Source organism: Pipra filicauda, unplaced genomic scaffold (genome assembly GCF_003945595.2).
Source record: "Pipra filicauda isolate LSUMZ 115617 unplaced genomic scaffold, ASM394559v2 scaffold493_size893225_pilon, whole genome shotgun sequence".
Lineage (NCBI taxonomy): Eukaryota > Metazoa > Chordata > Aves > Passeriformes > Pipridae > Pipra > Pipra filicauda.
Window position 1 is genome coordinate 348,286 of NW_024104635.1, and position 71,776 is coordinate 420,061.

At 47.4% G+C, this 71,776-nt stretch overlaps 1 protein-coding gene and 1 long non-coding RNA gene across 5 annotated transcripts in view; one reads left to right on the plus strand and one right to left on the minus strand.

The window, feature by feature from the left end:
- Window positions 1-25,862: 25,862 nt before the first annotated feature.
- On the minus strand, window positions 25,863-49,155 carry LOC120324324. Of its 4 annotated transcripts, none has more exons than XR_005565548.1 (6): window positions 48,586-49,155; window positions 45,051-45,151; window positions 44,708-44,777; window positions 39,849-39,991; window positions 28,600-28,710; window positions 25,863-27,926 (listed from the first exon to the last, which is right to left on the minus strand). It is a non-coding gene; the product is annotated as an uncharacterized LOC120324324 (long non-coding RNA). The 4 variants fall into 4 exon arrangements; XR_005565550.1 differs by having other exon boundaries at window positions 25,863-26,657; window positions 27,666-28,710; XR_005565549.1 differs by having other exon boundaries at window positions 25,863-28,710; window positions 44,708-44,774.
- Window positions 49,156-68,817: 19,662 nt separating this feature from the next.
- Window positions 68,818-71,776, plus strand: part of WNT7B (Wnt family member 7B) — a 78,600-nt gene continuing 75,641 nt past the window's right edge. Inside the window, exon 1 of the mRNA XM_039386588.1 lies at window positions 68,818-69,308. Within this exon, the coding sequence (XP_039242522.1) occupies window positions 68,818-69,308 (491 nt within the window). The remainder of the gene's footprint in view (window positions 69,309-71,776) is intronic.

The window sequence follows — 71,776 nt, forward strand, 5'->3', positions numbered from 1 at the left end:
CTGATGAAGTGCCTGGCCATCCAGTCACCATGCCTGAGCTCACCTGGAGGCAAACTGCACTTCTGCAGTTTCTCAGCTAAGAGCTTGATCTCTCCAATTCATACTGCACAATTCTTTGCACTGGTTTTGCTTGTTTAGAAATCAAAAAGGAAATCAGGAACAACTACAGTGCATATCAGCTTTGTTAAGTGTTGAAGGAACCTTAGCACAGTTAAGTCTTTCTAATGAGGAAAGAAATCTTAACTATGCTAAGACACTAGAGATGCTTAAGTCTCCTTAGGAATTTAGAGTAGCCCAGCCATGCCAGGACACCAAGCTTAAAGAAATTTTAATTGGTTAATAAGCTGTAAATTCTTAACCTATCTTAAAAGAGTTAAGTGCTATAATCCCAAATGCTTGATTCTTTTATCCAGTCAAAACAATGAGATCAAAACTCTGAGCCTCTGAAGTTCAGTATAGTTTTCCTTTGTATTGCTGGGCTGAAGTCTGCAACCTAAGTCTGAATCCATGCTCAACCAATCTTCATGGTCAGGGGGCTCAGCCTGCTTGGAATTAACATCTCTCTGCCATTTGGATGAATTTGAACTAAGAGTTCAGTTCTAAACAGTGGTTGCCTGAAATGTTATCCAAACTTTTCTTTTTCCTGCTGATATTTGATACTACTAGAGGTAATTTAGTGACCCTTCCTGGTTAAATACCATCAGGCCAAAAACTCAGCTGAACACTGCTGAACAGGGCAGTCACTGTAAACAGAAATCTCTGGTTGTGGGGTCAGTAAGCCAAAGGGGACGTGAAGATTAAGGCAATATCCCAGGAAAATTTATAGAATTAAATGAGCCGAACTAATTTAAAATGTTATGTCACAATGAGATATACATACACACATCTCAGATACGTATAGCTGAGAAAATACACATTTATTAGAAAGCAGTGACTTACTTGCAATTTTAATAATTATTTTGGGAGGAAAGGAGCTTTTGAAACCAGCTAAGAAATGTGGGCACAGTGATCCCATGCACTGCTGCCTTACAGGTAGCAGGAGAGTCCCCCTCACATACATCAGTATCTCATTAACAGCAGTGCTATGTTTATGTTTTCTAACTTCTTGTAGAAAATTAGTTTATGACCAGTAAGAGATCCTCATGAGTAAGTAGTAAATTTTGGCCTCTACTCATGGGTTGGAATCCTTGACATAGAAGGGCTCCACACACCAAAGTCCTACATCTGTAGCACAATCTCTCAGAAGAACTTTGCTGTCAGTAGAAGTTTAAACTGCATTTTTGCAGCTTTGGAGTGAATCTGAGGGTTACTGAAGAGCATTTATGCCTCTTATGAACCACTGAACCAGGTTCAAAGGGTTTTCTCTCCTGTGGAACCCCCATAAGCAGCAGCAGTTCGTAGCCAGATGTGGTAAAGCCCAGCTCACGTGTTTGGTGGGATATAATGCAGGGGAGCAAGCAAACAGGGAATTAAAAAAAAAAAAACAACAAAAACCAACAACCAGCAGGTACCACAGTTTCTATGGCACTGAAAGAAGGCAGAACAGACAGTTTAAGGTCTTAAAGGAAAAAAAAATATGAAAGAAAACTATGTAGCATCAGCCCTGTTCAACACAACTCTCAGCTAGGGAGTTGTGAGGTACATGGACAAGGGAACAAAGGAATGTCCAGAGAGAGTAATCTGGGGCCACACAGAAGGTTCCCAACGAGGGAGGAGGACAAGAAGGCCAGTCACCAAACATTTAATGTCCTGGATATGAGACATTATTGTAGGGTGCACGTTTCAGACCTGCTGAAGTGGCCCCTTGCAGCCTCAGAGCTGTCTGGGTTACCAACTGCAAGTGCTCACAAGTGCCAGTCAGTCTTCAAAACAGGGTGATAATTGTATTTATTAAAAAAAAAAAATCTTACAATGCTTTTTTGATTACTATCTGTGTGTTCAGAAACAAGCCCAAAACCTAGTTCAGGTTTTTTTTCCTCTACAACCATGTAAACCAGAGATCCTAACTAAAAAAACACACTGCTTAAAGAGGTGACATTTCTGCCTTCAATCACTTCAGTTTAAGGGCTGGGACAAACATGCATCTTCCATGTCTGTGAGCTGATCTGCTGAGCTCCAGGCTGTTCCAGGCAGTTTTGCTGGAACAAACTGTAATTATGCCCTTCATTTAATGTTAGCTGTTGCCTGAGTGTAACTCAGCTTAATAGTGCAATTGCCACATATCTAATGAACCACTGCTGCTCCAACAAGGCCCATCCCAGGCCTACCTGAGGCAAGGGAAGAATCATTACTGCTCCTTATTATACTTATAATTCATAACTAGAATATTGCTTCTTTTCATCTTGCAACTTATAATGCCTAAAAAGCTTTGAAGCCTTAGAAGGCATTGCAAGTATACAATACCTACCCCATTACAAGTTTCCTTGGATTTTGAACAAAAACATTTAGGTATTTAAAAATTACAAAGCAAATCTCTGTTAAGCAGGTTAAATATGTTTGAAAAAAAGTTATTTTCTCAAAGGTTAACACTCTCTAAATAGCTTGTAAAGGTACTTATTTTATCTATCTGTAGATACTTCTGAAGGACCACTTATGCTTTTTAGGTATGAGAATAGACTAATTTTTCCATCCTTTATTTTTGCTGTAATCAGATTAAATTGTTTCCAAAACTCAAGTTACTGAAGCGATATCTATTATACACATAAATATCACATACACACAGACATGTATCTCTATACATTTCAAGATTCTCTTGGCTGGCATGAGGAAAAAATGGAAGATGGGCTGGCAAAAAGATTGTCTGCAGTGAGAGATGACCTGAGTCATCAGCTGCTCAGCCAGACCTCCCAGCAAACCTGGGACGGTTCGTGATCAGCCTCACTCAGCCTGTTTGGTGTGAGCAGGGCCCAGACCCCTGGCAGCTAATCCCTTCCAGCCAATATTCCCAATATTATGGTTTAGCTGCATGCTTGCTTTTCCAGCCTAAACAGATTCTGGTTGCTCCAGGAATTGTTTTAATTTTTCCAGTTCCTCGTAGCATCAGTTCTAACTCACGTTCCTGGTGATCTTTCTCTCTACGTAATTATTTTCACTACAGAGCCTTCTGACAGCTGGAAATTGCAGCTATTACAGCCCTTCTCCTACACCTTCAGCAAAGATGGGACATGAACAGATCCTGCTATACTGGGATCTCATCCTTCCCTTCCACCTCACTGTCCTGAGGGAACAGCATCTCCCAGATACACCTGATACCACCTTTGTGTACCAAACATGGGTGGGGTTGCACATTTGTACTTAACAAAAAAGAGTTGTGCCCTGATATTCACTCAGTGTTGATGCCAAATCAGCTGTCTGACAGGAGGAGCTACTCAACAGGTGCCAGGGTTGACACGAGTAAGAGTCTGTGAATGCTATTTTGTTAAAATAGATCGGTAACTCTCTGCATTTAACAATTCCCAATTAAACATCAGAGTGTGGCCGTTGCTAGAAACCCACCATGCATTTATTTTCTGTTTGCACTCAGCAGGTCTCATTTAGGTCATTACTGTTGCCTGTGTTCAGCAACAACAGACAAATAAAGAGCTTTTTTCTTTTCAGAAAGGTCACTTGTTACATCTCTGCTTCTGATACAAAAATTTGTACTGTGAATTCTTGATCCATTTCCTTATTTTGACAGCTTTCAAACCTCCTGACAGCTATTTATAAAATAAAGGTGAGGTTTCTTTTCATGGCACAGTGACTTTTCCCAGCTATTTACTAGTTATCTGATGCCACAAGGAAAATAATGAATAGTCTAGAAATCTAATGAATTTGAACACACACTTACATTCTAATGAAGTCCATAGGTCTTAACACACAGTCGAGTACTTGACTGTGTGTAAAAGGAAATACACAATTAAAAAAATGCAAGTTTAAAACTTAAATGTATTTAAATACACATTGTCAGAAGTAATCTCTGGAAAGGTGTATATATTTTACCTAGGATATTGCCTTTACTTAACAGCTGTATTTAATTCTTAACCCACTTATGACATATTTGAGAATGACTGATGCCTTCTTCTCTGCCCCATTCTGCATGCTCTGGAGAGCACGAGCGAGGCAATTCCTGGAACAGTGCTCAGAGACTCTGCTTCCTCAGCTCAGGCAGCAGCAATAGCATTCCTGGAGCTAGAGCTTTTCAGGACTGATGGTGGTCAGTTCTGTTTGGTACCCAGCAAAACGACTTTCTAAAAGCACAGCAACGGGCAGCGAGACTCTCATTCATTATGCAACAGAGTGACTCATCTTTGCTCCCCAAGTAACACTCGTTCCTTTAACACCAATATTGAAGGAGTTGGGGTAAAGGAAAACTGTCTGGAAAGGAAGAAATTGCACCTATGAGGACTTCAGGTCTATCACATCACATCGATTTTGACCTAAGCAAGAATTTTTTTATCAGGTCCAAAACCCAATAACAAAACCCTAGTGGCATCTCTTTTTAGCTAAATTAACATTTTCTCTTGTACAAGCCCAGGATCGTTCAGCTGCCTCTATGTAGATGTATGTGTATGGCCTTATGTTCTTCTTCATCAGTCTCCAATATGAATATGGAGCCGGAGACAAATGGGAGAGTCACCTTCAGCCAGGGCTGCAATAAACTAAAAAAATAAACCCCACCGCACCAAAACACCTTTTCAAAAGTGAAGTTGTCGTGAATGTGGCAAGTCAGACCTTTAAAGTCTTTTCAGCTGCGCCGGAGGTGTGGAAAACAATCCGTTTAAGACAATATCTCAGACAAAGACGTTGTGGTGACGCGGGGGTTAATTACAAACAACAGAGGTTCATTAGCCATGCCAGAACGTTGTGTTCTCACACAAAAGGCGCTCTCACTTGTTAAATGTCTAGCCTAGACTATCAGAAATTGCATTACACTTGCTGCCCCTCCCCTTATTCCCGGACTTTCTTACCCCGGCCTTCTCCCCCCCTTCCTCCCATCTCTATTGAAAGACAGTAATTAAACACTAAAGCCTCTCAGTTTCTGCAGCACTGCGGGGGAACTCCTCCCTGTAATAAGCACCAATTACTGGCTGCGACTGCAGCTGATGAAGGATTATCCTCTCACTGAGCTACGGCAAGCTCTAGAGTATAATCTTCAATTAGTTCAATTCATGTAGCACACTGGCAGGCAGGCCACTACGTTTCCCACGACTTACACAAACAGCCTTTCTTTGACACCCCCCAACTCTGCACAGATGGTCCCAGCACTGTCTGTTGCAAAGTTCAGTGCATCTGGCCCCTAAACCCACCTAATGCAGGCAGCAAAACAAAGCCTGCGACTCAAGTGCCCTACAGTACCTATTTGTTTCAGTAACAGCAGGCTGGCTTTTTTTTTTTTAATAAAAGAAAGAGAAATTATTCAAGGAGTCAGAAAACAGGTGGATAAACAAAAAACAACCAACAATCTTCTGGACTGATACTATAAATCACTTCTAGTCATTTTAACTATGCTTGAATTTTTAAAAGGCCAATCATATACTAATATAAATCATAGGGCTGTGACAGCCAAGAGATAAGAAAAGCAAAATTAAAGCTGCAAGTCTATGTTTAGCTCTTTCCCTTAGGTATTGTAGATATCCTCAAGAAATGGTTGATTTTTGCCCTTTTTGTTTTCAACAGCTTTTCTGTTCACTACTTGGAACAAAGGCTTTTGTGAACCCAGATTTACTCTGGGCTCTGACTTCTTGCATCTGCATACTGATATTTTATATGGTCTACATATCAACTGTAATTGCTGAACCTAAAGTGGTACTTGTTTAAAGAAAATACTCCAAAGCGGGTAAAATTCAATTGGTTGTTGGTCTGCCTTTATCTGTGTTTTTGATACTTTGCTGTCCGACTGCTAAACACAATAATTAAATAGACTGAACTAGATTAGTTCCACTGACATCATCGTCTCGTGCACTGCCTGATTCTGTTGGCACTGCCTCTGCTTCCCAGGAGCTGCCAGCACCAGAAGGCTGCACCTAAAGGCTCCGTGCCCGAGGCACCTGCTTTTGTGGCCTGCAGTTCACATCTGACTGACACAATTTCCACTGCTGCCTCCACGTGGCTGCCTGAGCCGAAGACAAAGGGATTTCTTCCAAAATCAGAGCATGTCCTCACGTGTAGAGAGGTTGTGTAACCTTGCAGGATGACTTACAGCCGACAGTGAGCCATCTTTTCCAACCTAACAGATTCTGTGCTTTTATGTACTTGAGGTATATGGGCTTGGAGGTCCTCAGATCTGGAAAAGCACCTCTGTATATGAAAGTGTATCGGGTTGTTTTTTCTCTGATTATATTAATTGGGATTCAATAAAAGAGATTATTTTAATTCCTAAAGGTTGCCTCAGTCACATTCTCATACTGTCATTTACATCATCCTGCTGAGTATATCACTTCAATCCTAAGGGAACCAGATCAGGCAGACAAAACCTCCCTGTTTGTTTTAGCTGGACTGTTCATTCCAGACAGTCAAGCAAAAGAGCCAAAAGTCAAGTGTAGGTCCAGTTTGTGAAATGCCAAATACCTCGTGCAACATTCAAGTAAACTCTCTCTAGCTGTTCTTGCCTCTGCCACTGCTCTAACTCTTCAAATTATATAGTGCTGTAGGTGTTTTCAGAGGGAATTAAAAAAAGAAAAATCAAAAAACCCCAACAAAATCAGCCACTACCCTAAGGAACACAGAATTTGTATTTGCAGCAATTCAGACTTTAGACTTCAAGTACCTTAGGCTGATACACAACTTCCAGATAGGAAGGGCATTCTCTCTAAGATCCTAATAAAGAGGATCATAGAGAGAATGCCCTTCCTATTTCCTACAGACCCAGGAGCGGAAGGAATCCAAGCTCTACATTTATAATATTTGGGGAGTGATTGAGGCATCCTGCCAATATGAAATCAAGGAAATGTAATAGATAAATATTCCATAAAGTTCACTTCCCTTTCTGCTGGGAACTCAGAGAAAAAAACCCCAAACCACAGTGCACGATGGGCTGCTCTCTTGTCACGTGGAAGGTTTCTAAGGGTGAGGCCTCACACACACATTTGTGTGCCACATCTGGATGCTGAAATGGGCCCTTAGTTTCACTACAACCCCAGGCCTGTCTCCAGCACTGCTGTAAACACCCAGCTGTAGGACTGGATCATGTTCAGGTGCCATTTGTGAAGCTGTACTTCCCGTGGGCCCCCGGGGGAAAGCATGGAAGGTGGCTCTATTCTCCAACTCAGCTGAACCGAGCCTGGGCTCACGCTGACCTCCCAGACCTGGCTGGCCTCTGACCTCTGCAGCCCTGCCCTGACTGCTCCAGCAGGGCAGTGCACTGCCAGGGTAAAACTGCCTGGCAGTGCAGAGGTGCAGCGAGGAGAAGAGCAATTTGTGTCTGAACTCATCCGGCCTGGCTTGTCCTCTTCTGTCCTCTCTGTGATTCCCTCACACTGATCAGCGTGTGGCTCACGCTGCAGCCAAGCCACAGCACAGAACGGGCTCGTGCTCTCCTTTGTCCCCTGGGCACTTGAATCACACAGAACCATGCAGACAGAGTTACAAATAAAAAGTTCCCCCCCCAAAATGCTGTGACCTCTGAACTTTGAGGAAATTGAGAACAAACTCAGAAAATGAGTGGGAAGGGTCCGGTGAGCACCCAGTGGCTGATCCTTGTCAGCTGTAGCAGGGGGAGGCAGCAGATCTTGACCATCTCAGGGTGCAAATATTGCCTCTGCTGCAGCGAGAGGGTCGCTGGTATCACACCTCCGTTCTCCACTTGGAAGAAAAATAAGCAAGGTGAAAATTATCAGGCCCACAACAAGTTTTTAAAAATTGTAAAGCACTGAACAGGAAAGCAGACAGTGTACAGTACACACAGAACATAGAGGGATGTGTCAGAACCTCAGACTGGAGGAGATCCATAAGGATCATCGAGTCCAGCACCCTGAGAACATAACCTCAGGCTAGAAAAAGGGTTACGGAATTGAATATATGGCACACATCAGACAGAAATTAGAGAATATTCCTATGAAAAGAACACGATACCAAGACTTGCTGGGGACTCTTTGGTTAACTGACAATTTTTGCCCAACTAGAATACAAGCAGCAGTGCAAGTGTAAGCAATTGTGGCAGTGCCTTCACTGAGGGATTGCATCTTGAATTTATTTTACTCACTGATCTAGTTTACTCTAATTTAAATTTCTAGTTTGGGCTCTTGACTGTATCAAGTGCCACATTCAGATAGCAAGTAGACAACTTCGCCTCATAAATCAACCCATAGATTTTTTATATGTATAACTGCATGTATTTACCTGAATTTCTGTATCTGCTGGTCATCTATGGCTGCTGCCTGTGCACTGAAACTTGTGGCACTGGGAATGAACGGCAGGAATTGGAGGTCTGAGTGCCACTGCAGGGTTGCAGCCCCACTGGGATCACAGATGTGGTGGGACAGCTCAGGCAGGAGCGTGGCAATGGCTGGGGCCAGGCTCTGTGGGAAGATGAGCAGGGGGAGTTGCTCAGTCCATGAGAGCAGCAGGAATGCGAGGAGCTGTGCCCGGGACAGACAGGAGCCAGGGAGAGCTCCGGGGTCAGGGGCAGAGGGCAGACGAGCATGGGAGATGGGGTGGTGGCTGTGTGCTGGGCTCTGCCTGCTCAAGGAAAAGCTATTTTCAGCCTGTGGGGAGAAGGAGCCTCAGATGCACATCCCCTGGTCCTTGTGAGAGGCTCAAACCTCCCCTGGATCTGCTCAAAGGCAGCTCAGCAGGACACGAGAGCAGCACTGCTGGAACTGATCCTTACAAACAAGGAGGATGTGTCAGGAAAGGGAAGGTTTGGGGCAGCAAAGTGTTTGTTTGTTTAAAGCACAAACCAGCAAAGAACAGCAAGTTTCAGGGATCCCATCACCTACTTAAGGTTAGGTGCATGCTTAAAAGCTTTCCTGGATCGGGGCCATTATTGGCCATTAATATATACACTGGGGAAAAATCACGCCAAATAGGTTGTAATGCATCTAGAGAGCAAACTGGGTCCTGAACGCTGCCCATGCATTATCGTGCTCTGACCTGATGAAGCACACATAATTACAGTGTTTGCTTTAAACAATGTGCCATGTTTCATGTAAATATTGTAAACAGGAGGCGAGCTGGATAAAGCATCGTGTCATACCTTTTAATTCAGAGCAGGAGGATTTAAGTTTGAAAATCTCTTTGGATGACACCAGTCATGCCCCTTTATAAACGGCTGAGTCCTTAAAGACAGCTTTCTCCTAGGAAATATAAATAAAGCCTGACGTGTTATTACTGAAAATATTTGTAAGACATTAACAGAGTTTGCAACCAGCATTACTAACTGCACAATAACAGGGGCTTTATTCATCAGGATGCGCTTGTAATTTATTCCGTGTAAAATTCGTTATCACAAATATCAAACATGCTGTGGATAATAAATGACGGGGCAGAAATAAAACAAAGAGAGCTTTGTTGGGGGACACAAAAGCAAATTGACCCTTTTGATTTATTTGTTTTTCTAAAGAAAGGAAATGCTCATTTAGCAGATTAAAAATGAAATAGGGAAGTTGAACGACAACAATCTTGATGAAGACGGTACTTGTTAGAACTGTATGGAAAGATAACAAGTGATTATAACAGAAAATGTGAACAGTCCGATAGAACACAAGTATGATCAAAGCTGTGAAAAAAGCAATTAAGCTGTTTTGACACTTGACTGATATGTTGAATGTGTGTGTTGATTTGAGGCATTTAAACTACGTTCTTGAGCAATTCTGTTTACGGGGCACCTACCAGCATAAAATTTCTTTCATCTTGCCTCATAAAGCGAAAAGGAAAATATTTCAGGAGACACACTGTCACTGGATTATTCAGATTTACTTTGTTACACTTCCTTAGACTATGAGCACTTTATATACCTATGGGAATGACACCTAAGTTACTGAATAATTGGAAGATTTATTGTAAACAGAGGGTGGAAAAGTAGCTCCAGAGCTCACAGAATTTCCTTTTGGAGAAAAGTCATGTAAATAGCTGAGTTACTCAATATGCAAGCCTATTAAGATAACTGGAAGCTTTATTCTTTCCAGGCTACAGGGAAAAAAATATAAATAGTTTTTTTTAGTATCGAAATCCAAGACACAAACTGGGTCCTGAAGGCTTTGTGAAGTCCAATACAATAACACAGTTTAATTGTGGGAAGCATCAGCCTCAATTGCATTAGACAGCAGTTTGAGAGGTGATGTTAAGAACAGCTGTAAGGTGGTAAAGAGGATACCGTTGTTCCTAATTGTTACCCCATTTTTGATGCAAGAGCCTAACTGCAGGAGGTTTTGCATTGATTCCAGTGAGATCAGGGTTTCATGCCTATCATTTGTACTCTCAAATGCTCAAGGCTTTTTTTTTAAGTTACTCCATAAGGTGCTTGACAGGAAACATAAACAGATGGCAGCAAATAAGAGCAAGACACGACTTCTTCAGTGTTTTTGCAAATGTAAGGCAGGGCTTCGGCTGTAGACACTTCCCGGGAAACTCAGACAAAACAAAGGCAGCTCTGTGGCTGAGCGCTGTCACCCCGAGCACAGGGCAGGAGCTCCTCCAGCCCCCTGACTGACAGGCAAGCAGAGGTGGGCTCGGAATACAGGGTTCCTAAAGATGATATCCTGGAGAGCTGGGGCTTTGAAACACAGGGAGATGATAAAAGTTCCAGAGAAAAACCCCACTAAACCATCAGCCAATAAAATCCAGTGGCCCCTATTCGTGTTTGCTTATTGCTTCTGAAGGAGTGAAATAGCGATGGAAAAATAAGACTTCCTTTGTGAAAAGCCAATGGGAAAAGGCTGGGAAAAGGCTGGTATCCTGCCTGTTCATCTGTAGCAGTTCTGATTGCTTTCTGCTCTCATTGCTCCTTTGCACTGAGGAGTGGTGGAAAGGGAAAAAAAAAAAAGAGGCAAATATGTCTCAGCTGTTTTGCCCTGATGCCATGCCAGAGCAGTGTGGAAGTGGGCAACCTTGTTCCAAGACACTGCAGGACAGAAGTATGACAGGAAGTATGACATGGCAAGATGAACACATTTGGTACATCCAGTTCAGTTAAAGACATGCTGACAAACCTAAATCAAAACCTTCATGGTTCCTGTTAGAGGCTATGTCACCACAGCTGAAGTCTCAGATCTTGAGGGACAACCAGAGCACACTGGAGACAAAAGAAGAGAGAAAGGTAGGAAAAAACTGGCCACAAGGAACAACTGATGTCGGAGAACTGGTATTCCATGCAGCCATACAACGCCAGTACCCCCTTGTAAGCCTGGGAAACGGAGATACAAGTGCAGGCTTGACAGTTTGGAACCAAACCAGAGGCTGAATTAGCCTTGGAGAAAACTGTCAGGGCTCTCCCTTCCCTCGTGGAGCCTAAACCACTGCAGGGCCTGTTCTGCTGCCATTTGTGCCACGGGCAGCCTGGCTGTGCACAAGTCACCAGGCACCCCCAGCTCCTGCAGAGAGGGACACATCTCCCACTGCTCCTTAGTGAGACAAGGACGCTGCATCCCAGAAGGCAGGAATGAAAATGAGAAGGTTACAGCCATTCTAGCCTAGAAAAGCTTAAATTTGCCCACCCTGGGCAAAACAGGCAGCACACTGAGCTCAGTGTGGGCTCAGAGGGCACTGCACAGAGGGGCTGTACAGGACCAACTGCGAGAGGATTATTGCTGTGACACTCCCCTCCCACAGCTCCTGCCGGGATTTGGGTGACCAGAACTCCCCTGCACTTCAGCCCTGCAGGGCAGAGTGGGGCAGTGCTGGGTTTGCCACTCCACCCCTGGCTCCTCTCAAGGAGCAGCTGCCCAGTTCACCTCCTTCATGCTCCTCTCCCCTCCATCATTCCTCCCCAGCACAGCTCCCCTTCTCATTTGCTTTTGTGCCTCATCATGTTCTCTGGGCTGCTTCTTCCTCTTCACATTCTCCAGCACATATCCATCCCTCCCCTCCAGCAGCAGTTCTAAATTTCTTATAGCATCCTGGCTTAGCTTCCACATACTGCTTCAGCTTCCTGCTCCTGCCAGTGTCCTGATAATTCCCTGTCCACACCACCCTGCCTGGGCCCCTGTCAGGAGCAGCCCACTACCTCATTTCTCAGCAGCAAGCAGCTCACCTGCAGCCTTTCAGAAAACAACACTCTCTTGGCCATCCTAGACATTACGCAATCCTCAGAGTAACTTGAAATAATGAGGCTTTCCAGAAAACAAACAAAAAAAGTCATTTTAGAACCATTTTATATTTTTTCTGGGTTTTTTTTGAGCCTCATATTGAATTTTTCAACTCTCTTCAGAACACGTAAGCATGAGAATGCTTTCACTTGTTAATTAAAAATGTAACTAATTTTTTCTAGACAGTGTCATAATTGCCAAAATAGGGGGAAAAAATATCATAACTCCCTAACTCTTCAGGCATAGAAATCACCTTTGTATTGTGTTGGAATAGCAGCTGACAACAGAACGAGTACAAATGCTGGCAACACCACCACCTGTATTTGCTTTCTTGCAGCATGTTTTAAATTGGGGTTAAACTGTGTCTCAAAGTTTAGAGGAACAATTCTGTGAGTGCGGGTTACACTACTTTCATTATCAGAAAGGGTAGTGAGCACCCTGGGTTGTGCTACTTGAGCAGCCCAAAGTAGCAGGTGAGTCCCAAGCACTCATTAGTGGCCAGAATTGGAGGGAACACTTGATACTTTTGGTCATCTTTATTGCTACACTACTGAAATAACTCTTTTGGCTCAAATCACATGCAAACAAAAGTTATCCTTCTGGGATACAGACAAATGGTTCCTCCAAAGTGTGTTTACACTGCTTCCACAACCATTGCAAAGCAAATATAAGACCTTAAGCTAAAACCCTTGAAACAAGCTGCTAAGAATTTAGCTGAGCCTCTGTATCTTGATTTCTCCATCATTTTTTACGTCAGGTGATTTGACAATTGTGAGACTTGTAGTGGTTGCGTTGAAAGGCACCACAAGGATCAAACCTATTACACTTCACTGGCAAATAATGGCAACATGCTGAGAAATATGTAATTGCATTTACTAAGTGATAATCCCTTTAGATGCTGTATCTGTGGTGATACCCTTTTTAATAAAGCCTGGGTCCTGGTTCCCTTTAAAGTCGACAGTAAAACTTCCCTGTGTGCCTTTGAGAGCAGATCCAGGCCTAAGTTCACAGAAATGAAAGTCAAGAGAGCTTAAACAGCCCTGCTCCCATGTGATGGGCTTGGAAGAAGTTTAAGAGCAAGCCAGGAGAGAGCAAGAAGTTTAAGAGCAAGAGTGGAAGAGATCTGTGAAAGGTGTTACTGAAGCCACAGGACAGACCTGCTGCTGCCAGAAGCAAGCAGAGGCAGGAGCAGAGCTGAGCTCAGGCAGGCACACACAGCACTGTTGTTAGAGAATGAGGTTGTATTGAGAATTGGGTCCCCAGCCCCTGCTGCAGCAGATAACCAGAGGCAAACACCAGTCCTGCAGGTATTTCAGTCAGCCCAGCACGTGGGGAACAGATGTTATCTCCCCCAAATCAGCCAGACTTCACCTCGGTAAATGGGGCAAGCTGGACAGAAAGGTAATGGCAGAAAGGTTTGATTTCATGCTAACAACTGTGACCCAGCAGCACATCTGGGAGAGGAGCAGCCCAAGTACACTGAGCTGTGCCCCGTGGCATCAGAGAACAGCCAGCAGAGAAATACAGAGTGCTCTCAGCCACGGAGGGGAGGGGGGAGAACTTGGGGTTCAGACTGGGGGTCCCTAAAGTAGAAATGAGGAGAACAGAGTCATCTGGTTATTTTAATTGACCACAAGTTGACTATGAACTGCTGATACGATACATCTATGGAAAGATATATTGGAATTCATTAATGTTTCCCTGAAAAAGAATTATGAAATTTATTAAAAGGGCACTCATGAGACTTTGGGCAGAGTATCTGTGTGCTGTTCTGGTCATACAAAGATGAAAAACATGCTACCAGAGGAATAGAAAGTAGACTGGAAAACAGCTTGACTTGCTTAGCCTGGGATTAAATAAGACTCAACAGGGAGTCTAAAAGACTACAAATGCTCAAAATCAATAATAGGGAAGGAGAAGGATCATTTAAATGAAAAACAGTGTCAGTTCAGTACTGAGTGATATAAAACAGGAATAAAATTAGGCTCAAATTTAGAAAAAGAAATCAAGATTCCAGATCAACTGACTTCTTGAGACACAAAGAACAAAATATCTTCCTGCTTTTTAGGTGGTAAGGTGAGCTTACCAAAGACTGGTCTTAGGCTTGGAGAGCTTTGCTAGTCACATGTTCCTAAAAGGGGTGAATTTAAAAAGATCAGACTTAATGAGTTATAAAAAATTGCCTGGAAAACATAATTTTAAGGAAGCTACATGACTGAACTGGGACAATGTAAAACACTTGTCCTGAGCTTTGGCATGTCCTAATTTTCAACTCTCCAACCATTAAACTCCGAAGTTTGGTTACAAATTTAGGCATAAAGTTGAGTTTATGTAGTTCTGATGAAAGACAGCAATAAACTAACTAAAGGAATGTGAAAAACACATGGGTGATGGTTTATCTGATGGACTGAATGCATAAGGTAAATTCAGACAGCAAAACATTTTTACTGGAGTTTAATAACGTTGTTTTGGAGTAGGACTGAAATTCTTTGTAGTTTTACTTTCATAACACTGCCCAGCTGGAATTTCCATTTCAAGTTACTATAATACAAAGCTTTACAGTGGTATTTTAACTGTTCATTTTAGATGGTTTTCACACGGAGAAGTTTACTTGAATACCAGATATACTGTAAACATACTGAACATCTGGTAATTAAGTATAGTGCACAGTAATCTCCATAAAGCCCATATCTGTGGTGAAATCTTTTTAATAAATAGTTGATAATGGAATGAAGCTATTAAAAGAATTACAGCACACATGGTGAAGTACAGCCATTATTAATCCCAGAGCATGAATAAAAGCTTTTAACTGTCCATTTTACCAAGAATCTTTAAGATGGGTCTGTTCTGAAGTGAGTGTCAGCATAGAAATATCCCACATGCAATAAGAAAAAAAAAAGAGACTCCATAATTCTACCAAATAATTTTCATAACTATTCAAATAACGAGTGAGTTCTGTGCCACTCTCAAAGTGTTCATGCCCCACTTCATGGCAGCACAACCTCAACAGTCCTGTCTAAGGCAGCCAGGGCAGCAGTGGGAGTGGAGGGTCCCTGCCACGTTACCCCCTTGTAAGAAATGCTTCCAGTGAAGCAGTTTATGGGCATCACTCGGGGTGTCCATTCTCACCCTCGGCACCAGAGAAGTTTTCTTTGAGCAGAGTGAGAACAAAGCTGAACAAGTGGGAGCAACTACCTCTCCTGGTTTAAGATTTCTTCAGAGGACTCTGGCATTGTACAGACACGGAATCATTTATCCATTGTTAACAAACTGGAGATCTCAGTCTTTAAGCTCAGTTCCCTGGCACTTCACAATGTCCCAAACAAATCATGATGTCACCAGCCCTTAAGTTGCTTTACCTGGTTGCCACTTACACATCATTTCAAGGAACACCCATCAGAACTAAACAATTAACAGCACCTTTTTGTGCATCCCCTTCTACCAAAGTCTGCTTAAAAAAAAAAAACCAAACCTTGACTTTCTTTAATAGCAATTGTTTCCCTTCTCTTTCCTGTCTCTCAGTTTCTCGTGCTGTTGGCTGCCTCTTTGTAATAAATATTGCTTTGTTGAGCTTCCAGCAGCGTACTGGTTTCAGTTTCAGCATTCTCCCTGCTACACTCAGCCTTTCCAATCACTACTGAAGGCCTTCTGGACTTTTCCCAGAAGTGCTGGTATATTGTTTAAATCACTGGTATGACTCATTAGCTTATCCTGTGTTTTAGCCAGTTAAGTTCCTCTACCTTACACTCCTCTGTTTCCATTTATTATTCTTTTTCTTCAGTAAATCAATGTCAAAACACCTTGTGCAGCTGGTTGACAGTTGTCAGGCGAGATGTGAATTCATGGCAGCAAACATCACCCCCACCCCCCAGGTAGCACCCAACTGCTGCTGTGGCACCAGCTCCCGGATTCCAGCTGCCCAGCATCCCACTGCCACTCTGTGTGCCACAGCTCTGGGCAGGGCACTCAGTGGACTCCATCAGTGCTCTGCTGCTGCTGTTTATCAAGGCACCCCCTCTGACACAGGAGGTCAAACAGGTGACTTCAGTCCTACTGCCAAGTTCTCTGCCCACCCCCTCTTCACAACAGGCCCCTAATCCAGTTTGCCACTGTACTCCAGGCTTCAATTCACTCCTTCTGGCTGTTAAGCCTTTGAGTGTCCTTACAGGTGCATCTTTATGGGTCTGGGCCTCCAAGAATATAGGGCCAGATTCTTATAGCAAAACATCAAAACCAAAGCACAGGAATATTTTTCAAATATACTAAATAATGACAACTTCTGATAAATTCAGCAGGTATTCACCAAATCTGATTAAAACACGGAACCCAATTTTACACATCTAAGTTCAAAAGTACTGATCTAAATTATCTTTGAACCTTCTTTGGTCCTTGCCCCCCCTCCAAAAGACCCTTCCTGTTTTTCATGTGGTGATCTATCCAGCTGCACAAACAAAGCAAAGCTGCCACAAACCTGGAGTTGTTTGACAAGCAATTTATACAGGGAGAACAACAGAAAAGGAGATATTTCATGAGGACTTCCAGCTCTGTCAGTTCAGTGTATCCCTTGCCTCTGCTTGAGCACATGTGTCTGGCAAACCAGCTTGGAAGCTCACAGAAGGTGGAGCAGGTGTTAAGCTCTTAAAATGAACAAGAATTTTAGTAGCTGCATGAGAATAGTGCAACGTGAAGTGTTATTTCACCACCAGCTCCAGATCTGTAATGGGCTTTATGGAAAAAAAACCTAAATACATTTATTAGAATATAAATGTATTCAGGGAGTAATCCCAAAATATTATGAATTGTTGGTGCCAACTTCTTTGATTTCTAGAGCTCAATCATTACTCTTTTGAATAGAAGAAATGTTCTTTTACCCTTTTTTTTTAAATATTTTTATGAGAAGGACTACCATAAAAATTAGTATACCCTGGAGCTGGAATTCAGCTGAGACTCAGAAGGCTTCTTACTAGAAAAATGGACACTCATTTTCTGAAAATCTGGAAAACTCTAAATCTCTGCAACCACTAACACCAAATTAAGTTTCAATTGCCATTAAAAAAAAAAAACACACACACACAAAAAAAAAAAAAAAAAAAAAAAACAAAAAAAAACCCACAACCAAAAAAACCAATAAAGCAAACCAGGCTTTGGAGCACTGTAAGAATTGCTGAGTATATCTGGAACATACATGGTTCCAAGTCCATGAAAATTGGAATCTTGTCCATAAAAACACCTCCCTATTCCCTTGAAGGCTCCTTACGTGTGCTGCACATGCAGGACTGCAGCCCAGCTCTGTTATTGCACTGCACTGACCTGGGCCTCCCGAGTCCTGAAGGCATTTAACTTCTCCATGGAAGTTAATGAACAAAATTCACCACCTGAGTATTAAAACATGTCTTGAAAGGTCTGAAAGTTGCTGCCTTCCTACAGCAACCACACGTCCCCCAGGTCAGGGACAGCAAACTGGAAGAGCCACAAGCACAGAGACCTGGAGCAGTCATGGGAGGCTTTTCAGGTGAGAGCCACTGCTGAAGGAAGGGGCTTCCCAGCTTCCCCCCAGAGACAGCTGTCAGACATTGCACTGCAGAGCAAATTAAAGCTTTAACAAAGCTGCAGGGTGGATGTGCACACAGAACTGCCAATACCAGTTGTGAACTGAGGGGAATAGCAGTGAGACAAAATCAGGCACTGAGCACACAGCCCTACATGAAAGGCTGCTTCAAGTAACTCTCAAAGAGGAGGGTGAGGGGTTCATTGTAGAACAAATTCACTATCTGAGTCAATTTTTTTCCTGAGGTGATTAAGACAGCAAGCAATATTTCCATTTACTGTGAACCACAGTTGCTTGGATGACTTCTAATCACCTTTTTAACCAGTTCAGACTCTAACCTAGGAGGGATTTTGTTTTCTAGAGGTGGCAAGACTTCATGGACCAGAACTGCAGAGGTAAGCCCACTTCCTTACCTAAGCAACACACTACACTGTGTAAGAAAGGTTTTATGAAGAAAGATTTAGACACTACAATAAAGGTGCAGGGGAGAGGTGGAGTATATGCTCCCAGAAATGTGACCCCAATGGAAAGGATTTTCCTCAGCTCAAACTGAAACGCTGCCTTTTCACAGAAGGATCTACTGTTACACATTTTATTCCACTGCACCTTAGCCATGCCTCTCCATGGAAATCCCTGGTTCTGGACTATGGCATTTGATCTAAACAGGTCACATGTCTCCAAGTACTAAAAGTAGGAGTATCTTGCATTTATCCCCTTCCTCTCCTGAGGGGCTTAGACATTTATACTGAAATACAGTGGCAACAATATCCCAAATCTTGAACTAGGATCTTACTCTGCAGTGCCCCGTGCAAAACCAGAACAAAAAGCACTCTCAAAAGGCTTTTTAAAGCGTGCAATTTAAGAAGATAATCTGGAAGTTTTAGTTTCAGCTGAATAAATTCAACCCTCAGAGAACAGGAAGGCAGGGAATCAGAAGGTACCTGTGGTTGCTGTGCAGGGCGAGGGGCCAGAGGGCAGCTCTGCCTGTGCAGCACAAGAGACCTTCCTAAGAGGGAAGGTTGTGCAGCCTCACATCCCACAGGAAGGAGCTGGAGAGGTTCTAACACAGCAATAGGATATTCCCCTCCTTTGCCAGGGGGGCAAAGTGCACATATGACATTGTTTACTTGGTCAGGTAAGTGAGGTCTCAGACTTGCAAATGTGCCTCAAAAGCCTCTTTGTTTAATGCAGATTAAGGAAACAGTAGTTGCCTGAGGCAATTTGGCATCTCAGGGACAGACAAACCAGACAAGCACAGAGTTGTACACTACAGGTCTATCCTTAGTACAAAAATGTATTGGTAAGGTCTTCTCCAGGCCAGAGCAACTATCTCCTGACAATTAACTATGATGTTATCGAATTGACAGGCAGTGAAGGGAACTGAAGCTACATTGCACTGTTACCAGATTCCAGGTTGGTTCATTTTTCATGGGTCACACTGAGAAAGTTGAAAGAATCAAAGTCTGAGAGAAAAATCCTTTCACTTCTGAGAACAATGCAAAAAAAAAAAAAATGTTATTTGTTCCCCTTCTAAATACACCAGCTCACCTTCAAAATGAACACTTTACCAAACAAAGCATACAAGTGCAGGACTTAAAAGCATCTTAAATACACTGTCACATCATTCAAGTAAAGCCTCTTGGACTTTTGAACACATACTTCTTTACATTAGTGCACAATCTTTCTTGTATCTTGCAATTCAAAACATGAAAAGAAATAATTCCATACTGGCTTTTTAGTGGTCTCTGTATGTGAAAGCCAACACATCTCCTCCCTCCCACTGCCATTGCACTTTATGTCCTCAAATAAAGATTCCTCAAGTACAACCCTGATGCCACCAACTGAAACACTTCAGAGCTGGGCATTAAGGACCCACTTTTTCAAAGTATTAAACACATACTTCTGCCCCAAATCACAACACAGAAGTTTGATGGAGTCCATCAGAAGCAGCAGGTTAAAAAAGGTCTGTAATCACCACAATGAAGAACAGCTGAACAGACTTGCTCATTTTTCTCTTCATCAGTAGTAACAAAGCAATAAAGTAAAAAGCAACTGTCCTCTGCAGTGAAGCCTCTGGTTTATATCACCAAACTCACATTTCACAGCTGATTTTATCTCGCTGCTCTGTCACCAAATCCATGAGCACAGTGGAACCTCAGTTACCCTGGCTTTGTAAGCTGCCTGCACAGGTGCAGTGACTCCAGAAGCTGACCACAATCACTGGCCACTGCAAGGAATAATTACAGGGCCCTGGCACCTCCCTGGCCCAGAACATTTTGAAACCTGTCCCTTGCACATCCCTTTATGTCAAGAGCTTCAGAGAATTGCAATAATAGCCAACTGCTTTTCTAAAGTTAGACTGGTTATTTGGTACTTTTCATATCTGGCTTCAGAATTCCATTAGTTTGTCATTCTTTGACCTGTGAAACCATCTCTCCATCACACTGCCCTGCAGCCCCTGAGCTGCTGCTGCTCAGGCCAGAGGTAGGTTCTGCAGTCCCTACCAGCTTTAGCCTGGTACAGCACCACACCCAGAGCCCAGGAACTGCTCAACACACCGATGGCACCGCTGTGCCCCGTGAAAACAGGGCTCTGTCCTCCCTGCTTGCTGGCTCTGTGTGCCCTGGGTGGCCTTCCTGCTAATAATTCAAAGTGACTCTTGACAAGGCAGCGTTTAAGCAGGACACAGAGCTCAGCAATGGGAGCTGACAGGTGGTGCATTGTTGGGTGATTACCACATGCCTCAGGTGGCAGCCAGAGGCCAAAGTGCAAGTGACTCCAACCACCCAGCCAGTGCAGTAATCCCCCTGCCATGGCTCTGCATCCTGGGGGGGACAGCAGGGAAATAAATCAGCCATCTGCACTTAAAGGGTATTATGGGAACAAATACTATTGTTAAACAGTTCATTCAGACAGAGTCCATAAATCAGAGAAGATGCTGAATGATGCCTTTTTTTGTTGTGCCTCTCCACAGACTCTGATTTTCTATTGACACAATTAACAAGAAACACTCTTCTCTCTTCCCCACAAGAAACAAGAGGGTGTTATATGTTTCATCCTGCCCCCAAAAGACCAAGCACAGAACACTTCTAGACCAGGACCTGCTGCCCTGAGGAAGATGACCCATGAAAAACCAGGTGTTAATCCAAGGCTCCAGCCACAGCAAGGCCCCCAGGGGGACAAGCCAAGTGCTGAGGATGAGTCCAACACAGACAAACAACACCCTCACCCTCGGGGTGGGAGCAGGGCTGGGGCAGAGGCAGTGCCCACATCCACCCACAGTCCCAGGCTGAGCTGGCCTGGGCTCCTACCAGAGAGCACTCTCAGGCACTGCATGAAAACAAGCCTACAAACAGCACTCTCTGTAACAACTTCTCCAGCCAAAAAAAAAGCAGTAGAGGTACCTGCAGCAGAGCTTCAGGGGCCATCCGGAGCAGCAGGAGCCAGGGCAGGAAACCAGCACAGCCACAAAGAAACGCAGAAGAGAACACAAGCCCCCAAGCTGAGCTTAAATAGGGCTCCAGGGTGGGGTGGCAGAGGAGGAGGCCCCAGGTGTGCCTGCTCAGAGCCCTGGGGTTGGCCACAGTAACACAGGTGTTCCCAGTTGGCAATCGAGCCCAGGTGGAAGCAATCACCTTGAGTGCCTCAGTCCTGCAGGAAACCAACGTCCCAGCCCTCTGCTCGGCCCACGCCAAAGAGAAAATAACTGTTGATGACAGTCCTAAAAGGGGTTCTAAATGGATCAGTAACTCGTGCAGTTGGTTTTGCTTCAAAAGAGAGATGAGCAATGGGTGCCTTAGCTCAGTGTCACGGCAGCTTGGCACCCATCCAAGGACAGCTATCCCCCCTCTGTGCTTCACACACCACACCAGGGTTTGGGCTCAGGGCTTTTTCCACGGTGTGAGTCATTAGGAAGTGTCTGTAAGGTGCTCACGAACCTACTGAAGTCTTTAAACAACAGTAAAAAGAGCCTGAGGGGATGTTATTAAAAGAGTGGATGCCCCTATTTCTAGATGCAGAAGATTGTGTATGGGAGTTACCACACTACTTACACATGTGAAACCATTATTAACTGAAGAGGGTTAGGAGACCCTTCCTACAAGAGGCCCTATGGTACAGGGTGCTGTATGACAGCCCACTAACACAGCCAGTCCCTCAAAAGATTCCCCTGCTGCACACACTCTTGGACACAGCTGCACAATCTCCTTGCTGTGAATGAATGTAGGACTTTAAACCTTTTTGATTCTGTTCTGTGCTGAGATTTCTTCTGTTTAGTTCCAGCCGATTGTGCTAGGCTGGGTTTCCTGCCTCTGTAAAGGCCAGCTCAAAGCTGACACCCCTCCCTGTCAGCCTCACAGACAGCTATGGGAATGGAGCACTCGGGAGCCTGGTCCATATGGAATCATCTCAAACCCAGCCAAGCCCCCACCCTGCACACCCCACAGGAATGGAGCACATGGTGTCATCGTGGCTGTCAGTCAGGCCAACCTGCTCATTGTGAGCAGCTGGCTGGTGCTGCTGGAGCTCAGTTCCTCACCCCCCAGACAGCTGTCCTGCTGCAGGGGTGGTGTTACACTGTTGGAGCACGGCCTCGGTGACCCCGAGCTCAGCCCAGCCCTGCCCGTGTGGGTGCCCTGCCCTCTGAGCACAGGGCTGGGCTGTGGGCAGCCAGGAGCCCCCCAGGCACGGGCACCCACGGCAGACACCTGGGGCAGCAGCAGCAGTGGGATTGTCCAACAGCCCCTCAGCCTGAGTTCCTAACCAAGCTCCTCTGTGAGTGCCTTTAAGGAGCCTTCATCAGTGAAATCAGACCAACAAAGAGTGACAACGAGGGTCAAGTGTAAACCCTGACCTCTGTGTGTCTCTCATATCCACCAACACGCCTTGGGCAACGAGAAATAGCAAACAAACTTCTCCAGGAGGTAGAACTGCTTTATTTGCCATTGTTAATCTTGGTTGTATTTGCAATAAGGCAAGTGCTGGTCAATGCTCGTGATATCCAGTGTTCAGGAGAGAGCGGAGACTTTGTCCTTCCCATATAATCCAGGAAAACAGAAGTTCAGGGGAATGCAAAGGGTGCTTTTGATGTCCCAAGCCCTCAAATGGCACCATGTTAAAATCTGAAAAGCATTTTTGTCTTCTGGGAAGGAATGGTGTGAGAGGAACAGGGCTTTCTGTACAAGGGAGTCGCTGAAGTCCTCTGGGACTTTCCCTTCTAGTCCTGCTAATTGTCTGTACTGGATTTACGATCATTCCAGTCGCAAGTTCATCTCCCGACAGAAAAGTTAAAGAAATAGATTTGGTACAACAGATGGGCATCCAGGGATGTATGGGAAGGCAATAAGGCCTGTTAGCAGATAGGGGATAAATGGGGCTATGTTGCTTTTCTCCACCATGAGACTTATTGGTGGGATCATGCAGTGGCTGGACCTCTGTGAAGCACAAGGCTGTTCTTCCAGTGTGCTCCTGCAAGGGTATTCCTAGAGGTTCTTCCTGTCCCATATTCAGGACCACGTGCAACCCTGGATCTACACTTTGGCTAAGCAAACACTCACACATACAGAAAAATGAGCTCCCACCTGCATTGGGCCCCGTGGAATTTTCCAGGAAACCTGGGCAGAGTTTTGTGTTTCTAATAAAACCAAAACAGTTTTTAAATCCAGCTTCAAGCTTCATTGCAAATATTTCTCACAGCCCTCTGTAGCAGGAATAATTGCTGTCCTTATTTATCGGGTAGATTATACAAATCCCCTAGTAAGTAAATTGTAGGATTAAGGTTAATGTGCTAGATTAAACTGACAGATTTATTTACTTCCTCCAAGAAGGAAAGACGAAAGGATGGTGACCTATCATGTGTATTAATTCAACATTTAGCCCTGCCTCAGCTCCAGTGATTATCTCTGCAAATGCCAAGGCTCAGTCTAGATTCCAGTGCACTACAGCATACACAGAAGTTCTGTTGTCTCCAGTATTTTATCTGTTCAGCTCCTGATTTTTCAGATGGTAATGTGCTCTACTTTTGCAGTGCCTTCCCTCTGCAGTTTCAGAGGGCTCACAAGGAACTACTTCTGCATTCACCCCACAGAAAGTGTTACTGATCCTCATGCTACAAGTGTATTCACTCTGAGAGATTAATGTCAATTTTATTCTATGACTTGTCTGGATGAAGTGGACAATTTGTGCATAATTCAGAGTCACAGGGTTCTTTAGGAGTCCCTTAGAGTGATTCTTGTTGTAAAAGCCACAATCCGGGCTATGAAAATGTCCCAGACTGTACACACTTCAGAGCAAGGTGGCCACCTGGGTTTCCTGCTATCTCCTGATACTGACAGTCTTGTTGAGATCGAGGTGCCTGAGGGCTGATGCTGCAGCTGAGGGCAGGAATGAAAAGACAAGCAGGAACCTTCCCCTGAGGGCTGTACCGTCAGTGCACGGGCCTGAAGAGGGGCTGGGGCATCTCCTGCTTTCCTGCATCTCCTTCCCCAGCAGTGAGCAGGCTGCACCCAACAGCACTGCCCGAGCACGTGCATCGTTCTGAGGAGCACAGACAGCCCAGGGCTGCCCAAGCAGATCATTTCCTGCAATGCAATGTAGTATATTTTATGGGACTACTGAGATGGAGACTTCTGGCAACATGTTGTGTGTTCATCCCTGCACCACTTCACTATCCAGTGAAGTGGGGACAGAGAAACAGATACCAGGTGGAGCAACAGCTTTCCTACAATCACAAACAAGGAAAGTGGCAGAAGAAGGACTGTGGTCTCTAGAAAACTGACCTCCAGTGCCCAAACTCCCAGTTTTAGCGTTGTGAGCTCCCCAACAGTGGGATGTGGTCATGCACCAGAAGAGGCAACACTGTCTGGCACAGACCTGCCTTTCCTCATCCCAGCACTAGTGCCATCCTTCCCCAGTCTGGTAACCCTCCCAGAGGAACTTGGAAAAGCTGTATAGGTGCAAATGCCACCTATGTTTGCACAGCAGGTTGGGAGCAGGGCTGGGATTTACCTCAAACCCAGTGACATGACCGTCTGCCTGTTCTCCCCCCTTCAAATAAAACGTTGTCCCCACGTGCTGGCCTCAACAGGTTTCTATATTTATCTATCCTTATTTTAGGAGGCCTGCAGAAGAAAGGTATAGATTACAGATGTGGTGCTCCTCGACTTAGCTAAGGTTTCCAATAGGGATAGTTGTTCTGGGACAGAGTCCCAGCCCAGAGTCATTTGCTGCTCGCCTGCCAAAGGGGACTGCAAGCATTGCCAGGGCTCTGCTGGACTGAGCCCCAACAGTTCACAGCATCTGAGGGAGGGGAGGAAAATTCCATGCTGAAATAGCTGGTTTGAAGTGCTGTACCCCACAGCGACAGCAGACTGTTTGCTAATACTAATGCAGTTTTCAGAGAGAGACTTTAAGTTCAATTTTCAGAATGTGTTTCTGCTTGGGAGAGGGCCAGGATTAAACCCCTCCATCAGTTCAAAACTTCAGTGAGTTTTCAACAGAAAATCAATTCTGGTTTCACAGAGTGTAGTTTTGCAAGACATGACTAGTTAGGAGGAGGAGGAGATTCTAGAGACACATCCAGCTCCTCTTCTCTGTTATGTATAGAGAGAGCGTACAGGCCTGTCCCTCAGTCAGCAGTGGGATTTTGCTTGTGTCAGAAACAGAAGGACAAAAGGAATATAGGAAGTGATCCTGCAAAATGAAAAATTTCTTCAGAAATTTACTTGTAAGCACAGTTTGCTTTTTATAATGTGTGGTGTATGTTCAAAACTCCCCTCCACTTACATGTGATTTTTGCAGATAATATGACATATAGAGGTTCTCCAAAAAAAAAAAAAAACAAAAGCAAAGAACCAGAATGATAGTATCTATCAGAAAACGTGATAAAGACCATTTTCAAGGGCCAGTATAAACTTCTTTCCATCAAGATACTAAAAAAGGAAATAATTCTACCCAGAGATCTGGATCCTACAGAATTATCTTAGTTTGCAGGGGTCAAATAGTCACAGCATTTTGATGTGTTTACATCTGATAACTCCCAGTAGAGATAAACATATTTCGTGCTTGAAATGTAAGTTAACACTGGACACACTAAACATATGACAAGAGATTTATTAGAAAGAACATTAAATACTATTATTAGCCCCAGCTGCAAATATCCATCAGGAAGGAATGGCTGTGTGTGAGCCAATTGTCTTCAGAATGGTGGGCCTTTCTAGAAACCCTCTGCAGTGGATGTCTTTCCACTGATTTCAACAGTCTTTGGGTCAGGCTCTCTTTTAGTAGAAAGATATTTAATTTCATCCTGATAGGAAGGACTGAAAAGCCAGACACCAACATTTCCTTTGCCTCATCTTTCATATTTAGCCTGTGCTGTTGGTGGTTAAAACTTGTTATTACTTGTTTATTTTTCACATTTAGGCTACTTCATAATAACTACATAGCCCCTCCAGGGGAGCATTGCTGCCTTTCATCAGTACCCTCTCAGAATGGGAAGAGTGACAACTATTTTCAGATGACACCAGGCTGACTGGGATACTCTGAGCAGTCCAGAAGCTCCCACCAAGTTAATAAATAAAGCTTCATGCCAGGTAGGGGGAAGAATTTGGCCCTGCTGTTCTTGATGAACAGGCTGAGTAATTCACAGTTTCAGCCTCTCATTCATAACTGTTACAGAGGGTGAATCTGGAAGGGAGGATGGAAAGGCTTGTCTTCCATTGCCTGCAAGTAACACAAATGGACACGTCTAATTGGCACATTATCGCTCCACAGTGCTTTCTAGGCCTGGTGTCACAGCTTAGGGCAGGTTTGGGCTCATGCTTCATGTTCTTGTACAATGTCAAGCTCCATTAGATCAGTAATCTCGTGTAATACGGTGTCAGACAATGTCACTGAATGAATAGAGAATAGAAGTATTTTTAGTTGTTCCTTTTCCCCAGGAACTCCACCTGGCTCTTGGCTTTCTAACAAATAATCTGTGTTGAGACATCGTAAGGTGACAAAGAGAGTAAGAACAACAATTACGCAAAATGTTCAGAAACTTCAACGACTTGAAAAAATACATACTTAGGGATTTGCAGCCCACCCAGGAAATTGTGTGTGTTGAGCACCACACCACTCAAAGCATGTATATTAACTGCTGGGTGAAGTGCATAGGTGTGAGCCAAACTGTTGAAAGAGCAGCTGCAGTGCTGTTACCACAAAGACATCCAGCCACAAATCCTGTTGTTGAAATGGGTTATTCAGAAACTGCTCCTATGATAATCTCTGTCTGTGAAGTTAGCTGGGCTTCGGGGAAAATAAGAACATCTGATGTTCTGTTTTACCTTCTCAGCATTAACTCACTGACATTAAATGAGAATTTATTATACTTGTGGTTTTAACATTTTAAATCTGCACATATTTCCTCTCCATTTCTGGGCATTCTGCAGGGCTGATGCTGCAGAACAGCTGTCCCCTCAGTGACACTGTCCTGACCCGAGCACAGTCAGGGGAGCCTCAGTGAGTCCCAGAGGGTCACACCCTGCTCCACAGACAACGATTCAGGTTGGAAGGGCCCTCAGTCCACCCTCCTGCTCAGTGCAGGGACAATTGTGTGGTCAGAGCAGGTTGCTCAGCTGGGTGTTCCAGGCCTCTGAGCATGGAGGCTGCTCAGCCTCTCAGTCCAGCCTCTTCCACTGCCCTTTGCTACAAAAACTGGGTTTGAAACCCAGCACTGTTCCAACTTAGGTCCTATGCCTCTCATCCCCCTCCCGCACAGCACTGTGAACAGCCTCCCTCTTTTCAAAGAGAAAGGCAATTCAGCACACTTGCTGCCAAGAACTTCATATCTTCTCACAAAGCTGCACTTCAACCATCACAGAGTTTAAAATAAACAATGATTTGTGAGTAAAACGCACCTCAGAGGTCCCGAAAGGCCACCAGCAGTGAAGCCATGGCTAATGCCTGTAGGTGAGACCACGGCTCTGAATGCAAACACCCTGTTTAACCAGGAATTTACTAATGTAAATGTGGGCTGTTCCAGGCCAACTGGCCCCTGAGCCCAGGATGCTCCCAAACTTTTCATCAGCTGTTATATATTGAGCCACTGCAAGTTTTTTCCCAGTTCAGCTGGTTCGTTCACATGTGACTCTGTCCTGATCAATGTGTGTCTTCTCCACCTGTGAAGATTTAAAAACTAAGAACCGGTTGCATAATATATCTTTTTTTTTTTAAGGCTAATGCTAATCCTACCAAACCACTTCTCCTGTGTGCATTTATGAAGGTGAAAGCTACTCCACAGATAATTTTCAAAGGAAGGTTGTACAACAGCTGGTGTTTTGTCACAAGCAAGGGTAAGCACCATCATGTAGCATTTATTTCCTTATCTGAACAGTATGGTTAAGCTGATGACACCCAGGTCCATTCAGAGAGTTAAATTCCTCCCTCGTGTATGAACACGATGTTCCCACAGTGGTAGAAAGTGTGAAACAATGTGATGGAAGAAGTGGCTGCTGGGATAGAGAGAAGTGACTCTCCAGTCAGACTGGGGGGGGGGGTTCAGAGGCACAAGAGACACCTGTGTCCCACTGAGGATCCATGACCATTAGCCAGCCATCCCCCTGCAGCGCCCTGCAGGCTCTGGGAAGGGGATTCTGCATCTCTGCAAAGATAAAGCTCTACAGGGAGGTGTCTGATGCAGGGCTCTGCAGGTTGAGCCCATGCTCACACACTGGCTGGCTCCTGCAGCTGGCCGGGTCACAGTCATACACCCACATCCCAAATATCTGCAGCAGGGGAGGGCTCCTCCCCGGGAGGTGGCAGAGCAGGGAACAGCCTGGAGCTGAAACCTACCTGAAGGAATAGTTGCAACTTAATGTCCAAGTGGTGAGAGACAGCCCGAATGAGATCAGAGTTCTTGTATTGCGTTAGTTTTGTTGATAGCTAAACAATTCCACAGATGTGCTGAACCATGAAACACATAAACATGCAAGAGGAAAGACATATTTTGTCAGGAAACTTTATGTAAATGTAGCACAAATATGAAAACATCAGTAAGGGGATAAGGCTTAATTGAAAACATGGTCAGGTTTTTGTGGACAAAACAGCCGGTTTACTGCAACACCAGACGTTTGTATTAAATGAGTAGTTTTTAATTACCCCAATGGATCTTCTTGTTTGACGGGACTGGTGAAATCTTTTCTGTGTCACAACAAGAGGAAGAAGAGGGAATTCCTGGCCTTCAGTCCCAACTCGGTGTGCCCCCAGGAGCTGTGCAGCGAAGCCATGGGGTGCAGGGACCCTCCCACAGCCCTGCCCAGCACAGGACCGTGGTGGGCAGCCCAGCTGCACCCACGGAGACACCGCGTCCTGCAGGGACAGGCCAGCGTGTTCTGCTCGGCTCCCCTCTCACTGCTCACCCTCTGCTGCCACAGCAGGCAGGGTCACCACCAACACCCAGCCCAGTGCCCAGTGCCCAGCCCAGGGCAGATGTGCCACGGCCTGCAGGCTGGCCCGGGCTGCCATCAGCCAGCACCATCTCCTGAGCACTGCCCCGGGCTGCCATCAGCCAGCACCATCTCCTGAGCACTGGCCAGGGCTGCCATGAGCCAGCACCATCTCCTGAGCACTGGCCAGGGCTGCCATCAGCCAGCACCATCTCCTGAGCACTGGCCAGGGCTGCCATCAGCCAGCACACACCTCCTGAGCTGGCCTGGGCTGCCATGAGCCAGCACAATCTCCTGAGCACTGCCCCGGGCTGCCATCAGCCAGCACAATCTCCTGAGCACTGCCCTGGGCTGCCATCAGCCAGCACAATCTCCTGAGCACTGCCCTGGGCTGCCATCAGCCAGCACAATCTCCTGAGCTGGCCCGGGGTTCCATGAGCCAGCACAATCTCCTGAGCTGCCCCGGGCTGCCATGAGCCAGCACCATCTCCTGAGCACTGCCCCGGGCTGCCATGAACCAGTACCATCTCCTGAGCACTGGCCAGGGCTGCCATCAGCCAGCACCATCTCCTGAGCACTGGCCAGGGCTGCCATCAGCCAGCACACACCTCCTGAGCTGCCCCAGGCTGCCATCAGCCAGCACAATCTCCTGAGCTGGCCCGGGCTGCCATCAGCCAGCACACACCTCCTGAGCTGCCCCAGGCTGCCATCAGCCAGCACAATCTCCTGAGCTGGCCCGGGCTGCCATGAGCCAGCACCATCTCCTGAGCTGCCCCGGGCTGCCATGAGCCAGCACCATCTCCTGAGCTGGCCAGGGCTGCCATGAGCCAGCACCATCTCCTGAGCTGGCCAGGGCTGCCATCAGCCAGTACCATCTCCTGAGCACTGGCCAGGGCTGCCATCAGCCAGCACCATCTCCTGAGCACTGGCCAGGGCTGCCATCAGCCAGCACAATCTCCTGAGCACTGGCCAGGGCTGCCATGAGCCAGCACCATCTCCTGAGCACTGCCCCGGGCTGCCATGAGCCAGCACAATCTCCTGAGCTGCCCCGGGCTGCCATGAGCCAGCACCATCTCCTGAGCACTGGCCAGGGCTGCCATCAGCCAGCACCATCTCCTGAGCACTGGCCAGGGCTGCCATCAGCCAGCACCATCTCCTGAGCACAGAGCTCTTCTGCCAGTGTCCAAGGGCTCCTCCCGACCTCTCTGCAGCAGCTCGAGGAGACATGAGAGGGCTCCAGCAGCTCAGGAACAACGAGGGAACAGCAACTGACTACAAAGACATTTTCCATCTTTGGGGGGTTTCTTTGTGGTTTTGGGTTGTTTTGGGGGGTTTTTTTTGCAAAAGATCAGTCAGGTTTGCCTTATGGCGCCTGCTTCCATGGCAGAAAGCTCAGACTGGGAAAGCTCAGTCTGTCTTCCAGGTTTTTAATCAGTCTCCTTGTGATCCCAGATGTGTCAGGACAGATGTTTTTGTAACCTTCATGAAGGACAGAATCGCATGTGTTGAGGGAGGGCTGAGACTTCTCTTCAGCTCAGTTTTTGGGGATGAACAAGACACTGGTTCTGTACTAAGATAAATGGTTTTGTTCAAAGATAGCAGTGGTTTCATCTTTTCTCAGGAAACGAAGAACTCCCTGGGGTCTATGACCCTCAGGTTGCAGCTCTGCCTCAGAGGGAGACTGCAGGATGAAGCACAGGAGGAAAGCTGATTGACTGGACACGAGACAGAAAAAGACTCTCTCTGCGTTAGTGATGGTGCAGCTTTTGGGTTGGTGATGCAAAAGCCCAGCAGAGGAGCAGGACACCAAACACCTCATTAAAGCGGCCAAAATGAAGTGTCAGCTTTGTCACTGTAGATGTTCCCACAGCCTTAATGTAACAGCTAGTTGTAGACAGAATATCCAGTCATAACTACTCCAGAAAGGTGTCATCTACCCTGAATTTTATTTGTATTTATATCTGCTGTATGTATTTTTTGCTGGAGTTTCAAAAGATTTACACTTCTGTCTGCACAAAGCACACTGACTTCCCTTTGAATTGGCAAAGCACAAGAGAAAAAAAAAGGTCAGGAAAGAATGTCTCATTCTCTTCTTCAAGTTTTGTCAGGATACCATTTAAATTAACCTTTGTGAGCTTTTACATTTGTATATGTGTATATCCATTTGTTTATTTGCAAAAATATGAGACAGAAGTGTCTTTGTCCTTCCGTCAACTACAAAGGGAGTTTAGATGGTGAGATCATCTGTCAACATCTATGCCATAAATGTTTAAATATGGACAGAGGAGAGTGTCATTGATTATCTGGTTCCTTTATTCTGCAGATTGCAGGCTGGATGAATGGTGGTTTCCCAGGAGCAGCAGGAACCCAGCAATGAGCTGTCAGTCCCACCCAGAGCTGGAAAACTCTCCTCATGCTTAGCAGCAAGTAGCAGGGAAGACAGGGATTGGTTTGGTTGGATGTGGAATCCTTCCCTTCCTATCCCAAACTGCAAATTCTTTGTGTGCTTTGAGTTCCCCGAATTTTTAACTCTGTTATATAAATGGCAGCTAACTGGGGGGGAAAAAAAAAGGAGGTCCAAAAGAGAGCCCTAAAGCTCCCAGAGATCAGTGTGAGGGTATCAGTGACTGCAGAGGGCTCTGGAGCAGGCCCCATGCCTTTAATTCTGGGAGGACATAAATGTGAAATGTTTTACAAAAAAAAATAGCTTCCTATGCCAATGTAAGAGAACTTCCAATGTGCCTGCTCAGGAAGTTCAGCTCTTTATGGGACCAAATGAACAACTTCTATCCCTGAGTGAGATCAAATTGAACAGAAACTCCTCACGGAAGACCTTCCAACTACTTATTAAAACCATACAGGACTGATATAATATTTTTCAGCTCCAATTCATTGTTTCCCCAGACTTCCACACTCTTTTGTAGTGCCAGTGCATTTTCCAGGACTGGGCTTTTCCTTGCTCTTTTCTTATAGTGGCATGTTTTGGAGGTCTGTTTCCCTCCTGCTGCAGCACTGCATGGCTACCCTGGGAATATCAGATCTCCTAAATTCCATTTTAAACTCCACTGGAGAATGACACCAGCCTTTGTGGAGTTATAGTCCTTGGAAACATCAAGAGTGATGTCCTGGACTAATCTACAGAGGAGGCTGAAGCTGGATGGCAGGTTCATATCTCACTCCTATGAAGTCAGTATGCACTGGCTACAGGGGATTTCTCAGGCTTAGACTTGTGAGGTCTTGGAGTCTTATGGTGGCATCATCAACCTAGAGACCATGTTGTGTAAATCAGAGCATTCAGACTGCATCTATGAAGGCATCAACTTAAACCTTATTGTTCATTCTCCACTTGCCCATCTGAAACAAAGTGTCTGAGAACAAAGAACTTGGAAATTCAATCTGTAGAGACATTTTAGGTACAGAACCCCTAACTACAAAACAATCCAGTTTTCCCTTTATAAAATAAACTTTCACATGCCCTCCACCTTCTTGAACTCCATCCATATAACAGTTTTTACCACATCAGAAAACACTTTTTAAACACTGATAAAAAAAAGCAGTTTTGTCTAATACAGTTGCTCTGGTCACCACAAAAAGAGCAATTTTTCTGTTAGTACTCCTACATTCCCTCCTCCACCCCCAAAACCCGCAGTGGGATCACTGTGTGTTTAAATGTGGTGTAGCCTGTAAAGCACAGACGCAGAACAAGCAAGGGCGAAGAAAAGAGGGAGCGAGGAACTGTTTGAGGAGAGGGAAATCATCACATTCTTGGCTGTGCAGCTTAGAGATGCAGCACCAGGTTCTGCTGCAGGAACCCGAGGCTCCCAGGAGACCTGCAGGGACTGATGATGATTCCTGGCAGTTGCTGTGTTCCCGAGAAGGACACAGCACAGGAACTGTGCGTTGCCCCAAAGAAGTGCCAGTGGACCACCCCAGCCCCCAAAGTACTGCAGAGCATCTTCATCTGCTGCTGCCTTTGTCAACACCCCCAGCCCGGCGCAATGGGGGATACAGTTCCACCTGCTCAGAACAAACAGCCTTTTGCTCTGCATGAGGTCACACACTCACTGGCAGAGGCTTGCAATAAATCTTGGGTAATTAGCTGAATGATAATTGCTACACATAAGGGATTCTTAAAAATAAAATCCACATTTACAAAAGTAGATGTTATAGGGAGGTGCTTAAAGTTAAGCATCCTTTAAGAAGGAAATAATCATGGCTTCAGTTTTCCTGCCCATCAAATGGGGATTCTATTACATGGCCGTTTTCTAAAGTACTACAGGATGTTAAGATGGGAGAATCTACATTAGGGTGTGATAGTGCTATTTTCAGTCTCTATGCACACAATATTGAGTGCGATTCTTCCAAAACTGTGCCCCATCTACACTGCTGCATAGTCAGATCTGATTTTAAAAGAGTGAGTGATCAAGCACACGTTACAGCTGCACCACTGGGTCAGTAAGTGAGAAGTTAAAATAAGAAGTTCATTCAATAAAATATTGATTCTGGAAACAGATTACAGGAAATCATACCATACCACTAACTTAATTTATGAGTATTTATATTGCAGGAATTATACCAATATATCAAACACGATGCCTTCAACCTTAGTTCAAAAGAGAATTTTATCTCTAAGCTTTAACAACAGGGCTGAAAATAATTCAGATTATATGGGCAGCATTTTAGCAGCCCATTTTCATCTTCTTTAAAAGCAACACTCTAATGCATGATGGTTAAGGATCAAGTTGGGATTATGAGGAGAATGTTAAACATATACCAAGTAATACATCTGTTTTGAATAAGAGTTGTTGCATAGAGTTCCAGTTCATTTTTTTCAGTTCTCTGCTGTACGTGTTGTAGCTGCTAAGTGAAACCACGCATCAGATAAATACATCACTTCAGCAACAGATTGCTGATCAATTGTCTGACATGCTCTGAAATACGTGGGTTAAAAATACTTGGGGGCAAAGGCTTTTCAAGCTTGGAAAAAAATCTGTTTCCCGTTGTGCTGTGGTTGGTTCCTGCACCTCTGAGCTCACAGGAGCACTGCCATTGTCCCCAGGCTGGTGCTGGGCTGTGCCCGCGGTGGGAATGCGGGGGTTGTGCCCTGCCCCTTCCCAAGCACTGCTCTCAGGACAGGCGTGCCTGCTGCCCTGCCAGGCTCCGCCCAACAAACACAACCACTGAGATGTTCTGTTCCACTGCTGTATCTTAAGACTTGGATATTGTTCTGAAGCACCTGATTTTTCAGAAAATTAGTTTAGAAGTTCTGATACTTGGATTATTACATTTTTTTGTCTTTGGTTGGAATAGAAAACTGCAAACTTTCTGTAGCCTACAGTTGGGTCAAAATTACTGTGCTTGACTCACCTATACTTTCATTCCAGTCATGCCAGAACTTCACACTTATAAGATATGGATTTCAAATAGCTACATTATCAAATCTCTTTGATGACTAATTCCCGATATTCAACCAAAAATAATTCTAATACTTTCATTGAAACAACCATTTATCTCAGGAACCAGAGATTCTTTTAAATATTGAGTAATTTAAACTCTACTTGATGCCCTCTACTTCTCATACTGCAGAAAACAGTGAACAATCACCTCTCCAGCAGCTTCACTCCACTAACTCCTGTTGTTTTCGTTGTCCAGTGACATTTTTTCCATGCTGAAGTGCTTTGGACAATTGATTTTGGTCAAAGAGCATCACAGTCATGTTTCTCTGCCACTGCTGCAACCCATCGAAGCTTTCTCATGTTCATCTCAGGAAGAAAGGGTAATTAAACAAGTCCCCATAGACTAAAGGGTCCTGGAGCTGCTGGCTCCCAGGAACTCAGCCATTCCTACATCAACAGGTACCAGAGACAGAAAGCCTAATAAAAACCCCATCACCACCTGTCACTCAGACTGATCCTGGGCTGACCTTTGAATATTTCCTCGCTGGTGTAATTCTTTGTGGTTTGCTGATAACCTAAGGCAGATGCACGTGACGACAGAAGAAATACTTTGAACCTGATATACTGCTGGGTTATGGGTTTGTGCAGTCCTTTTGCTGGGACTGTGAAGCAGGCAGAGAGAGTTCTTGCTGTAGGATCTGCTGAGAACCAGAGGCATTTACTGTCCCACTAGGGTCTGGCTGAAGACCCAGCTCCTCTCTGCTATCCAGAGCAGTCCTCCTGGGACAGACCCTTCAGCATTTAGCTGAAGGGTAATAAATGCTGGGTGTTTCTAAGCAAAACAAACCTAGTCCCACCAGCAGATGTTCCTGCAGCCAGTGGAAACTGGCATACATAGAAAATGTGGCTTCCGGGGCGAAAAAAATGGATTTATGGAGTGGGAAGTTTTCAAAGGGGCTCCTGCAGTCAAAGGGACAGCTCCTACCAGACCTGCCAATGACTCTTGCTGTGTTCTCAGACACTTTCTCAGTGTCTTTGTCTCCCCCTTGTTCTCACACCAGGCCCATCTCAACTGCTGCCCTGAGGAGCCTCTGTCTGCAGTCCCAGTCCCTGTGAGTGTCACACAGCTCTGCAGGGAAGGGCACTGCCAGAGGGGATTTTGTGCCACTGGAGTTGCACCAGGCTCTGAACCCAACAGGTTAATCTGGCAGCAGCCATTTCCTGGCAGCACAGCTGTGTCCACGCCAGGAACTGTGCTGGCTCAGCTCCAGTGGCCAGGTGGGATTTATGTTTTTTTCAGACCCAGGCTGACATCAGTGTATGAGCAAAAGTTTCTAATGTGGGCCTAAAAGAAACATCTGCGACATCTCTGACTTGAAAAGCTCCGTTACCTCTGCATGTAGCGATAGGATGTCTCATCCCTCGACTCCAGCTACAAAACCCCTTAATTTGTGTCCTCCACAAAGGAGATGGGGAGACTGGCAATGCTGATGGATCCCAGGAACACCAGAAATGCATGATGGCTTTTCCTGTGACAGCAGTGCTCGACTGCTGCACTAACAAGGCTGGTGTGTGAGGGACACAGGATGGTGATGCACACAGAGCAGAACCCACCCCAGCTTTGGAAAGCACAGAAAAGCACCTGTAGGAACATGGCCATGCCAAGCCTTTTGTTCAAATGGGGTTTAGTTGACTTGTTTAATTACTGTACTCACAGATGTCCTACTTTCTATTCTAGTACAAGGACAGAAAAGTTACACCAAATTAATATGCATTTAGAAATGAGTGAACACATTGAACGTTAATGTCAGATTAGCTGTTTCCTTACTGATATTGTGTGTCTTTTTGCTATAGGACCTCATTAGCCTTGCTAGACAAAAAAAGCCCTTCTTGTATGAAGCCCCTCAGAACAATAATGTGAGCTGGAGATCTTACACAGTTTGAGAAACAGCTTTGAGCAGGAAACAAAGTGATGTGAAAGCGCTTTTCTTCATGTGCCGTGTGTTAGAAATGACAGTTTATTTTCCTTGTGGCTCCGTGTGGGTTACTTCAGTATTTCCTTTTGGAAAGCCACAGTACATCCAGCATACCTCACTCCAGAGAGCCAGATAAAAACATCAGTCAACAAAAAAGGCAAACAGAATAAGCAATTACTAAGTGCCATCCCTATACACATGCCAGGCTCACACCACTTTACCCACCACTGTATGAACTGCTGTCCCCAAGTGCATCCTCCACCACCCTTAAATACTTTTTAGCCTTTTACAGGTATTTTTTCTGATTCACTTGAATTTAAAAACAAAGCAATCTTTACTGAGAGAAATTCTGTGCCTCATGTGACAGACACCTTGAACCAGGACCACTCAGACATCCTTAGACTTGTGTCAAATAAAAAAAACCCCACCAGTGCCAATGCAATATTAACACAGGTCATGTTATAAATGTGGAGAATGAAAAAGATCTTGAAACATGGAGTGAAACCTTTTGTATTCAGGCGGTATAATACATGGCTTTGATCACTAAATATGTGCACTAACCTAAGGATTGTTATTTTAAGGGAAATATAATGAAATGCACGGGACATGTAGAGCATAAAGTGACATGCCTGTAAAAAGCCTATCTGTAGCATTTCCTGACTTAAAAAAAAAACCCCAAGACTTGAAAACTTGATTCCTTCCTAAAATCTGCAATATGGTACATTAATAATAACTCAGTGTTACGTAGAGCTAAAATCTGCTGCCAAACGTGAAGGGTGCCAAGTTAAAACTGACTTGCAGATAACCATTATCACAGTGGAGAGTTCTTCCTGGATAAGAACTTAGACACTGAAAATGAGTTTTCACAAATCAAAGCAGTCCTTAACTCGTGTAAAATGTGAACATTTTTTTTTTCAGTGACAAAAATCCTTTGGCCTTATTAATCCAGTGGATGGAGAGCGTTCAAGAGCATGACCCCACAGGGCAAACGTTAAGGCATAAGTTGGGATATCTATTTTGGAGTTTCTGTTCCAAATTCACTAAAGAGGAGATTTTGTCTTTTAGTTCTCCCTCACTGGGATGCAAGTAAAAGGAGAGGGGAAGGGAGGAATAATGAAAATTACCATCTGCTCCTCTTTATCCAGATATATCACTCTTTCTGTTTACTTTCATAAAAAGCAGCCAGAAATATTTTGCATAAGGCAGTTATGTTAACATGCCATTATTAAAATGTTTGAGTTTGGTTCTGCCTGAGCCAATGTTCAAAACCTCATCCCAGCTACTTAAACCCAAACATCATTTGTGCACCTGGTTTTTTAAATCAGTACCTTTAGTAATGCATTTTGCAGGTCTCTCTTCCTTTATAAAAACCTGCTTTACAGAACCTTGCCATACCCAGAGAAACAGGAAGGGATCAACTACAGGCAGGATGTAAAAACCTCACTGCAGAGACAGGAAGCAGAAACACTATTACCAATCAATAACTAAGAGAATTAACACAGAGCTCAGCTTTTACCAGAAAGCACAGGCTGCAGGTGCTGTAGCCAACATATTCATTGCATGGACAAGCAGATTTCTATCAGTTGGAATGCTTCACTTCCACATGTAATATCAAAAAAATACAGTCAGCATCCGAACTGCCTGGACCAGGTAATGGATGAGACCCTGATCACCTCCCTGTGCTGAGATCAGCCTCCCTCGCTGCACTCAGCATTAATCCCAGCTCATCCAGGTCAGAGGGAGCTGGAACCCACATTGGATACCCCTCCCATTTCAAATATAAACCCAAGAAAATTATATTGATATATTTCAGAGGCTTCTATAACACTCCAAGTCCATTTAACTGATCAAAGAAGGTTAAAGAAATCACAGCAAATAACAAAAAAAGGACCTAGCTGGGAACCTGTTTTTCCAGGGTTGTGGATACCTTATTCATTTAATTATTTTCTTTTCTTTCACAAGTTTCCTGTTTCAGACATTTTAAGAAAAAGCTGTATTTGAGATGTCAAAAAAAACCCCAGCTCTTCTCAAGAACTGGCAATAGTCTCTCTAGGGGTTATTTTAGGCAATTCTAATTTTACAGTTTCCTCTTTAGGTTGGATAAGGATCTTGCATAGTGTCAGAGATTTGGTATGTGGACACGATCTTGGCCCCTGGACATGAAGTTGTCATAGCTACTCTGGATGCTTTCTAAACATGGCCAAATCCTCCACAGGATCCTTCCCAGGTTCCATGGTCTGCAGGGGGCTTCTCTTTAAAAGACAAGAGTTTGCAAGACTGTGTAACACAGTTTTTCAGGTAGAGTTTGTCGTTGTTCTTTTGCAAATACACATTTTTTTAAATTATAGAATAGGGAAAGGGTGAGAAAGGGAGGCTACAGATCAACTAACAGACAGCTCATCATCTGAAAACAGAAGAAAATGGCCCAATTCTTTCACGCAAACTATACAATATATTCTGGTTTGATCACAGTACAATAAAACTGGAATAAATTCATTAACACCAGAGAAGCTGAGCTTGGATTATACCAGAACAGCTGAGAGCAAAGCCAGGCCTTTGGTTTTTACATTTTGTTCAGCTGTCCTATAAGTTGAGAAGAATCATAGATCAGCAGCTCATCGTCTCTGGAAATACACGGAAATGAAGTCATTTTCTTTTGGGCCTAAAGGTGGAAGAATGATTTAATTTCCTTTAGCTTCAAAGCAATAATCCTGGACTGAGGTATGGTCATTCTTCAGAAGATGGGATAATAAACCCCATTTTCCAAACTGTATTTTACTCTGCATATTCAGGTTAGTCTCTGTTCTTTGCCATTGTCAATGCAAGAGGCAAGAGAATAAATTGTGAACAGGGATTGTTGATTCCAAAGGTGACTACAGGGAATATTTATAGCAAAAGTTAACAGGGGAAATTAGTAAATGGAAAGTGGTTTAGAACAAGCTCTTCAGCAAGAACTATTGCCATAAAATACTGCAATTGAAATAATAATAAAAAAAATTTAATAGAAAACCAACCCATCTTAGTAGGTTAGGTCTGCTTTGAGTAGGAGGCTGGACCAGATGACCTTCAAAGTCCCTTCCAGTCTAAATCATTCCATGATTCTAAACAAACCTGATTTTTCTTGTAAACGTATTTGTTCAAGAGACTAAAAGAGATTTAAAAATCAAGATTGATTGGATAGGTGCTTACTATAATAGCAAAAATTACAAATAGTCATTACAAGTAGCAAAAATATTACTTCCTCGGAAATACAAAAAATAACGGCCTGTCATTTGATCACTCACGTGAAGTCTGGCCAGAGAAAAATGCAGTGTAGAATGCTTTTAGCAGCTCCCCGAAGCTTTCCCACTGCTGGAACACAACCTTCTGGTGATGTGTATCCCTGCTTCTCTCTCACCTGCAGTCCTCTGGTTGGATTCCAAAAGACCTAGGAAAGGAAGCAATGTTGTTGAATACCAAATTTTATGAACATCATAATGGAAAATGTTTCAATGTATAACTTACAGGAAATTTAGCCTTAATATAGGATATGCATCACTCACAAACAGGGCACTTAATTTTTATTGCCTTCTTGGTTAAGTTCATTATGTCATAACTGCTAGCAACTTTTCATCAAAACAGGAGGCTGTTCTACCATAGTTTTTACATTTTACTCCTCTGGAGTATTTGTAAGCCTTGGCCACTGCACAAGGTGCTATAAAGACACCAGCTATAAAGGCAGTTCCTCCCCGGAAAAGCTATCGTAGGACACTGCCATTGGACACAACACACCCAGAAACAGAAAGAAAAGAGAGACTTGTAGTGGCATTTGGCACAAGCTCAGGTAGGTTGTCACTTGGACAATACCCCCCTGTTGGGAGATCACTGGTGAGACCTGTATGACTCCATAAATGCTGCTCAGTTGTGCTTACCCAGCCAGGCTAACTCCAGGGAAAACAAATAACTAATCCACGAAAATTGTGTTGCCCTCAATATATTCCTGGGTGGGAAGATAGGATGCTGGGCAGGACATCACAGCAACTCAGCACAGAGAGATTCAAATTTGAACCCTGGAGCCCCCGTACATCTGGAGAAGGCAACCTCCCTGACCTTCCCAGAGCATGGTATTTTGGGGGCTTTTTCTGCTGCTGTTCTCTCAGTTAATCCTTTTTAAAGTCACTGCCAAGGAGGGAAGAAGATCCAAAGATGAGAACTTAAGAGTTCTCCATAGTCCCACGGGTGGGGACTTGGCTTAGCTGGAGAAGATTGTTTCCTCCTTCAGTGTCCCTCTTCCCCCTTCCTACTTGTGCCTCACTACATCACCCCTTCATACTCTTGGAATATATGACTCGAGCTTAACTGTAACCAAACTCTACACTACACTCCAGAAAGGCTCAGCTAAAAGACCTGATGAGGAAACGCTGCTGAGAAACATCTGGGCTTTGTTTCATGCAACTGAAGAGTTAAGTTATTGTCCTAAATAGGCTAATGTATAAAAGCTGCAAACACCCAACTGCAGTGTCAGGCTCCCAAACTGTACAAATGTATTTGTCTTTCATATTAGTAAAAGTTATTTGAACAGAAATAGCACATTGTAACAGCCTAACAAGAAGCAGTCTTTCTGATGACGTTTGAGACTTCTTTGCTGCACTGTATGGAAATATTTAAGACTTAAAAGATTTATATTACAAAATAGCATTTTAAGTGGCTCAGTCCTGTTCCCAGTAAAGTGAAAGGGGGTTTTACCATCAGCTTCAATGAAAATGGCAGAAGGGCCAAGATGCCTTTTAACACGATTTTTTTCCCCTGTGTTGTTCCAAGAGTCGAGAAGTCTCTCCAAAGGCCCCCCTACTCCTCCTCCAAAAAGAAAATCAATGAAGTTATCAGGTGTGAGTCAGTGCCATGGCCAGACATGAAGGTCCATTGAGACCCCCTGTGCAGGTGGCAGAGTGGGCTCTGAACATCAGAGCTGCCCCAGGCACAGCACGCTGGGCACTGGATAACCAGGCACTGCCAGGGCTGGCCTGGGCAAGCTGCTGCTGCCCTTTAACACACTTCTCACAATATCCAGCACACTGTCCTATTTGCTCTCAGACTAGAATTCTCACCTTACACACACTTGACAGATAAAACTCAACATGAACTAGTAAGTGATGAAATCACATCCTGTAGAGGGATTTGTGTTTGGGTAAACTCAGCAGCCTTTGATGCATTTTCCTTTTTTTTGATTGAGAGATGCTAAATTACTGACATAAATGAAGAAACGGTCACAAAAAATTTTAAAATCTGTATTTCCATTTAAATAACACAAGGACAAACACTATTTCTCTTCAACTGAGTTCTTCCACCAGCCCCCAGGATTAAAATGTTTTTCTTTGTTGGTTTTTATGGTTTTTTCCCTCAGATTTCTTAATACATCTTCAGATCATGCATTTTGCATTTCTGTTGATCCTTAAGTGATATGTGAATAGCATAAAAGTTTACAGGAAACATGGAAACGATGCATCCTAATATTTAGTTTATTCTTCCTTCTTCTCTTTCTTATTATTTATCTTCCTTTTTATTCATTTATTTAGAGTTATAAGATCTGTTGGAAACTACACACTATGCATATATCTAGGGCCCACATTGATAAGTTCTTGATCTAGTTTTGGTATGGTTAAACGTCGCACAAATTATGAAGAAAAGATGTTCATGCGCTTCCTGAAAGTTGTATTTAAAAAACTGTCCGAGCATTATTTAAGGTGGTAATACATATAGCACTGGGACAGGACTCACCTGGTATCAGTGTTCAGGCCTGCATTGTCTTTTCTTTTTTAATAAGTCAGCAGTGAGTCGTTTCTGACATACCTGCATTGTAGTTTTCAGCTGAGCACATTTCACTGAGTAAGGCAGACGTGTAGGACAAGCAGCTAAATTGGTTCCCAAGCATTCACCAGGACTGAGTACCCGAGGAACCAACTGCTCATCAGAATTAGAGGATCCCAGAATCCCAGACTGGTTTGGGTTGGAAGGGTCCTTACGGATCATCCAGTGCCACCCCCTGCCATGGGCAGGGACACCTTCCACCAGCCCAGGTTGCTCCAAGCCCTGTCCAACCTGGCCTTGGGCACTTCCAGGGCTGAGGCAGCCACAGCTTCTCTGCCCAACCTGTGCCAGGGCCTCCCCACCCTCACAGGGAAGAACTGCTTCCTAATATCCAGTCTAACCCTGCTCCCTCTCAGTGTGAATCCATTCCCCCTCGTCCTGTTCTGGAAAATAGTCCTTCTACGTTGTTTGAAAACAGACTGCTATAGTAAATAAATAAAGTAATAATAAATATTCACCCACAGATTGCCTGGGTTTTTTCTATGAATAATCAACCTGCATTGCCACTAAAACGGAGTCTCAGAGGGTGAGCCACAGCATTTGCATATGCAGATAAACACAAGAAATGCTTTTGCTGAAGCTGAGGGTTTATAATCCCCAGTTATAGGTAAAGTCTTCTATAATTTCCTGCAGTATTTGCTCTTTGGGTTACTTATTCTTGAAGTATTCTTTGAGTTGTAGCAAACTTGGAGCTGTGTCAGGTTGGATCTCAGGAAAAGGTCCTTCCCCCAGAGGGTGGTTGGCACTGCCCAGGCTCCCCAGGGCAGTGGGCACAGCCCCAAGGCTGCCAGAGCTCCAGGAGGGTTTGGACAACGTTCCCAGGGACAGGGTGGGACTGTTGGGGTGTCTGTGCAGGGCCAGGAGATGGACTTTGATGATCCTGTCAGGCCAGAAAGTGAGTGGGTAAGAACCAAATCAGATACAGCCATTGGGGCACAGAAACATGGCAGGCACAAATCTGATGCCCTCCCAACACACTCCTGTCCGTGGGAAAACCCATGGATTTCCTTAGGTCTCAGTGTAAAAAAGCTCTGAGCCTGTAGCACACATTAATCTACGCCCCACATTAGGGTTTGGCCTCGCACCCTTCAGGCCCAGAGCTGAACAGCACAGGTGGCACAGGGAGGTGCTCTGGGCTGGTTCACTCACCGCTTTTCCCCTGGCGCTGTGCTTCGCTGGGGTCCTGCCTGAAGAGCCCTAAGTGACCCTTTAAGCTTAAACACAGCCAGACAAACTTTTATCCCTGACAATTACGAGGGAAAACACGGCAATGTCACGCAAACGTGATGCAGTGACTTAATTAGAACCAAGTTAAGAGAGACCGAGAGAAGCTGTAAATCTCCTCAGAGTGCTGGGGGGCTGTGGGGGGAGTGTCAAGCCCTGGAAGTGCTGGGAAAGGGTAACACAAGAGCGGGGAAAAAACCCTCACAAACCCAAACCGAAACAAACCAACACGCATTTTACAGGGTGGTGGTGGGGGGAAAGTTAGAATCTAGCTGTATATTTTAAAAGGAAAAGGTTAGAAAAGCCTTCAGAGAGAGCGCCCAAAGAGTTAATTTCCAGCAGCGCTTGAGGCAGCAAAACCTGGGAAGGCTCCCGGCGCCCTCTGGTGTGAGGCGGCAGCAGGAGTGGAAATTTCCTCTGGAAACCAGCTTTGTTCCAAAGTCCAGGCAAATAAAATGACTCAAACGTGCCGACAGGACGAGGAGTAACTTCCCTCCTCAAGGAGAATTTTGCTCGGGGGGGGCAACTTGGTTTGGGGGTGATAGAGAGCGAAGTGGGGAGGTTGCTTCATATTTTTATTATCATTATTTTGTCTTGATTTTCCCCCCTTTATTTCCACTCCGAAGTCTCAATTTGGGTTGGCTGCAATATGAAGAAAGGAGCCCTGAAAACCGGGCAGTGAATGAAAACCTTACAGGATCCCTGGAATAATGGTAGCAGCGTGACAAACATCTTTAAAAAACCCAAAAATAAATTTAAAAACCCGTGCACGCCTGTTTCCCTTCCGTCTGGAGGAGGAGAAACGTCTTCCTCCTGCACGACTTTAATACTAGAAGGGAAAAGCCGGGAAAAAAAAAAAAAAAAAAAAAAGGCACTCTTGACTTCAAGCACTTCTCCCTTAAAATTGGAGGATGCTCCCTAACCCCAATCGACACCCTTATTTCAACTGCCGGGAGAGCGAGGGGTGCTCTCTGCTAGCAGGCTGCGAATTCACTTTTTTCTAACGTCCTTTTTTACATCTTTACAATCATTAACAGCAATAATAGCTACTTTTGAGGAATAAAAAGCTCACCTATAAACGCAAAGGGGCCGACAGAGCAAATCGGGAGAGCAAACCTCAGGGTTGCTCCTTCGGGTACCTGCTGAGCAAACATACTCTGGTTTGAACCCCTAAAAAAAAAAGGCGGGGGGGAAGAAAGGACGTGCTGACTGGGGACACACACACACAGAGCTTTCCAGCTCATCTCTACCAGTTGTTTTTCCTTCATTCCTAATATCTTCCAGCAAATCATCTCCCAACCCGTCCCAGGAGACCTGACTTTTTGGCAGGTACCACTTCGTGGCCGCGGGGGCCCCGGCTGCGATGGTCCCGATCGGGACCTGGGTTGATGTTATGCTGGTATATATGATGTTACCGGGTTTTCAGCCGGCCTTGGGCTGCAGCTCTTCCTCTCGGCACCCTTTCCACGGGGGCAGGAGCCGCTGGGGTTCTCCCTCAGTGGTGGATAAATTTACCCTAGAAACAAAACATAGGTGTGTCTTATTAATTTTTTTTCTTAATGAGGCTTAAAAAAAAAATACATATTTGTTTGGTTTTGAGTGTTTGCGTGGGTTTTTTTCTTAAAAAAAAAAAAAAAAAAAAGGCTTTTTATTCAAGTGCTTTCACCTCCCGCCCTGCCAACGCTTGAGAAAGTTTGGGGAAATAAGCGGCAAGTCCCTGACGGCTGCTCTCCTTTTTGCATACCAACCAAAACGCGTTTCCTGAGAAAAAAAGAAAATACCAAACTAAACACGCTTTATTTACTGAAAGCCAGCAGATTTCTGTTGTCAGGATGCGGGCGAGGCTCCGCACCTACTCCGGTTTGTAGGCGCACACGCGTGCGACTCTCGCACCCCAAGCTCCCCATCGAAGTGCTTTCAAAGGGTAAAATGTATTGGTATTTTTTTAATTAAAGGACCCGTTTTGCAGCCAGATATAAGTCGAAGCAAACTGTGGCCGAATTCTTGTAAGAAGGGTCATGCGCGGGCGGATTTGTCCTATTAATAGGACACAGGAAGAGCCGGGAGAGCAAGCGCCTGCCCTCAACACAGCGTGGGATGTTATTTGAGGTAATAGTCTGAGGGCAGGCACGAAATCAGTACTTTGTGGATGTTCAAACGCGTCGTTATTTCGTGTTAAATAACATTTTAGAAGACGCTCCCCTGGCTTTTCCACTGGAAGGACGCGGGATTATTTGGAAACAGTGGTAAAAATGAGGAGGAAAAAAATTTGGATCCAGACGACAGCTCCCTGGGGAAAGCTAATCAACATTATACATTGTAAACGTTCTACTATCAGGGGCTACTTTGCTGCAATTAGTTTTAAATAATAAACATATACATCCAGGAAATAATTGAGACCACATCGGAGTTTACCTGGAAAAGACTGGAAAGTAACAGAGCCTTCCCGAAACTGTCAGGATCTTCCAGGGAAGCCTGTGCATGCCGAAAAAATGAGAGGCGGTGGCAACAAAATAGGGCAGACCCCCAGCGTCTCCGTGCTTAGGAGGAAACACACGATACGTTTCTAAAAATCCCACTCACCTGATTATTACTTCTGTAGTTAAAATATTGGCTGACACCGTAGATGTTAATCTCAGTAACACGCGGTTACAGACGTACAGAACATTTAAAACATGACCTCACCAGTTTAAAAGTGAGCATTTTAGGTGAAAAGGCTGCGATAGCTATTCATTTCCCCTAACTAGAAATTAATTAATTTTTTTAATGAGACCTATTTAAGACAGAGACTTCCAAAACAAAATTTCAGTATTTTTGCTTGGACTGATCTTCCTATTCACAGGCAGTAAAAAATGCAGAGTTCAGGAGGTGTGGGGTTTGTGGTTGGTTTATTTTAATTTTATTTTATTTTAGTTATTTTATTCTATGTTACTTTATTTTATGTTATTTATTCTATTTTATTCTATTTTATTTTATTCTACTTTATTTCGTGCCTTTACTGTTTTTTTTTTAATTGCCCACTTTATACCCATGTTTACCACATGAATCCATTAATAAGGATTTCCAGAAGAAAAAATCCCCAAGCCCCTATGGAGACGACGAGGAGGGCCCGACTGTACTTTAATGAACTGGAAGACAAAACTTCTATTGACGCAGGTGGGAAGCGAGTGGGGCCCTCCGCGGATCCCTGCGGGGTGTCCCCTGTCAGGATCCAGGTGTATTTTCCTTCCTCTCCTCAGCCTTGCGGGACGAGCGGACGATGCCGCAGCTCCTCTGCGGCCGCGCCGTCCCGGGGCAGGGCTGCTCCGGCCCCAGCGGCACCCAGCCGCTCCCAAACCTCTCCGGGCTTACGCTGCATTACTAACTATCCCGCAATATTCTGCCTTCATTCACCTTTCAAATAAATTATTTTATTGACGCCCCACTAATTGTTTTAACCACCTGTGTTATTTAATCACCAGTGCTCCGTCAAAGTTTTTACTTATTTGAAAGTTCTTTGCGATTTCCAGTCGCTCTCCACACAATACACGCTATTAAAACAAAGTGAGAAGGGGCTCTCAAAGAGAAAAACGCAGAATTAGTCCCGCTTATTGCAGGACGAGCACCCCACTAAGGTTCGTGGTTTCATTTTTATACAAAGACAAGTATCTTCCGAACCTGCTAAGCACTCACTATTCCCGCGCATCTCGCTGGAAGGGGCTGGGTCCTGAAGCCTCAGGAGAAAACAGGCCACCTTTCAAGAAAGGCCTAACTACGGATTTACATAGCCTCTCTTTAAGCACCCACATTAACAAGCAATAAGTTCTACGACTTCGTTTCAACCCCACATTCACTGCAACACGCTCCAAGGATGACATAAACAGATGTGAGCACTGCAGAAACAGTGTGCGAAAGTTACAGCCAAAACGGGAAGGAAAAAAAAAAAGGCTCTCCTAACCGCAGAATGCTTCAAGAGGATGTGCGCGCAGCGACAGCCGCGCTCCGGGCAGGACCCTCCGGGAGCAGGACCCTCCGGGAGCAGGACCCTCCGGGAGCAGGACCCTCCGGGAGCAGGACCCTCCGGGAGCAGGACCCTCCGGGAGCACGGCCGGCCCGGCCCGACCCCGGCCCGTGGGATGCTCGGCACCCGGTACCCCAAACCACGGCGGGGAGCCCAGCCGGCCCCGGCACCCACCAGGCGCTTTTATCCAACCCATCGCATGTTCGCTCCGAGGGGGGCAATAACAAAGCCCCCCCCGTGCCCAGGACTCGGCCGTGCCGTGTGTGACCCACCCGGAGCGCACGGCACAAACAGCGACCCGGGCAGGGCTGCGGCACCGGGGCCGCACCCTGAATCGGCCACGGCAAGCGCTGAAGAATCCCCTAACCCCGGGACGTTGTGGAGAGCTCAGGGAAGCGAAGAACGAAAATGAAAATGCAACAACAACAACAACTATCGCAGCCCAGGACGGGCGGACGGCACGGCACTGCCGGATCCCGGCGGCGCGGCTGCTGCGCGGATTTCCCACCATGGACGGAACGGAAGGAACCTCTTTTTGTGTTCCCCCCCCCCGCAATGTCTGTTTTCGGCACGAAGCAGCAACTCCGTCCCTCTGCACTAGGCCACGCAGAACCTCCCAAAACAGTTTAATAAAGGGTAAACCCGGAACTGAGATATTCTGATTGACATTGATTTTATATATAAAAAATATTATATAAAATATATGTATTTTTAAATATATTAAAAAAAACCCCAAAAACAAAAACAACTGTACATCTTTCAATATATAGGGAACAAATCAGACCCGAGGGAATGCAAAGTCAGCAACAGGAGCAGCTTTTCTCGCCGGGCTCTGTCTTTTTGTCTGGTTTAGACAGTGCTCGGTAAAACGGAACAACCAGAATGATGCCCGGGTGATACTGAGCACGGTGACAAACCGCAGTGATAAAATACGACTGTGCCACTCCTACCTCGGGGTTGTTTTACGGTGGTACATCCCCGGTTATCCCTCTGTCCCGGCCGCGGGGCTGACTGCTGGAATTAAATCCGCCGTCTCACCCGAGTAAAGTTCTCAGTCCCAGGACTGACCTTGCTCTTCACGAACACTAAAAAAAAAAAATGCAGAGTTCAGGAGGAGCAGCAATAGGCTCTCGTGTAAAAATCGTGACACGAGGGCAATGCACGTGTTTCTGATTATTGTTTTTAAAGTAGTTATATTTTTAAATAAAAAATGCAGAGTCCAGGAGAAATAGTCATAAACTGTCATTTCTAAATCGTGACACGGGGCAGCGCATGTATTTTTAAACAACCAGCGGCACCGTTTTTAAAGGATCGGTATGATTTCAGCAACCTTGTCTTTGAAACATCCTCCGGGGCCCGGTGCTCGGTTCCTCGGGAGGGAGAGGGCAGAGCGGGCGCCGTGGGTGCTGGCGTTTGGGGGCGCTTTTGCTGGGATCGGGGCAGTGCCCGAGGAGAGGGGCCGGCACAGGTCCGTGCCCAGGTCCGCGCACAGGTCCGTGCCCAGGTCCGCGCACAGGTCCGTGCCCAGGTCCCCGCACAGGTCCCCGCACAGGTCCCCGCAGCCTCGCCATCTCACACGGCGCCGCCGCTGCGCGGGGACGGGGCAGCGCCGGCCGGGCTCGGCCACAGCCATGAGCGGGACAAGCGTTAATCCGGGCGCTGCCAGAGGGGCAGGCACAGCGCTGCTTCCAGAGAGCCCAAAAGTTAACAAAATACATCACAATAAATAGTAAGGGAGGAGAGCCGCGACTCCTTCCAGCCTGTGTTTGCAGGCGGCGCCCTCCGAGCGAACGCGCCGGTCCCCGCCGGCGGAGCGGGGCCCAGGATGAAGATAGGTCTGTGCGCCGGCGGGTCCTGCCGCTCCGGCGCCTCGCCGGCCCGGGCCCCGCGGCCCCTCGGCCGCCACAGCCCGCTCGGCCCGCGGGGGGAGCGCGCAGAAAATGGAGGCGGGCGGGAGCGCAGCGCCGAGCGAGCGGCTCCGCGACCGAGCGGGGGGCGGGCCGGGCTCCGGGCCAAGGCGGGAGCGATCGAGCTCCCCCTGCCCCTCTGCGCTGACCCGGGACGCGGCAGCCACACGCCACCCGGGGCTCCGGGGCACGGCGCGGCCGCTCACCGAGGGCACGGTGTCCCCCGAGCCCCCCGGGCACGGCCCGGCCCCGGGCCCTTCCAGAAGGTTCCCCCTCGGCCAGCCCCGCACGGCGGGCGCAGAGCGCCCCCTGCCATCCCGCGGCCCTCACGGCGCCGTGGTGGTAAAATAGGTTAAATTGTGGGCGAAAAGTCACCTGTGGCACCGAACGGTGTCCGCTCCTCCCCGCACACCTGCGCGGCATTCGCGTCAGCATTTTGGGGATTCTTGTTGGTTTGTTGTTGTTTTGTTACGGCCCCAGCGCTTTAAGGCATGAAGTGCTCCGTTGCCAAGTGAAATTGATGTTGAGTTAAACTCAGATGACCGGCACCCAACACAGATTTTTTTTCCCCCCATTCTTTTTCTTTCAAAAGCACGCGCCTGTTTTGTCACCGGTTTGTGGTGGTCTGCGGTTCCATTAAACGGCCCCCAATATCAGATTGCGAATACTGAAAATGCAAATCCATCTTGTCTAATCCGGAGTTTAAAATATTCTTGTGATGTCACAAAGTGATGGCTTATAAAATATTTTCATTTAATTAGGAAGCACTAAGAGGATTTCTGCGAGGAAAAAAAAATAAAGATGAGAAAGCTCAGTTTGAATTATTTATGTGCTGTGAACTATCATGATTGCTGCTGAAGCTTTTCAAGTACAAAAATGCAGGCTTTGCTTGCTTTTCATTTTTAGAACCTAATTCTTTAATTATTCAGGCATGCAAATTCCTGTGAATGGGGATTAATTATGCAGGTAATCAAGGTTTTATTCTAAGCTTACTTTTAAAAAGCAAAGATGGGCTGATAGTATGTACTGTGTTGCTGACACTGTATTTGTGCACCGAAATATTCCTTTAAGGTATGAGAGTAGCTTGGGATTTCATGGAAGTAAAAGGGGTATGGATTAATTCCTACCTTGTGTAAGGCGAGGAACACAGTCCATGACGTAAAGCTCGCTGTCCTGCAAGAGAGCAAGGTGTCCTTCCTCAGGGCTGAGTGCTCATCATCCCTTTCCTTCTCACAGAATCCAGAATGTCCAGAGTGCAAAGGGACCCACAAGGATCATCAGTCCAACTCCTGGCCCTGCACAGACACCCCAACAATCCCACCCTGTCCCTGAGGGCATTGTCCAAACCCTCCTGGAGCTCTGGCAGCCTTGGGGTCGTGCCCACTGCCCTGGGGAGCCTGGGCAGTGCCAACCACCCTCTGGGGAAGAGCCTTGTCCCGATATCCAGCCTAACCCCCCGACAGAGGTCCAGCTGTTCCCTTGGGTCCCGTCACTGGTCACACAGAGCTGAGATCGGTGCTGCCCCTTCACTGCCCCTCGTAAGGGTGCTGAAGATCACAATGAGGTCTCCCTAAACCTTATCCATTGTCCAAGGAAAAGAAAATTAGGTGTAGAGATCTGTGGAATGGGCAGCCTGAGTCCTTTGCGGGCCTCATGACTCTTTCTTCTTCCTCTTTCCCTGGAATTCTCATTCTACTGTAATTGTTTGAGGCGCCCTCTGGACAGCAAGAGGGAGTCCACACCATTAATAAGGCTATTTTATTTCAGACTGACAAAAATATGGTACAGCATCTGTCTCATGCACACAAAGCAACTAACAAAACCTTTTATCTTCACACTACCAAAGCAGTTTCCTCAAGCATCCTTCCACAGCCACTCCCTAAAGCGGGAAAACTAAACCCCAATCACTAATCCGCACCAACTGCTCTGCTGGCAGATAGCCAAAAGGAGAAATGGACCTCTAAGTTCCATTTTTTTCATTTTCCTTTTTCAACTCACTGATGAGCGGTGGTTAAGCAGCACTTGCAGTGTGGTGGCTCTGACAGCGTCAGGAGAAAAGGACAGTGTGGGGGGTGCTGGTACAGCAGGGAAGAGGTCTGCACGCTTCGTAACCAGTCCCATTCAGTTAGATGAATATCATAATGAAATGAATCATATCGAAAATGCTATAGAAAACATTTATAGCAAATACAAATTTACCACTTACAAATAATAAATAGCCTTCTCAAAGAACAGAAATAGGAATGCAAAGCCCTCTGTAGGTAGTGTAGCGTTGGTGCAGCTTTTGGAGAAGCTCTCTGGCTGGGGAACGGAGGGGGCAGGGGGATCGGACACCTCCTCCTCGCCCTTTGGTCACCCGCAGTTTCTCAAAGCACTGTTTCTTCTGCCCCGGGGCTGGAAGCCACTTCCAGCTTTGGGTGGATGGGAGAAGAAAGGCCAAGGAGCTGATCCTCAATTGTATGGAGTGAACAGCAACAGATGGAGAAGTAGGAGACAAATGAATTTTCCCTTTCCTTTCTGGATCTCTCTCTGGATTTAATTATCCAAGGATTTTATAGCTGTCAACTGATGGATGTGCAGTCTACCAGTGCCTGCTGGCTAATCCACTTTGAGGCTGTATTAGATTGGTTGAAAAATGATTGGATTAGAGTAATATTCTGCTGAAACATAAAACAATAGTGGGAGAATGAGGAAGTCTTTGGAAAAAGTATTATTGGTGTCAACAGAGGAAACCGAGTTTGTTTCTAAGAGGCAAATCCGAGTTTCAGTTACATTAGTGCATCACCACAGAAGGAGTTGGGCTTGTTCTTATGAGATCAAAAATTACATAAAAGAAAAAGGATTGAAGACACAAAAAATTAGACAAAAAATAGGATAGATGGTCTTGTGGTTTGGTAGGAAACCAAAGAGAGGATATTAAATTTGGTTTGTGTGGTCAGTAGCATCTTGTAAACCCAGATGTAGAACATAGAGAGTGGTAAAACAATAACAACTGGAAGAAGAGAAATGGAAAGTTGTAGACCTAACAAAAGAAATGTAAGTGAGCTCCTTGAGGTTTACATAGCTGGAGATTTGTCTTACGCCATGAGAATTCTCACTGTGTGTGAAGTTTTATTTATTGAATCATGCTCAAATTAAAAAAAAAAACAACAACCCACCGCCAAAAACCCAGAATGGTGCATAAACCTCAGTGTGTTTTGACACTGTGTATCCATTTTCACACTCTTACCTCTGAATAATGGTTTACTGTTAAAGCAGTGATTTGGAGTTGAGTCCTGAGTAAAGCAAGAGGTTCTCTGTATATCTTCAGGTCTAAGGAAGCATGTTTATATGTCTATTTTTTAATATTTCGTGCTTAGTGCAAGAAACACAGTGGGTCTTTTGGCAGGTGTGAAAATTGTTCCTGCACCAACAGCATGCTTTTATTGTCTGGAATTGTTTCCTCTTACATACATCTGCATCCCAGTGGCACAGCCATCATGATTGAGTCTGACTCCATCTACTCTTCCATTTTTTCGAAGTAACTGGAAAAGAAAAGTATTTTTTCATGCAAGCTGTTTGTGTGAAATAGAACGGGAATATAATAGAATATTTTCAGTTGGACTTACAACAGTCATCCGGTTCAGCTACTGGACCACCTCTGGCCTTACCAAAAGTTAAAGCACATTTGATTTCTGGTGGTTGTATTATTTTACTACATTGTCAGCAGGATGCCTTGACAGACTAACAGTGTATTACACTTAAAATGACTGAGTTGGAGTGAGTTGGTCTGTCAGCATCTACAAGGAAGACCATTAGAAAAGCCAGTCTGAAGGAGAGATAACATTCTAATTTCAAAAAGGGAGCTTGGAAATTGTGACAGAAACAGGGTCTTGTTCCAGAAATACTACATTTCCTGTAGGATTACACTCTTGAACCCAGCTTTCATTTTTATTTTCAAAATATAGTTGTTGACTTACAATTCTTAGAGATACTGAAGAAATGCAGTATTTCCTGTATATTTTTAACACAGTGATTCATTTTACCACAGAGCTTCTCTTTTGTTTGGTTCCAGAATCTCCATAGAACTGTGGAATGGGTTGGGTTGGAAAGGACCTTTGCACATCACCAACCCGAGCCCCAGAGCAGACTGCAGATGTCATGCCAGAAAGGCTTAAGGAGGAGGCTCCTGCCCTTTTGGGCCCTTGCTCAAGAAACCTGTGCTCGGTTTGGAAAGAATTTTTTAAGGTCTTTTGTAGTGCATGTAAGACATGTTGGGGCTGCATCCCAAAAACCGCCAAGAACCTTCGGAGGTGATGACAGAGTAGAGGCAGTCAACACCACTCAAGATTTAAACTCTGGTCTCTACAGACATCTTGAACTGAGTTTAATCAGACACTGGATTCAAGCAAAGAGTTAAATCTGTACAGTAAAGTATGCACTTTTAAACATCACATAAATTGCTCGTAACTGCACAAAATACCGCAGGGTGCATGCGAGCACCCCCACATGGAGCTGAACTGCAGCCAGATAAAATATCCTGCAGCTTTTGCTGATAGTACTGATGAAAGAGGGGCTTATTGTAATAGAAAGAAAACGTAGGAGAGATTTGTAGATAAGGACCATTCTAAGTCAGTGACCTGGGGGAGGACATGATGCAAACAACATTATTTGACGAGTCGCTGAAAACTGTAAAGGGAAGAGTGGCAAACCTCTGTAGATAATTTCCAAAGTCTGGCCACTGTAGATACATACATATATAAGTTAATACAGCCAGTGCTGCTGTATCATAGAGCTACAGTGTGACTACACAGTGAGGTTAGTCAAACCCTGACACACAGAGGCAAAGATTAAAATATCCACCTGAAAGAGACAAATATTCTGGAAAACAGATGAAGGGTGAATGAAGGGTAGACTTAGTTGGACACAGGCTTATAAAACTTCTCACTGGGCATCACCTTCACCTGAAAACCTCTTTAATGGGACATTTATTTTCGATTTAAGACACCAGAAATGTATCAAACTCTGAAGGAGTAGCCTAATAAATGGACATTTATCTCAGCACTGGCATTACTGTAGCTTTAACTGAACTGCAGACCCTCCGAGGTAAAAAGCAGTAGATGGTCCTTTGTGATGGCTCCTGGAAAAGACAGAGAGCTAAACAAACCAATGTCCTCATGTTTAGGCTGGCAACATTAGCATCATCAGTACTGTGCTTTCAGATGTAATGCCTGGATTCTCTCTCCCCACATCCCATTATTAGATTTACTTTAAAAATCAGGATAATTTTTAAAATAGCAATTCTAGATGTGCTTCCTTTTCTTAGAAGGCCATAGTTTCTGTGAGGAGGGGGGAAAAAAAATCACATTTAGGAGTTTTTCTTGGCATCTCATGTGTATGGAAAAAATAATCCAGCAGTTCTCATTCGTTATTTAAAAAGATCAAGCACTGGAAGGCATCTGATTAGCTTTTGAAATCTGGCAATGATGTACTGTCAAATGTATATAAATACGGATCACCAGAGTCATTTTTAAAAACAACATACACAAAATTGAGAGGTGATATTTTTGTTCCAAACAGGAGGGTTCACATTCGCACAGATTTATCTCAAAATAGTAAGCAGTATACAATAAAACAAATTAATAATTTCAATATTAATAAAGCCTATGAAGGAGTGGTTGTCAAGTCCTTTAATGAGTTATTCTTAGGTGAAAAATGAATGTTTAAAAGCTCGATTACAAGATACTGAATATGACCCAAACATAGGTCTGCTCTTATGGAGCTCCTTACTGGTTGCTGAAATTGGCTGAATAGTCTCTTGACATGAGAGGAAAAAAAGATGATATTAAATGGTTTTCTGCACTTACTGTTTGGTTTTTAGTATGTTTCTCTAACAGGAGACTGAACCAGATAGCAAGACACAGATGTGCACTTTGACTCTAGGCCTGAGATTTCTGGTAAATGTAGTTTAGAAATCAGAAAGAAAGAAGAGCAGAGTTGTTGGTTGGATTTTTGCAATGAGTGAAATTACGAGATTTTTGTACTTGCGATCAATGAAGTTACAAGATTTTTACAGTGATGCTGTTCTGGTCCCGGGGCAGTCCCAGAGGCATGTGTCTCTTCTGATGACAAAAACACATTTAAGGGTTTGTCTGAGGGATTATGATTGATACTTTTAAAAGCAATAAGTCGAAGTGCTAAGGAAGATTCACATGATTAAGCTGTATCACCAGTGATATACTGACAGATGGAAGGACCCTGCAACTCTAGACTCACAATCTCACCACAAATGATAGGGCTGAGGCCAGCATCTAAAAATCAGGGCACAGCTGCAGCGGTGGAAAACCTATGGCAGGGCCTGGTAGAGTTTTCTGTTTGGCAGTTAAAAGGTAGGAAGGTTTCTCTCATGATTCTGCAAGGAAGCAATCTTCCCTTGGCAGAAGCAGTGACAGAGTGCCACGCTCCCTGCTGACAGTCACATCCCCAACTGTGGCACTGTGGCCACTCTGGCCTTGCCCACACTGGCGTGCTGCCCTGGTGCCCTGTGCTCTGTGCATCTCACTGTCCGAACCAAGGCAAACGTGCTGCTCACCTTAGTGAGACTGCAAGGTTTGTTTGTCCCTGTGGCACAAACAGTAATTCCTGAGTTGTGTTTGAAATCTACAGCCATGCAATTTCCCTGGGAAGGAACAAACCTTTCTCCACGGATCATGTTTTCTGTTGGTCTATGGCATCATCTTCCTGTTGTTCAGCTCTGGGTCATCTCCGGTTGATCTCTGTCCTTCTTGAAGTACACTGCCTGGAAGACAAGTTCAGCCATCAGTCTGGACTCCCTCCTGCTGCAGAGGGTAAAAGGATCACTCACATACAACAAGTACATACAACATGCCAGTTTATTCAGAGCATTTAACTTTTTTTGCAACCATAAGGTATTACTGAGTCCTTTTCCTTTTTAGCTGATGAATCACAGAATCAGCATCAGAGGGTGGGTTTGGTAGTGTCTCAGAAAGAAGAGACATCTTAGGCCTAGGTAGCATGTGGGTAAATGAGAGAGGGTAATTTAGAGAAAGACTTCACATGTGAATGCCTGATAACGTAAATTCTGAATATTAGAGTAAGTGCATATACTTAACATACACAGTTGTAAAGAACATGTGTAAAGAATTTGTGTGTAAGATCCTGATCAGCTGCAAGATACCTGTCTTTATATGCACCTTCTTTTAGTTCTTTTCCTCTCTTTCTTTTTCAACCTCATATGCTCTGGATGTTTCCCCTAAGGAACGTTCTCACACATGTATTTTCTTAGTGTTAGATGGGGCCTCCATCTGCAACTGCGTGGAGCAACAGTGCCAGAGAGTGGCTGGCTGGGATAATTGCAGCTGGATTTGTCTTGTAGTTCAGCCTTTGGGACCTGAAACAAGCACACACAGAATCACAGCATATCCTGAACTGGAAGGGACCCACAAGGATCATCCAAGTTGAGCTCCTGGCCCACTAGTTACCTGTGGCTGATCTGGGTGGTACAGAAAGAAGAGAAAGGCATGTAAAGTGGCCTGTCACAGAGGAATTGTCTCTCTTGTCTGCATTCCCCAGAAATTTCATGGGGTTTGCTCTGATTTTGAACACTATCCTAGGAAATAACCTCCAGGGAAGATGATGTGAGCTGTGACCAGCAGTTTGAAATTCCTTTCCCTTGGCACTGCTCGCTCATCCTTCCCTCCGCAGAGCTGTGTGGGCCGCACGCTGTTCTTATACTGGGGGGTTGCTCCTCCCGCTCGGGCACAGTTCCCCGGCTGGGAACCCCTACAAGCCCCAGGTCAGACACAGCACTGTGTCCCTCGTGGCAAAGCCTGGAATAAACAAGGCCCACGCCTTGGCCAGTGAATCTCGTTCCTGTCATCTTCGGTTTGTGAGAGCCTGACGGGCTGTCAGCTGCCCTCGAGCACCACCCGCCTGGGAGGCACCTCCTGCTGACTAAGCTGGCAGTCACAGCCTGTCCACTGACTTCTGGAGGTCACTGGATTCTCCTCCCTAGGAGCAGGAAAAGCCTCTCCAGTTGGAGTGGGGGTAAATACGTTTGCGATGGATTGTGAAAGCTGAAGCCTGGCAGGACTTTGAAATATTTTACCACAGGAGCCACTTTATCAAAAGGCCGTGGGGAGGTGTGGGGACCAGGCAGCATAGATGGCCTTTCCTTCTGCAGGTTTTGGAAGAGTGAATATAAGCTTTGGTAGCAGAAGGTCAGTGGGTGGGAAAATGAATTACTGAGTTTTCAATCGACTGTATCACCTGCCATGCCAATTATTCTGGATGAGGAATAAATAATAATTGTGCCCTAGAAGAGCATTCAGCAAATGGTTTCAACCCCACATCTACCAATGCTTTTGTATTTATGATTATTACCTTAAATCCAGAAAGACTGTTAGCATTGCTAAGGTGCTATTTGTTTAACTAATTCAACAAGATTTACATATTTGGCTATATAGTAATTATGTGAATTTAAGAATGCTAATGTGATAATTACCCATTCTGATATTCTACAGGTCTGTGAGTTTTTTCTTAAGTTGCAGAGTTATTAAGCTTCATGAAATCTTCTTATCCTCAGCTTAAGCTTTCAGGAGTAGTTAAACTGATATTTGAAGGGAAGAAAAGCTATCATGTTCCCTCAGTCCATCATCCTCAAATCAATTAGCTGAAGACGACAGTGGACTAAGGACCAAAAATATGGGAAGATTTTGCCATCTGTCTCCAACACAGTTTAGGCACAATCTAGTTTGGTTTCTGTTGTTGAAAATTCTTGGGTTTGCATGAAAACATGGGGAATACTCACTTGTTTGCAGAAGCTAGCGGGACACGCCAGGCTGATTGAGAGCGTGCAGTCACTGAGGAGACGGAGGCAGTCTGAGCTGCAGTTCCACTGCCACGGAGTTTGGGAGAAAACAGGCGGACAGCTGCCAGAGGTCTGCAGAGAAGAGCCGTATCAACGACCAGTCGCGATGCTGAGCCCCTCACTCCTGCTCCTGCTCCCCCTGCCCGGGGATGCCCGGTTCCTGCGCACGGCCTCGCTCCACACCCGCGCCCGGGGGCAAGGGACAGGGAGGCAGCGCCCGGGCAGCCCGGGGGGCTGTGTTCCCGAGGCCAGGAGCCCCAGGGGTTCTGTTGCCATGGCCAGGAGCCCGAGGGGCTGCGTTCCCGTGGGCAGGAGCCCGAGGGGCTGTGTTCCCGCGGCCAGGAGCCCGAGGGGTTCTGTTCCCGTGTCCAGGAGCCCGAGGGGCTGCGTTCCCGCGGGCAGGAGCCGCGGTGGGGCCGCTCCGCACGTTCCGGTTCCTGCCGGGGCTCCCGAGCGAGTCCCAGCCCGGCGGCAGCACCGGCACCCCCCGCGCCCCCGCTCCCTCCATCCCCGCCGTGTCCCCGCCCTGCCCGGCCGTGCCACCGGGGGTCGCTGTGACCCCGCGGGACCGGCCCGGGCCGCCCGCACCCGCTCCCCGCCCGGCCCGGGCCGCGCCGCCTCCGCGGGGCCAGGGCACATCCTCGGGCACACCCGGGGCACACCCCGGGACACATCCCCGGGACACATCCTCGGGCGCACCCGGGGCACACCCCCGGGGCACATCCCCGGGACACATCCTCGGGACACATCCTCGGGCGCACCCGGGGCACACCCCCGGGACACATCCCCGGGACACACCCCCGGGACACATCCCCGGGACACACCCCCGGGACACATCCCCGGGACACATCCTCGGGGCACATCCTCGGGGCACATGCACATCCTCGGGGCACATCCCTGGGGTACATCCTCGGGGCACATCCCTGGGGCACATCCTCGGGGCACACCCCCGGGGCACATCCTCGGGCACACCCCCGGGGCACGTCCCGGGGACACATCCTCGAGACACATCCCCTGGACACATTCCCGGGGACACATCCCCGGGGCACATCCTCTGGGACATCCCCGGGACACATCCTTGGGCACATCCCGGGCACATCCCCGGGCACAGCCCCGGGGCACATCCCCGGGCACAGCCCCGGGGCACATCCTCGGGCACGGCCCCGGGGCACAACCCTCGCCACCCGGCCCCGCCGCCGCCCCCGGTGCCGGCCGGGCCGCAGGGAAGGTCTTTGCGCACCCTGCGCCTCCCCCGCCGCACCCCCGCCGCTCCCGGGGGACACACGACACTTGGCCTCCAAAAGGCTTCAAGCACCGGCAAAAAGAGCGGAGGAGGAGACGGCGGGTGGTGGTGGGGCTGCATCTTAAATACCCTCCGGGTGTTGGTCGAAGAGTTTGTGAGGCAGCTGCGGGTAGTTACGAGGCTCTTGGAGACGTGGTTCTGCAAAAACATAGAATCACTGGATATTTGGGCTTAGAAGGGACCCACGAGGATCATCGAAGTCCAATTCCTGGCCCTGCGCAGGACAGCCCCAATAATCATACCACTGGCCTAAGATTCTTGTGATTCCGTGAAACATGGCCTCATCTTATAAAAAAAGTCCTTGAAAAGAGGTGGGGATGGAGAACAAGATAAAGTTATGAGTGTGAAGGGAAGATTCGGCGTTTTTTTTAGATAAATTGTCCGTAGTTGAGCATTGAGGACAGTGTAGGCGAAGGTCTGGAGGAGGGCTGGCTGCTTGCGAGAGCCGGAGCGTTGATTATTAAAGAATAAAACTGAGGAATGCGGAGGGAAAGGCAGAGCCAAACCGAGGGAGCGGAGCCGGCGGTAGGGTGGGCAGGCTCGGCCGCCTTCGTCCCTGCCGAGGCACTCGGCGTGAGCCCCCTTCCCCAGCACGGCCCTTCTCCGTCCCGCTTCGCTCCCCCTTCCCCTTCCCCTTCCCCTTCCCCTTCCCCTTCCCGGGGGGCTCCGCGCGATGCCTGGAGAGGAGCCTGTTTTGGGGAGCTGGGTGGGTGAGGGCGAGGTGCGGGCAGCCTTGACTGTGGGAGACACCTAAAAGTGACCTGCGATTTCACACTGCACCTCTTCAACCACGGCAGTCTGGCTGGCCTTTAAGAAATCCTTTGTTTTCTCCGTCAGGATAGATACTTTACGATGAACTTTTGCGTTCAGCCTCTTTTGCTTGCTTGTCACTGCCTGCTTTCCTTTCAGCCTTTCCTGGTGTGTGTTCAGCCGATTCTCTCTGAGAGATGCCTAGAGCCATCTGTGCTGACTGTTGCTACACGTATATGAATGTGCGTGTAGGAGAGGGCAGAGGTGCACGGGTTTATCCGTCTCTGTGGAACCAACTCCCCACAGCCCACAGACTTGTACCGGAGTGCTATTTAAGCATGCATATGCACGCAGATCTGTGCCTCCGGACAGGCACACATTGTGTAGTAGACTGGAACTGATAATTCCACAGAATGCGAGAATAAACTGAGCGGCTCAGAAATCAGTGAGGAAGAATGAAAGAAAGAAAGAAAAGACAGAGAGAAAGAAAAGTAAGGGGGGAAAAAAAAACAGAAGAAAAGGAAGCTTTGCTTCACTTAGTGTCTGAACACAAAGTGAAGTTTTGTCTCACCGATTAATCTCCCTAGGAGCAGCAAACTGAATATCCTAAATTCGTGTTAAAAGCCAAGTGTAGCTGTTTCTTAAAGGAGGAGGAATGTTTTCTTACTGCGGGAAAAAAAATCAGATTTAGTGACAGGCGTTTGTGTCCAGCAGAGTCGGATGGTCGAAGAGCAATAGTCTGGACACACGCACACCCGTTGCCTTTTAGCATACAGAGCTGTAAGCAAGCGGGGATTAACGCCTGCCTCTGTTTGACTAGAAAAAGGAGAAAAAAAAGTTCAAGTCTCTTCTGCGAAGTCCGTACATTGCAAATCCAGCCGCGCTGCTATACTAGAGGAAATGAAAAAATGCTTCGGTTTGAGAGGACGAGTCCTTTATTTCCCTTATTGGATACGTTTCATGTGTTTTCCCCAACAACTTCTGCTTAAGGACATGCCTTTTGAAACACAAACACACGCACAACTCGCACACGCACACAGACAGATAAGATATGTATTAGATCCTGACACATACGGGGTGGGGGGAAGAGCGGGAGAGAGAGAGAGAGAGAGAGAGAGAGAGAGAGAGAGAGAGAGAGAGAGAGAAAGAGAGAGAGGAGAGATCCTCCTACCTGGAGCCATAGATTGCAAGATACGTAGTGTTACCTGGGGAAGTCAGAACAAGTAAAAACAGATTGAACTTCAGGGCTCTATGAGGCAGTTGATCAAGATCAGTGCTTGCTCATTCTCTCCCTCAGACTGTCTGTCTTGGGTTTTTGTTTTACCGTTTTGAGCAGCCCTTTCTATTTTTTCTTCCTCTTTAGCTTTAATATCGAAGCCGGTTTCGGTCACCATGGCTCTGGGAAGAGCTGCCTATCTGCGCGGAGTTGATTTTTTACAGCTCGGCCGGCTTTGCTCCTGGGTAGCTTCAGCAATGTTCTTGACTGGGATTTAATCGACAAGATCAATTCGGCTTTTTGTGCAATTTTTATGGCTCAGTCCATTTTCTAGATCATGCACAGAAACTTTCGGAAGTGGATTTTCTACGTGTTTCTATGCTTTGGAGTCATCTATGTCAAATTAGGGTAAGTCCTCGTGCACGACAAATCTCCTCGGCTTTTTGGGTCACGTTAGTGCGGAGCCGTGAGCGAAATATCGCAAAGGGAAAAAAAAAAAAAAAAAAAAGGCAAAGAAAAGAGGTGACTGTTTCTCTCTCCGCCCCCCGGGTGTCCAGGCAGCCCCCCGAGCACGGCCGTGGGTGTCCCCGGTGCGGGCAGCGCGGCGGGCGATGCCGGCGGCGCAGGAGCGCTCCGGCCGCGCCGAGCCTGCAGGGAGCCGCTCGCGGGTGATGACGGATCCTTTTATTTTGTACTGCTTAAGCGAACTTAAATATTATCTCTGGCGTACAGTACCCTCAGAGGAAAAAAAAAAAAAAAGAAAAGGCAGCCTGACAGAGTTAACTCAGGCGCTGCTGCTGGGACAATAGAGCGGAGCTGAGGTATTACAGAGGCGAAAGGGGCGGGAGGAGGGGAATCCCTGCTCTGAACCTGCGCTCAGGGATTTGGTTTATGCAGGCCTAGACACAATTTGCGTTTCTATCCATCACACGGACGTGTTGAAATTAACTTGACAACTGGTCTGGCTACCTCCGCGCCGGAGCGCCCGGGAAGCCAGGCGGGCTCGGCCGGAGGGCTCGGCCCGGGGCCCCGGGGGCGGCGGGGGCTCCGGGGAGCCCGCTGTTTGCTCCTCGGCGTTTGATCGCCGCGATCGAGAGCACGCGGTTATTTCAGTTGCCAAGTTTCGCCCTCTCTCCCTCTGCCTCTCCCCCCGGTGCCTGTATGCCCTTATTAATATTGCTCGTCGCAGTAGGCTGACTTGAGTTGAATTTCCACATTCCTGAGCCCCAGCCGAGTCCTTACCTGTCGAACTACAAACTCTTTAAAGATCCTGTCTTTGCATAGCTGAGGGATTTTTTTTTTTTTAATGATCAAGAATGCATAAGGTGAGTTGCAATCCAAAACTGCTCGCTTCCCACCTTGAAATCAATACGGGGAAGAGGAGGGGGGAGCCAAAGGGCAGCCCCCAGAGGCGGGGGAGCGGGGGCAATGCCCCGGAGGGACGGGCAGGCCGGCCGTCAGCGCGGCTCAGCACCCGTCCCGCGGCGGAGCGGGAGGGCAGCGGGGATCGGGAACGGGGAGCGGCCCGGCCCTGCCCGCCGGGCCCCGCCGGCGCCGCGGGCGCTGCTCTGGGCACGATGGGACAGCCCCGTGCCCGCTGGCGGCAGCCCGGGCAGCGGCGGGAGGGGGCTGGCGGGAGGGAGTCTGAGAGATCCTCTCCAGAGCCGGGGAATAAGGTTAAACGTGGGACCGAGGTGGGGGGAAGGAGTGAACCAGGCTCCTCGGGGGCGAGCAGGGGAGCGGCGCTGCCCAGGCAGGCTCGGTGCCCCCGCGGGAGCTCCCCCAGCCTGGCAGGGGCAGGGCTGTCCCGTGTGCGGGGCGCCGGCGAGACCCGCGGCCGCCCCGGGGCGTCCCCAGCAGGTTGCTCGGCGGGCAGCAGCCGGCTCGCATCCACCCCTCGGCGTGTTTGCTCGTTCAGGTGTTTTTGGCAGGGCTCTCGGCCCGCCCCCGCAGGTGCCGCCGCGGTGGCCGGCGGAGGATGCGCGGGTGCGGGGCGGGCGCGGGGGACGCTCTCCGCCTTCCCCCGCCCTTCCCGGGGGGAACCCGCGTCCGCCTCTGCCTCGGCCGGAGCACATACCCGGCCAGGGGTATCTCCAAATCCTGCCTGCTGGAGACAGGAGGTGTTTCCCGTGCTCGAACCTCTGCAGGGCCAAGTACCTGCGCCGCCCTTTGTCGTAGCCGTGGTCGGCGGTGATGGGCTCTGTCGTCCTCCGGTCTCGGATTGCCGGGGGTTTAGATGAGAAGTGAATTTGCTAAGGCTGTGTATCCGTAAATGAAGCGACGACGGGGTACTCCATCTACTCCAACAGCTGGAGGACTTTCTACAGCACACTCCTCACAGAGCTGCAGGCGAGCTCAAAGACAACATTTTGCAAAATAAGGGCAATGATATTGCTATTCACTTTCGCTGCGGTGAAAGGGAACAGAGGATTGGGCACATGTTACAGCCTGGAAGGCAGATCTCTTTTCGAAACTGATTGTGGCTGTATTAGAAGGGGATTCAGAGCAAAACTCGCAGGAATGCTGCTGGACTGAGCCTGGAAGTGAAACCGAGCGGACAGTAGGAACAGTAAAAGCCCTTGCAGAAACCCTATCAGATTCATCGCCATGCCTGTAAGGCGATGAGGATACTTCACTTTCTCTGAACAATAGGAGAGAAATTTGCTCTGAGATCCAGGGCTACTTCTAGGCTAGGCATGTGGGCTGCAATTATTTCCTCTTTCATCAGCCACTGGAACTACCATTTTGTTGAAACCATATCCTTGGAGTGTAATGATGCCTTTTCTGGTGAGCTTTTTGCATTGAAAAGGGGAAGATGAAGGCAGATAAAAAGCATTCTGTCTTCCAGAGCATTCGATTGGTTTTCAGCGGGAAGGAGAGCGCCGTCGTGTCAGCCACGGCAAGGAGGGAAGGCTTGGCAGGCTTTTTTTGGTTTTGCTTGCTGCTGAGCACGTGTTCGTGTCTTAATAAAACGTGCTAAAAGCTCCCCTTTCGGTGCCAAACGTGACACCGAGGAGAGAGAAAATAACGCGATACATAAGCTATTGGGCGGGGCGGGGCGACACGGCAGAGTCCCATAAAGAAGCCGCTGTGTCCAGTTAGGAGTAGAGGGCAAGGTCCCACTCAGGTAGTCATTCCTCTCAGGAAATTCCCCCTGTTCTCGTTTCTATTTCCTATCCCCTAGTTCGCTGGAGAAACAGGAGTGAGGTGAAGCATCCCTTGATATTTCTGTCGATGACGTTTCTGTCCAGGCACAGAAGCTTAAAGTTTCTGCAGCTCTGCTGACTCCTCGTAACCCCCCGCGAAAACAGGTCACATCAAATATTGACCTCGGCGGGATTGAAACAGAAATGTTTCCTGCCAAGATCGCAGAGCATTCGGCTCCCGTTTATTTAATAAATACATCAGAAACTAGACATCACAGCAGTACCACAGATACAAATCACAGCGGATGCTCCGGGATAAGTGATGTGATCTTCGGGAAGATGGAGTCGCGGGTAATACCCGGATCAGGGAGTTGGGGCAAACACCACCTTTCCCCTCTTTATTCTGGAAGGAAAGAAGGGCGACAGCCGGACAGCGCCAAGGGGAGCGGGGAGGAGGTCGCGGTGCGGTCAGAGGGACACGGGCGGCGGGAGCTGACGCTGCCCAAGGCAGCAACGAAAGGTGCCGGCAACCCTTCTGGGGGCGGCGGGGCCGGGGCCGGGGGTTCACAAGGCTGAGGGCGAGGACACTCAGCCCACCCTGGGGCGGCCGGAGCGCTCCGCTCCCCCTCGGCACTCCCAGGGACGCTGCGGCAAGAACGGGACCTCTCTCCTCCCTTACAGCGGAGCTCGCCTCGGCTTTGCGGCGTTCGCAGCAAAAGGCCAACGAAATCCCGCTGCCCTCGCCGCCCCCGGGGCTGTCCGGCCGCGGGGAGCACCCCCTGCCCTCGGCAGGAGCGGCCGGGGCGCGGCCTCGACGGCGGCAGCACGTGGAGCGCCGGGAGCAGCGGCGAGGCCCCGGGAGCGACCCCGCGGGATCGGCCCCTTCTGCTCCCCGGCCCCGCCACGGGCACCTACCGTGGAGCCGCCGCCTTCCCTGCCCTCCCCGCCGGCCCGACACCCGCTCCTCTGGGGACTCTTCGTTCCCTGCCTTCCCCCGGCACTGGACTTGCAGCTCGGTGGGATACCAGAAACACCCGGTGCTGCCCAGAAAGGACCCCGGTGTTTTGCCCGCCGGGCGCACCTTTCAAGCCCTTCCCGGCTTCCAACGTGCCCTTCTGCTGGACTCTCCTCAGGCTTGGAGCAAGAAAGAAACCGCGGCTGGGAATAGAGAATTAATAGGGGAAAAAACCCCCAACCAAATAGTTCATTCGTGCCTTCTCTATTTCATCTGCCCGACTCTGATGTCGGCAACCATTTCAGTGCCATTCTGCCCCGTTTTGTCCAAAATACACCTGTTTATGGCAGAAGGAACGACAGATACTGAAGTGCCCATATTAGGTTTTATCGACAATACTTCTCTTCCAGTATGACATAATTTAATTGAAGGGAATATTTTCGTCTTCAATCAATAAAACAAATGTTATCTCGCTATCCCCGTCTGACATACGTATAGAAACCATTTGGATGGAATTTAGCAGGTTATTCTCACCACCATCATCATTAATTTTTGGACATAATAACCGGCCCGTAGTTTTAGAATAAAAAATAACTCCTCGAACAGAAACGGCACGATTTGGTTTCTTTATACGACTTTTCTCCCTCTACAAAACTGAGCTGTGGATAAAATCATCTTCGATCCGAAAACTATGGAAATCGGCAATCCGTCTTTGTTTCAGCTGGACTGGGTCAAACTCTGCCAACACCAGTTCGCAGTTTTCCAGCGCCAGCATTTTTACAGTTCATTTCCCCCCTTCTTCTGTCCCCATGGCACATCTTTAAGAGCCATCGCGCATTTAAAGTGTATGTTCGAGGCGGAACAAATGCTAGAGATAAAATGTCCAGGGTGGCTGCTCGTTCTGCTCCACGTTCAGCACAACTGTCCCGGGCACAGCCCGCGGGTCACAGAGGGGAGCGGGACACACGTCGCTGTGTCTCCCGCTGTGTGTGCACCGCACACACACTTACGGAAGTATAAATACGACCGTTTAAAAATCTTAAGTAATTATGAATAAGACGATGCTGGGATGTAAATAATCGTTGAAAGGCTTAAGCTTCTGTCTCTTGTTAATCGAGATCAGCGTTTCTCGAAAGGACGTTGGCTGCCACGGCGTCTGTGCTGAACTTGAAGGTGAAAGTGGTTAGAGCAACCAAATCCCGAGAAGATTTTTACCGCATATCGGGCGGCATACGACGTTTTTGCACCAGTTCTGCAATTCCCATTCCGTCTGAAGGAATATTTCGTTGTGTCGCGGAGACAGCTGCGCCCATGTGCTGGGACTGGTTAACTGGAGGAGGTGTTCCCAGGGTGTTTGGGAGAGCTCTTAGCCAAGAGATCTCCTTCAGTCAGTAGGCAATTAACCTGAGACGAACATTTGCAGACTCAGAAGACTTCGGAGCCTGGTTCTTGCTCATTTCGGCTGCATTTGTGTAAAAGTCTCTGCAGTGCCCGTTTCTCTTTTCGGGGTTCGTTTCCGAACCCCAGCCCGGCATCCGCAGCGCACGTACTGCACCGTGGCACTGAGCCCTTTGGAGAAAAAGGACAGACGGCCAAGGAGGCAAAGAAGAAAAGCGGCACGACTGTCTCCTGCACGACTGGGGCTACGCGAAGCGAAGGGGTCCTGCCCTCCGGAGCGGGAAGGGTCGAGCATCCCGGTGCCGAGGGGCAGGAGCCGCTCGGCTCGGGGGGAACGCGCGGGAGAGGCAACTAACCTGCCGGGGAACGTCTCTGCGGACCGGCAACTTCTCGGGAAGGAGCGAGGGAGAGGGGAGAGAGGAGCAGACAGCTCTTCCTGCAGGAGCGGCGAGGTGTGGGGAGCCAGGAGCCGCCGGCAGACGCCCCCCGCTCGCCCCCCTATACCGGCTATTCCAGACCAGTCCTTCCCCTTCCCTGCTCTCCTGCGAAACCCAACCTCGCCAGGAAGCTGCGAGTGTGCATGGCTATTTCTCACTCACGCAGGCTACGACTACATATATTTTTTTTTTTTGAAAGTTCCGCCTGAAACCGAAGCTGAATTTTCAACACCGGGGGGACAACAAGAGCCAAACCCCCGCAGAGGTTGGACGGACGGCGGAGTCCTTCGGGAGAACTGGGGCAACCGCCCACAATAAAGCAGTTAACCGTGATCCGAGCTGGGAGCTGCCAGCTCGCTCGGGATCTCTCGCAGGGCGAGCCAAGGGTGCCACAGCAGGGGCAGGGAGCCTGCAGCCCCCGAGCGCGGGGGAGAGTTAAAAATGCTCCGTGGAGCGGGTGAGGAGCGCCTGTGGGGCGAGGTGTGTGGAGAGAGCTCAGCCAGGGAGCACGGATTCATTGCAGCCCAGGCTAGATCAGTGTCTCTCTATTGTCATCCTCCCCTTAAAAAAAAAAAAAAAAAAAAAAAAAAAAGGAGAGGGAGAGAAAAAAGTAGGCGGATTGCAGTGACTGACTGCCCAATGGCAGCCCTGGGTCTCAGGAGAGTTACAGAGAGAGGGAGAGAGAGAGAGAGAGGCACTTTCTGCCATCCAAATCCTTTAAACCATCCTCATTCCAACACGAGAACCCACTGTAACAACTTCCAACCACTGAGACATGACAGGCAGGAGCCCAGAGGCAGCAGCAGCAGCAAGAGCAGCAGCACCAGCACACACTCTGCACAGGGAGCAGCATTAGCACCAGGGGAATACTACACACAACAATACAAACAAACAAACAAACAAACAGACAAAGCCCCCCCAAGCCCAAGGGACTGGATTCCAACTCAGATTCAAGCCACAGCTGACACCAAAAAGGGTGGGAAATTACGACCAGGGGGGGCCAGAAAGGAATAACCAAGGAAGCGAACTCCAAGAGTGTAAACGGGATTCAGCCATGATCCTTTTTTCATCTCGCAGTGTGTTACTCTCAGTGTATTACCCTCAGATTTTCCTCATCCTTACCAGTGGGAGTTACCTGTAAGTGATCCAGATTTTTTTTTTTTCCAAATACTGTTTGCAATGCCCCCGCTAGCAGCTACCTATGGGCAGAGGGCAGAGCGAGCAGAGGGAGCCGGCAGCAGCCAGCCCGGGCGGCAGCTCCGCGCGGTGCGTGGCGGTGAGGATGGTGGCGGTGGCGGTGGCGGCGGCGGAGGAGGAGGAGGAGGAGGAGGAGGTGCTGCGCCGGTGGCGGTGCCGGCGCTGCCGGTCGGAGCCCGCCGGGGAAGGGACGCACGGCCAGGTAACCGCGGGGCTGCCCCGCCGGCCGGGCCGGGGCCCGGCGTGCCCGCAGCGGGGGCGGCGCACCTGGGAGGGCGGCGGGGCACGGAGCGGCGGCGTCTCCCCTGGGGACTCCGACCCCGACTCCTCCTCCTGCCAGACCGGAGATGGGCATCGCTTCGCGCCCGTCGGGGCAGCCCGTGTGAGCGCCGGGAGCCCGCGGAGCCGCAGCCGGCGGCGAGCGCCCGGGCCGGGCCGGGCGCGGGGAGCCCTGTCGGCCGCTGCCTTCGCTCCGGAGGGATCCCCAGTCCCGCAGTCAGGGCTGGCTCCAGGACCTTTTCCTTGTGAGGAAGGGGGTGGAGGTAGGGGTGGGGGAAATGAGAGTCGGTGGGTGGGACTGCGAGGAATTTCGGTCTCTTTTTTTAATATCTATATCTGCGTCTAACGTTGCGGTGGATAAGGAGCGGCCGGGCCGGGCCGTGCGGGCTGCGGACAGACCGTCGCCGTGGTGCTGCGGCGGGTCCCCGGCAGGTCCCTGTGCCCGCGCTGGGTGTCGGGGGCGGCGGGCGCGGGTCCCCCGCCGGCCCGAGCGGAGCCGGGCCCTTCTGGGGCTGCAGCCGGAGCCCGAGGGGCTGCGGGGACCTGTCCCGGGCTCTGCTCCCCCGCACTCCGGACGGGGCAGCCGTGGGGAGACCAGGGCGCTGGGGGCGGCAGGTACCCGGCCGCAGGAGCCGGTTTAAAACCGGGGAGCCTTTTCCCTCCCTTGAGCATCCCCCCAGCGCCGGGGCACGGCAAGACCCTCCCGGGACGCGGGGCCCGAGCCCGGGGGAGCTCCGGGAAGTGCAGCGGGCGGTTCGGGGCCGGGCCGGGCTACCGGGGCCGCGGCGGAGGGGCTCCCCTCGGGCGGGGATGGGGAACCCGCCTCGGCATCCCCGGGCCCGCATCCACCTCGGCTGCCGGGGCCGGACGGGTTTCCCTGCTCTCCCACCCCCGTGCGACCTCAGACTCTTTCGTATCCCGACGGGTGCAAATTTGAGCTCTTACACCTGAACTGCATGTGGATTTATATATATATTTTTATATATATATATATATATATATATATATATATAAAAATATTGTTTCCTCTGTATGCATGCATGGGAGAACATGCATATAAGCAAGCACGTGTGCGTGTGTTCCTCTGCGTGTGTGTGTGTGTGTATTTTCTGTGGGCTGTGGAAAAAACACAGCCCACCGCTACAGGAGAGAAATAGGAATAAACACACGCATAAAAAGAAACTAAAAGCCTATTTCTGCATTCTTAATTCCTAATGAAATGCACATGTCTTGGCTACCGATTTTTAAAGGCGCCTAGATTTATGGAAGCACGTTAGGTTTAATTCAGCCAGAGGCTGTTTCTGTTCTCGGGAGGGATATGTCTACTGGGTAGGTGACCGATAGCTTGTAAAAAAACCTTGCCGTGCTATCTTTGGTTTTGCTTTCTTTTTTTTTTTTTTTTTTAGACAGGAGGAAGAAGTCATAATAAATAAATAAATACACCCTTTTAATATAAGCGTAGCCATATTTTTCTCAAACCCGTAGGAAATTACTATCCTACAAAGTTTTCCTTCTATAAATAGTTCAAATCTTAAAACAAAAGTTTTTAACCGCACGCCAGATGCTGGGATGCTGGCGGTTTCCCTTGCTGTGTGACATAATTACAAGGTCCGATAGCAAAAGCTATAGAAGTATAATAATAATACTAAGGCGACTGTTGAGGGGAAATACAAGGGAAGCAATGCCTACTTTATTTTGAGCCAACTGCCTGGGGATGTTTTGAGCGCTGCCCCGCGACAATGAGAAGTTGTGGCGGATAAATAATGCTCTCTCGCCTTCCCCCGGGCCGTCCCCAGTTCATCCCCTCCGCGGCGGGTCACTCGGAGCTGGACCCGCGGAGCCGGAGCCGAGGTGGCTATTGCAGCCCAGCAGAGCAGAAGGGAAAGGGATCAGGAGGTGAAACCCAACAAAGCAGAGCCCCAGGGCGACGCGCACCTCCCTCCATCCATCACTCCGGAGGGACGGAGCCGGTGCCTCTCCGGGGAGAAAGCAGCGCTGCCGGGCCCCCCGGCCCCGCTCCCCCGCCGTGTCATCCCCGGCCCCGCTCGTTGTGTCCCCCCCGGCCCCGCTCCCCCGCCGTGTCCCCCCCGGCCCCGCTCGTTGTGTCCCCCCCGGCCCCCGGAGCGGGACAGCGGAGGCAGAGCCGCGATGCTGCACCTCGCTCCCCTTGGGAAGCGAAAGGGAAGAGGGGTTATTTCAGTGCTCAGTGGAGAGCAGCCTAGCGCATTTGTGGTGTTTATCTGGTGGGTAAATATACTTCTCTGGCTTACTAATGGTAGTTTTTGAAGATTAAAGAATAGTAGAGCCTGTTCGAGCATTATCTGCCGGTGTCTGCTCCTGCTGCCCTCACCTCCGGAGGGGAGGATGCCTCCCAAGCTGCTGTTTAGTGAGCTCTCAGGGACTGTCAATGGCTATGTTAATTTTCCCCCGAGATCTCTATCATCTTTCGGCTATGGGAGTGACTCCTCGGCTTCTGCATTGCCGCTCCTTCAGGGATAAAGACGTAACTACTTTGAGATGCAGCGGGCGAGCAAATGGAGTGCGGGGTGTCCGTGCTCAGTCGCGCCCGGTTATTCTACCACAAAACCTGTAGAGCAAAAATCCCATCGTGATGAAATGGGATTATAAGAATGGAAAAAGCAATGCTGAAATGAAGAAGGCATCGGGGCCTCAGTGCTTTGTGT